The sequence below is a fragment of the Hippoglossus hippoglossus genome, chromosome 1 (assembly GCF_009819705.1).
Source record: "Hippoglossus hippoglossus isolate fHipHip1 chromosome 1, fHipHip1.pri, whole genome shotgun sequence".
In the NCBI taxonomy this organism is placed as follows: domain Eukaryota; kingdom Metazoa; phylum Chordata; class Actinopteri; order Pleuronectiformes; family Pleuronectidae; genus Hippoglossus; species Hippoglossus hippoglossus.
Window position 1 is genome coordinate 25,676,233 of NC_047151.1, and position 72,089 is coordinate 25,748,321.

Here is a 72,089-nt window from a genome sequence, read left to right on the forward strand (position 1 = left end):
GCTCTGAGATCTCCACGAGCAGTTCATTAAATACATATATCACTGAACGAATTACTCAACATTCATCCCTCTGCCCAGCTATGCTTTCCAGCTGTGCCTGGGGGATCCAGAGGTGTTCCCAGGCCTCCTCCCTTCCCCTCGCTCGTGGAAAAGACCCAGAGACACTTAAACCACTTCACTTGGGGCAAGAAAAGTCAACAGTTACCGAACTGAGATATCTCAGCCCAACTTTGGCAACAAGGCTGTCGTGGTTTTTAAAACTAATGAGAAATCATGGTTTTCCATCACTTTAGTTGTAGATTTAAATACTACAATACCCATGAGTCTCAGCCAACACTATGGGTAAGAGGCCTGGGCTGAGGTAAAGGGATTGATGACAGAAAGGGGAGGGACTTCATTATAAAACTAGCTAAATAGTGCAGAATATTTTTGAGATCGACCAATCAGAGGCACGTATCAGAGCTGAACTGGGAACAAACTAAAGCACCATGTACTTTCTGAATTCATCTAAAAATGTTGAATATCACGATTCTGCAAAGGAAAACCTTAAACACTTGCAAGGTCTCATTAACTACGATGTTAAAAGGGCTCTAAATGAACTGGACTTGTGTGTGTGTGTGTGTGTGTGTGTGTGTGTGTGTGTGTGTGTGTGTGTGTGTGTGTGTGTGTGTGTGTGTGTGTGTGTGTGTGTGTGTCAGCCACTGATTACAGACGTGTGGATCGATTTCAATCAAAGAGACAGAGTCAAGTCCCAGTCAACCAAACAACCAGGTCAAACACGTCACATGACCCTGACAACCTGGATCAGACAGGCAGGTTTATGACGGGACCCCCCACTCTGGGTCACCCACTTCAAAAAGAAAATCCAAACCCCCCCCCCCCCCCCCCCCCCCTTCCCACCTCCACGTCTCCCACAGGAGCCGCTGGGTGTGGGATATGAAGCATGTGTTCTTCCACACGTATGTCGGCTCCGTGTGGATGATATGTTAATCAATGTAAACATTGTGTCTTAATCATGTTTAAAATGAAGAACGCTAAATATCACACATCTGTAAGTTACCGGCTATATTACGTTTACTGATTCTCACTATATCTCAACTTCTGTTTAACTCCACACTTTTTAATTGTTCATTTTCTTGCTTGTTGTTTTTTCTCATGTGTCTGTCACTTTGAATTAAGCTGCATGAAAGTTATATAAATAAAGTGTGATTGATTGATATTAACCTCTTTGCACAGTATGTTTGGTTTAGGCTTAAGTATGTTTTATTATTTACTTACGTGTTGTTGTTTTGGGAATAGCCACGGCCAATTGCGTCTACTATTTGCACTGCCTCTGTTAAAACACACTTATTATGCACAGTACGTTTTGGTTTTCAGGTGAAATGTTTCCACATTTAGGTTTTAGTATTTTTTTATTTAATAGTTTTTAGATCTAAAAATTACAATTTTGACTGTTTGCCTATTTGCTTACCTCCAGAGAAACACATTTCTACCTACGCACAACATGCTTGGTTCTGGTTGTAGTTTGTTTTGCTCAGTTCAGTCTGTTCTCACAAATTACTAATAACTTACCTTTTGCACAGACTTTCACTTTTACTTTACTTCCATAATTACTTTAATGATTCTCCTGCCCTGTATGTTTGCAGCTATTTACTAAGGGATCAATAACGTATCTATCTATCTATCTATCTATCTATCTATCTATCTATCTATCTCTGGAAAAAGGCACATCCTGAGGTTCTGGATCTTGAGATACAGTTTTTGTTTTGGTGAAATTCCAGTTTTCTGGACAATAATCAACTTGAACGTTTCACTACTTTAGCAGTTGTGGCTTTTCTAAGTTTGAACCTTTTGACATCCACTTGGCCTTTGGTCGACTTCACAGACTTTTCTTGAAATCCCACAAACAACCACTAAATGTTTAATTGACATTAAACCAGTTTTAATGACAACTTCACAGTAGAATTACAGCATCATCTGACCTCCAGTGTCGTGGCTGCACGAGCTCAATGGTGTTTTGTGTTTGGATATGAATGGATGACACCAGACCACAGTTTAAATGTGGCAGTCTTACAAACTCAATCAAAATCAGACGGCTGTTGTCTTTCGCCTCATTCACATGAGTAATTATTAAAACGGGGGTTTTCCTCCTCTGTTCTTCAGAGAAACAAAAAAAAATCTCTGGTCACATGAAAAATGCATAAACAACTGTCAGGCGCTGTCAGGAGTTTGCCAAAGCACCAGGCAGTGATTTAACCGTCACCATAAAACCATGAAGGCCAGGCAGCAGCCAGGATTAAAAGTTATTAACGGGTGCGGTTCTATGACGGGAAGAGCCCAAAAAAAAACTCAAGCTTTCCCTGTCGGCCCTGAAAACGCTGCTGCTGCTGGTTTTCTAAAAATCTTTACCCGGGATGGATTTTTACAAAAGCGTTGAGGTGGATGAAAAGGTCTAAATGTGTAGAAAAAGTATAAAAATACCCACGTACGTGTGGACAGGACCTTGGACCACACGTCTAGGCTAATTAAAACAAACCTTTATTGATAAAGTACCAACTTCAGCATCAGTTGTTAGGAAACATTGCATCAAATATGGAATTTTATCCCTATGGGTCAGTTCCAGAGATGATGACATTAGTTATATATAGTACAATAATTGTCTAGACCACCCATCTGCGATCTGTTAGTGTGTATCATGGTAAAACATACATTATATTATATATAATGTGTTGTGATTTATTTGATGTAAAGAGCTAAACCAACAACGTCTTTAGAGGTTTTTCTCTGTTTACTCGGAGGAAACGAGCCAAACAACAAAGTCCTCCGGTCAGTTCCTTACATATGTGCAGCCCCAACTTAAATCAAACAACCGAGGAAAGTCAGCATATTACACTGCAACTTTAAACTAGCCAGTAAACGTACAAACATAACAGACGAGGGGTTTACGTTCAGGCATGTGAATGACCTAATCGTCCCGTACAGGAGGAGGGCCCCCCCCCCCCCCGAAGGTGAACGTAATGGTTCAGACCATCAAACGACGGAGGCCCCCACATGCCCGGTAATGGACGAGCATGTGAAGGTGTGAATGCGGAGCCTATGGGAGCTGGAACCAAACACAATAAACTTCAGGCTTTTATTGGTTGCTGTTAATAACAAGGAGTCCCAGGGCTGTCGGTGCTGTCACGCCTCAGCTGCACCTCAGAATGCAGCTCAGACTGTAACTCGCCCCCTTCCCACACACTGCAGGTCACAGGGCTCTCTCTCCAACACACACACACACACACACACACACACACACACACACACACACACACACACACACCAAAAACATCAGTGTATATATGTAATGCTATGAACTGTGATCTATTTTTAATTGGGTTTAAATTATGCTAATTAATGGGATTTCATTATGTTTTATACAGATGTATATTGTAATGATGTAATGGGACGAATAGTGACTTTGTGATGATTTGTTGCTGATGGCATTTTGTACTTTAAGATGTTAACTTCACAGAATAAACCTGAAGGTCTTTGACTTAAACGATAAAAACTTTTTAAGGTCTCCACCTTATGTCATGATTTGACGTTTAAAATTGAACCGAATTAAATACCTTTCATTCATTCATTCTTTGCCATGGATTTTGTGAAGCACTTGTAACCTTGTTTAGATAAGTGTTCGTTCCTTTGTGTTCTGTATGGAACTCTCTGTTTAATTGAGTTTAAATTGTTCCCGTTTCCTCCTTGTTTTCCATCAGATGACAAACAGAGTCCAAAGAAAACTAATGCAAACTTTAAGATGTGTTGCTGTTGGCCCTGCGTTCTCAGCACAAAGATGGTAACTTCATATATAAGAATAAACTTTGACAGAAACAATGTGCAGGTGTTTTCTTCTTCTTCTTCTTCGGTCGTTGCTCAGTTAATTACCCTCATTAATCAAATATTAGTATCCTGGCAGCAGATCGTCTTCCATTGACTCAGAGTCGTTCTTCACAACCACACCTTTGTTAAACATGCACCTGTGTCAGAAACTGAAGCCAAATCATGTTCATGTTTAACTTTCCTCTCTGTAAACTGACCAGTAAAACCAGTCTTCTGTTGATTTACAAGACACCGGTCAATATTGGGTTTTTTTATGTGTCCGAGGGTTGGCACAGCTCGATGCACAGCTGTGAACAAAGAGCACATTTATGAGCTGAAGAGGCAAACACAGTCTCATCTACAGAAACATTTTATGACGGAAAACTCAACAACGATGGAAGAATTGTTGCGCGGACGTTAATTTGCTCCCAGAGAAACTGTAAAAGCTTCAGGGTGAACACACCTTCCAAAGATGAGCAAGTTAGCATCGTCACTGTGAGCATATTAGCATTTAGTGCGTTAAACTGAAGCACAGGATCAGCAGATGATGCTTCTCGTAGCGCAGCACTTTACACCTGTCGCAGCTCGGGCCGTGGAGCAGCGGCGCATTTGGCAAAGTTCCACTGGGCCCGAGTGGCATTCTACCTCAAAGCTGCTGGCGTGGCTGCAGGATTGTGAACAATAGCATTCAACCGCACTACTATGTTCTACTTTCAAATCTAAGAACATGCAGGGATTTCTTGTTTTTAGACAAACTACGAACTGGAAGTGTTGAAGAGACCTTTGCATTCAGTAGTCAAGTCATGACTGATAAGAACCAATCAGAAAGCTTGTGCGTGTGACCACATCACAAATTAAGACGTGTGACTGCGGCCTCCAGATGTTCGGTCAACTACAGCTGCGGGAGGACTGTCAATCCTCACGGAGAGCAGAGGTCACTGAAGGGCCTTCGTCATCGTCTAAACTTAATGTTGTGCATGCAGCGTAATGTGCATTTCATTCAGCCACAGATCACAGATCTGCAGTAAGGGGCCTTTACGTGTTGAGACTTTTGTTTGGAAGCAGAGCACCAGGAGCCCCAGTACTTCTGCTGTACTGGTGTTTACGTTGGCCTGGGCTAATTCCAGTAGAATGAGAGAAGAGAGCAAATTCTTCTGAGTCATGCAGGGTCCAAAATTAGCAGCTGCCACTTGGTGAATAATATGATGAAACTGGCCAATTTGACTTGAAATCAACATTACAACACATGAGGTGATTCTTTAACTGACCCCCCCCCCCCTCCTTTAACTGTCTCTGTAGCTCGATGAGATGCGATGATGTGAGTTCCGATATCGACATGGGACAATAAGGTTTATATCATCATGGTTTCTGCTGGTGACATTTCTCTGTAGCCCGCTAACGTGACTACCGCTAATAACATAAACACGTGAAAGTGTGTAAAACGTGTCTCACTCACCAGGAAAGACTCACGTACCACAACAAACCTGCTAAATTAGACTGAATCACGTCCGTACACAACGAGGGACCCTGCATTAGAGATTCGAAGGTTCCAGCCTTGGTTGCTTCATGCTTCTAATAATAACTTTCAAACCCATGCAGTTCTATGTCAAGATGACAAATATTTCTGTTGTTTTTTTACCAGCCACAAAGATAAATCAAAGTTAATTTTGGACGGTAATAAATTCTCCTCAGACTTTATTTTTGGATCTATTCATCTCTCTTTTCATCTTAACTAAAACAAGCCTCATGCTCTGTGGGCCTGTAGTTACAGTCCCGTCTGCTTCACTGTGAGCTGCTTGATGGAAAAACAAATATTTCTGCGCTTTCTTTTAAAAAAAAAAGATTCTGCTTTGAGTTTTCACACGACACATTTCAACGCTCGGTTCTTCAAACTAAAAAATTAGAGCCTCTCTCAATTAATGTCATAAACTTTGCAAGGTGATAATTTCAGACGTAATTTCTTTGCCAAGTCGACATGCAGCCTTGATTAAATACACATTCAAGTGGTTTTATTTTTTTCTTCCTTCTCTCTGGCAGAGTCGACCCTAAAAAACTAAATGACTGTTTGACTGTGTCACTTCTCCGCGGGCCTGAGGACATAAAGCTGCGGTGGCAACGTCCTCAGTCTCACAGGCACCACACTCCTGTTTCTGAACGTGGTATTTTGTTCTGTATCTTTTGGTGGAATTGAATCTAAAAAAAACAGTCAAACTCACTTCAGGCTGATTTATTAAAGATGTGGTGTCAGTGGTTTTTATAGACTTTCAGCATATTTCTGTCATTTGTACTTTTTTATTGCTGTAATTTAGGGAGAACAAATGTGGTGCATGCACACTGAGACAGACAAATTCCTATTGGAAACAGCAAAAACATATTTATATATCATATATCATCTATTTGACTCTAAATGGGACCATCATTTACTCAACGAACATCTTGCTGTATCGAAGAAGACTTGAAACTACAGATTGAGACATAAGCTCCTTAGGAAAACGTTATATACAGAGTGAGAAGTAAAGTCACTTTCATAGACTTCTTTTCAAACCAGTGGAGTCGCCCTGTGCTGGTGATTTGTATCCAGTATCCAGTTAATGGTGGGGGCGGTCTTTGGCCTTGACCAGCTCAGGCAGGGGTCTCATTGAAATGAACGTGGACACTAGTTGTCTGTCACTGTGTTGTTGTTGTTGTTGGTCTGAGCGCACTCACACACACAGGGACACTGGAAACTCAAAAAAGAAACGAGTCCCGTGTTATAATGTGTAAACACTTTTAGAAGATTGAAATGCAAACTGGCATCTGAAATGTTTTCCATGACCCTGCGCTCCTGCTGTGGACGTCAGGGTCAGGGTCACGCCCCCCCCCCGCAGGCTCGCCTCTGTAGTATTTTTGGGTCGTTCTAAAACAGGATCAGAGGTGATGGCGGGGGGGGGGGGGGGGGGGGGGGGGGGGGGGGGGGGTGGCGGGGTTGTCTCTGTTTTGTTGAAAAAACTATTTAAGAAACAATCAATCTGACAAACCCGTCAAACTCTCGGACCGTCGTCTGATCTCATCGGCTGCACTGCTGTGAAAACAATCGGATCCTTAAAATTAGCCTGAACAAAGTGAATTGGCAACATTACTGCCGTGGCTCCCAGAACCAGAACAGTGAGGGGAGAGATGTTCGGGGATGAAATTGCTCAACAACAACAATGAATTTGCCATTTGTGTCTGAACAGTTTTGTTTTGAACTGTGTGCTTTGTGCCACAGAGGGAAAATGGTGATGAAGAGACGGCTCAGCTTTCACATAATGGAACAACGATCATTACAGACCAATGAAATGGAAAAGTAACAACTTGAAGATACAATTACTGCTCAAGAAACTAGAAACTAAAATAACATTCACACATCTGCCAAGGCCCAACAGGCTTTTGTTAAAGTTCGTACCGAATCATTTGGATAAAGTTCTAAAATTAAAGATACATCAAATAAACCCTGTGGATCAACGTGACGTTTCTAAAAGCGTCAATCGTCTCACAATAGGTCATTAAAGGTTTCTCCCGTCACAAAGAAGCACCGATGAAAAGAAAACCACGAGAGTCTGATCTTCAACACACAAACCAGTCCAACCCGTACCAGCATTGACTGGTTCCCTGCGTTTGATCGAGAGGAGACACAATGAGGAGACGATGACAGCCCGCTTGTTTCATCTCCTCCTTCTCTCATCCTTCATCTGTTCGTTCGTGGGTCTCAGGTGTCAGATGGTTTCCAACACGAGGCCACGGGGCTGCTGCAGGAGCACACAACAGCAGACGGGCAGCTGAGGAGATGGAGGGAGACAGATAGAGACGTGTGATAAGAAGTGCATGAGTGGATTGTGGTTGGAGTGTGGTTGTGTATGGAAGGAGGAGGCAAAGGAGAAAAGTAAAGAAAGAAAGGGAAGGTGATAATTATGGAGAGTCTGTGGCAGTTTGAATGTCCTGGGGGCGAGATGGAAATAAAAGAAAGAGGAAAGACAATGTTGAGAGGACGAGACATTCTGTCACCACATGAGAGGACGATGCTGACGGATGAATATCGACGTCTTTAAAACAACAAAGGCTTTAAAACAACTTCAAACAGCGTGTTAATGTGTATTTACTGCACATATTCAGGTTAGTATGCGTATAAACTCAAGTGTGTGTTTGTATCGTTGCGTCCAAACAAGCATCTCATTACAGTCTGAACAGGAAACTCCACATCGGGACGTCACCCTGCTGTGTGTGTGTCTGTGCGTGTGTGTGTGTGTGTGTGCGTGTGTGTGTGTCCCATTGTCTCAACAGAGATAACGACTCATATTTCTCAGCATTCACAGGCAACTAGAGCTCAAACACTGTGTGTGTGTGTGTGTGTGTGTGTGTTCCATTGTCTCAACTAGAGCTCAAACACTGTGTGTGGGACACAAAAGGGACAATACAGCTGTACTTATAATTTCTTTTATCCTGATATGTAGTTGTGTACAATTTTAAAACATAAAAGTATCTACAAATTGAGAAAATATTCATTTGGAAACAAATCTGCAAAACTGTCACTTGAATTTGTTAAAAATAGTTAAAATCCAACAACTGAAGCATAATTTGCATTTCTGCTTATGTTTAGTTCATCCAAAGCTCTTAATTGTTATGTACGGTAACAATTAAAAGAAAAACACAAAACATATACTTATACATTTTTAATTGCTTTAAGTTTAACTTGTAATATAAACCTCACACCAACACTGGTCCTTTATAAACCACAGCGACCAGCAGCCTCCTCTCTTCTCTTGTCTTCTAACACCTATGAGCCCAGTTACGAACAAAACCAGTTAACATACACGTCGAGGACACTGGACACAATCCAGCAGCTCCAGCAGATTTCAACATCCACACAAAACTTCCACAGAAAGTTTTGGAATGAGTCCATTTGAATGAATCAAAGCTTCTGCTGTATGTTAGGACCACTGTTGTTTTTCATTACTGATATTACCCCCAGCTGAGAGGGGTCCACTCCCTTTCCCTGGGAGCTGTCAAAACACATGTGAGGACACGTAATAATCTCCCTCGCCCTTCGTCCTGGTCTTCATCATGTTCAGTGGTGATAATAAGGAGACACGACTCACAATCACAATGATGGCATTTCCTTGCAATTCGCAAATCGGACAATTTATAAGCGCAGTGACGAAAGTAAAGGACATGTGGCAGATTACCAGAGCACGGAGAAACGTGGAACAACTTGTTAGGTTTTAATTTAGGTTTTACAAATAACAAAATACGGTTTTCTCTCGGTACACCCGCACCACAGAGTGTCATGAGTATCAGGACTCTGGCTGTGGTCGACTGGGAGCTTATCATTGGTTACTTCCACGCGGTATTAAAAAAGGTTTACGCAATTTCTCAAGAAACAGTGAATACTGTTCAAGATTTTAGATCCAGAAGGAGGAGAACTCTTATCTCGAAATATACAACTGTTTCCTAATTAACTTACAACTTTATTCTTGTAATATTGTTCTATTTTACTCACTAAAGTACGACTTATTTCTTTAAATATTAAGATTTTTTTTACTCATTAAATTTAGAATTTATTATCGTAATATAGCTTTTTTTCTTATTGAATTAGGACATTCATCTTTTGATGTTATGACCTTTTCCCCCTTAAATTATGACTTTATTCCCATAATATTGTAGCTGTCCTCTTTAGCTGCTTGGACAAAACACAAGCTACTGTTGACCGGAGCTAACGCCACCAATCTACTAAACCCAGTAAAACTACACACAACAGCTACAATCACACTGTTACCCAGTCTGTTACCATATTATGACTTTTTCCTCATTAAATCATAACTTTATTGTCAACATCTTTCTTCAATATGGCTCGAGGCTTAAGTTGGGAGGAAAATGATACGAGGGGGAAATGTCACACGTTTGATACCAGAGTCATAGAATCTGCTGTTGTCATGTAAATAAAAACATTATCTTCATCCTCACAAACAGAAGTTTCCTTTGTGCAGACGACGCGTCCCTCACACCCTGACAGTAGATCCGTTAGCATCTCCCGCTCCCTCCTCTACTTCTATACAGAGACGTGTGCAGGAATTACCGCCTCGGGGGGGGGCTTCGTCGTTTCATCTCTCTCACGTATATATTTTTCTCTCACACACTGAGAAACACGGAGAGACCACCAGTGTTGTTTAACGTCCTCTCAATGTGCCCGTGCAGCCCTTTGACAATACACAACGTGCACACACCAGCACTTTCACGATCTCCTGTAACGTTCTGCCTCAGAGCAGCAGTTCAGTGACAGAAGAAACTATTTCTCACAACATCAAGAGATTCACATTCCCTGAAAAGATGTGTTTCTCTGTTAAATCTGCTTTGGATGACACATTGTGGGTTTTTTTTTTTTTTTTAGGGATGAAAACAGATGGTCGTGAATATTGTTTTTTCACTCTACACTTTAGCAGACTGTGCACGATTGTGCAAGAAACCACACACTTAACGCCGCGTTAGTCATACACACATGTACAAAACGGGGATGATTCCTGATAGCGTGTGCACTGGTGGCACCTGTGGTTACAAGCGCATGTTTGGTTTTAGGTGAACACAAATGTACACATGCTGCTAATCTCTGTAAACAGCACTTATTGATCCTGACATGGTAAATAATGGAGACTCTTAATGGGAGTTGCATGATACTCAAACTGAGGCTGAATCCTCCGTTTATACCATTTATACCATTGAATGTATATCATGTTTTATTATTAGTAGTAGCATTTCTATTACATATTTCGTTGTATATATTTATTACCTCTGAGGTTTATTTGTTTGTGAACATGTTTATGCAAAAACTACTTATCGTATAAGCATGAAACTTGGTGAAAATATGCAATATGAGTCATAAAAGAACCCATTCAATTCTGGTGCAGATCAGGGGGGGGGGGGGAATTATTTTTTCAGTTTCTTTAACATTGTGAGATTTTATGCATTTTGCTAAATTTTCCTTGATGTCTCATAAGTGGACTGTTGGGCCTTGGCAGAGGGACATTGTAGTTATTGATATTATATATATATATATCTTAGGCTGAGCCATGAAGCTAATATACGTCACAACATTGTCGTTGCACTGTGGGAGTAAGTTGGAATACCTGGAGAAAACCTATGCACGAACAGGGAGAAGATAATGTAGCCGCCAGATTCAAACCCTCAACCTCTTTGGCTGGGAGGCAACAGTCCTAACCACTGTAATTGTCCCCCCCAACAAATTTAAAGAGTCCACATTCACTCAACTGGCTCCAAATTAAAAACTCCTGACTAACCCTCTTTGCAGTCAGGCTGCAGAAACACTTCAGCCTCGAGCCGTCTGTGGTGAAACTTAATGTCCTGACTCAATCATTATGTATTTTCATGACACGAAGCTGCACAATGATGAGCTGATTTAATTACAGAGCATGTTACAGAAGGTCAGAAGAGCAAAATCTTTGAGGATGCAGCAGGACTTCAGATCGTCACGAACGCACAAGTGGAAACCGCTGCTTCTCCATCCAGCGAAGCGAACCACTTAATCTCAACTGCAGACATATGACAGACATTATGAAGTATACACATGCGGCCCGGGCCTGTCACACTCACTACTTCTTTGAGTTTATGAGAACACGGCCTGTTTCTGCTAGGAGCCAAAGTTGTGGTGTCCCATGACATCAGTAATATTCAAGACATAAAACAAAATGTTCTTCATTTAGACAAACAAGGTCAATACCATAAGAATCAGGAACCTTGGTTATTCCCCCTTCACTGAATTTTCCTGTTTTCATAACCACGTGTGTTGTAGTTTCTCCTTCAGTGATGAAACATGCTACAGGTCAATTCAGCTTATGAATGTGTTTAATGATTGTGGAGTTAATGGCGGCAAAAAGTGAGGCAAAGTCATCAGAACAATATATCTTTAAATGCAAGTACACATGTTAAAAGGAAAACACATCTTTTCAACATTCGTAATCAACTGAGGAACTCTTTAAGGCATTGGAATTTAGGCATGGATCCGGTTTTTCATTTCACCCTAATGCTGCGAGATAGCTTTGTTAGTTTAGACATCTTAAGGCATATTTAGAGGACTGATATCTATGAGTGTGTCCACATAAAAATCCAGATATGAGATTTGAACGTGGTTATATAAGAGGACTGTTGGGCCTCGGTGGAGGTCCGTACTCTTCTGAGTGCCAGTTTAGTTATTTCTCTCTCGAACCCCTTCGAGTGTTGTTCTTTCCTCCGGATTCTTTCTCCTCGTCTCCCTCCGTCCTCTCACGAAGTCTCCATCAACAAACCTGGTATATTTTCTCTGACTCAGCTCTGTCTCTCCTCCGCTCACTTCAGTCGGGCTCCGTGTCCTGAGGGCGTTGATGCTGCCTGGTAATGGCTTCTCCAGGCGGAGCGTTACTCTCAATGTGCTGTGAAACCACCGGCCAAAGACAACAACAGGCCCCGCAAGCGTCCCAAATAATCACTTTGATCACGGTGAGGGCCGCCGCGCACAATAGCTGCTAAATGCTGCGGTGCGGAAAACGTTCGCCAGGAGCCGACAGTTTGATCCTCGCAGGAGCGGAGCAGCAAAGTCTTTTGGAACAAGAAGCATTTGCGGTGTGGGGACCCTGTTCTTATTTTTCCATGGACAGACTTCTCTGAGTATATCAGGTTGTTTTAACAGCATAATGCTCCATACATGAAATGAATGCACATTGGGAACCTGCCCAGTTGAACCACGATCTTCAACTGTCGGCCTCTTCTCTGGAGAAACAGGAGGTCAAAGGGAATATTCCACCACTGGAGACTCTTTGAAAATCTCATATAATTGATCCTAATGACCACTTCATATAAAATAATAAAACCTTGTGTAATTAACCTTTAAAGTTCACTGACTTTCTAAAAGGCCTCTTCTGTTTCCACTTGAAGAAAAACGTTTGAACACTTTAGGATGTCAACTCTGAGTTAGAGATGGACTGTTCACAAACTCGTCTTTATGTGAACAGCGAGAACCAGACAATTACAAGAGGGAGACTGAAAAAGCAGCAATACTTGCCAAACAGGATTAAAGTTTGAAGGATGTTCCTGAAGCGACCTTCACCACCACTTACAGACGAGTCAGTTGTGCAAGTTGATCACTGAGGAACAGATTCTGGCTTTTATCGGGCCGACCTGCAGCCAAAGAGAGAAAAAGGGAACGACCTGTTCTCAGAAAGGAACAGATCCGGCTCATGTCCTACATTCAAACCATGTGTCTTCTTGCTACATTACATTCTGGGCTAATAAACAAAATCTCTTGGCAAAGTGTTTTATTTCATCCTGCACAACTGAGGGGTTTTCATCCATAGTCCCTTTGTAATGGGAGAGCAGGATGAACCAGTCGTAGGATTTCATCGTGCGTTCAGTTTGTGAGTACGTCGATGTATTTTGTTTCTTTTTTTTTTTGAGTGAAGAAGAGTCGGACTCAGGATGGAAACCTCTCTGGGTCCGGGTTCGGACCGGAGTTCACCAGTTGGTGACCCCGGATCGATCCTATTACAACTAATCATCGTTTCAACTGATTGATACAAGGATCTTTAAATGCTTCACTCATCTGTTACCACCCAGAAACAAAGCTCTCCTCTCTCTTTTCATTTGTTTACCTTCTCGCTGACCTGGAAACTGTTCATCGTTAGTGCGGTTTTCTTGGCTCTTGCCAAAGCTGCAGATCTGCTGTGGATTTCACGCAGTGTGAAAATGTTGAGCAGCCCACAGCGAGAGGTGGACGTCCCGAGCCAGAGCCGGACATGTGTGAATACTTGAATTGCTTCTGGCAAAGTGACCGGGTATCAAACAGCAGAGAGCGCGAACGAGAGACTTCATGAAGAAGTGGTGAGCGTGTGTGCTGGGGTGGGAAAGGTGAGAGGGGTCGAGTGCAAGATGAGACGTGCGGCTTTTTAAAAACTTTACTCTAATTCCTTTTTGGATTATTTGCTTTAATAACATCAGCAAACGAGTGATGCAGAAGTTTTCTCCTCATAAAAGCCTCTTTGTCTCTTTATCTCTGAATCTCTGACTCTAGTTCTAGTTTGTCACACGAGTTTGATAAAGACATCTAAGGAATCATTGACATTTTTAATATCGGGCGATATATTGGTAAAGCAGATTTTTTTTTACTCTTTAACATCAGTTTCAGCCTCCAAAAGTCCACGTCAGTCAGAATCTCTCTCCACCACCACTCAACACACACTCATTACTCCCATTCTTAATATCAGTTTCCATAAACTCTCCCAACCCATGCACGTCTGTTTTCTCTGTCAGTCATCCACTAATGTCCCCTTGTGCAGTCTCTCCACATTAGTCATTTTTCTGTCAGTGTCAGGAAACAGTGCGTCGTCCCCGTGTGGGCGTGAGGGCCGGGGGTGGACGGACGTCTGCTCTCCACACAGGGTGTTTCTCTCAATGTCCCTCAGTGCGTCTGTCATTTCAGCAGTTTGTGCTCTGGAGTCAAATAATTGATGGATTATCATGAAATATGCTTCTAATCCATGATGAATAAACATTGATAGTTGGTGGGGGGACTTTTATTTAAAATGACAGGACCCTGCATCAGAGCCAGAGTGAATTATTATTCCAGCAGCTGTTTATGTGTCTGTTGAGAGTCCACCAAGAGACAACTCTGCAGTTGAGAGTTAATGCTAACAGGAGAAGCAACGTGTTATTCCCACTCTCAGATTTCACTAATAACGCCAACGATAGCTGTTCCACCTCACAGCAGTATTTAGTTTTTACTGACCATGGGAACGCAGAGGTACAGTACATCACGCAATAATTCAAAACTGTACTCTTCTTCTTCTGCTTCCTATAGGACAATGATCTAAAGTTTATATAGATCAAAAAATGTATCTATGATCGTATGAATTCTGGTGAATGTGTAAAATCTTTTGGGATTTGGGAAAAAGAACCAAAAGGCACCAAGGTAAAAACACATCATGCCAACACTTTCCAAAATACCTCTCGTTTTCTTCCTCACATCACATTTGCAGTGAAATTCGGTGTCTCTCCATCACCATCTTGTATTTTCAGAATAAGACACAAAGTCGTCGCTCGGCCTCTGACTGTTGTTCGGTTGGTTCCCATCTGATGAGGTCATCACTCTGCGTCAGGTTGGCGGCGCGCTGGGTGCCGTCCCGCAGCTGTGGAGCATCAGGCTGGAAATCCCCTCGTCCCAAGTCCTGGGCCTCCGAGTGTGTACATACGAACATGAGTGTGTGTGTGTGTGTTGCTCTGCCTGTTGAGCTTGGCTGCCTGTGTGTGTATTTAGGTGTTGGATTTTGTGCATGGGTTATTTGTGAGTGTTTTATTTTGTGTGTTTATGTGTGTGTGTGTGTGTGTAGGTGGATGGTTTGAATTCTGGATTCTTGCAGCACATGTGGGCCCGGCATGTGGTTGTGTGTGGCCGACTGCGAGGAGGCGTGTGGCAAGAGATGTGTGTGTTGGATGGAGGGAGGGAGGGAGGGAGCGAGGGATGAAAAGAATACAAAGCCCGATTGTGGTCACTTTCATAACCGTGTTATCTTTTTCTGCCTCCCCTGTGTGTGTGTGTGTGTGTGTGTGTGTGTGTGTGTGTGAGAGAGAAAGGAGTAGAAAGATGAGGCCTGTTATTAAACTCCCCTAACTTTCGTTTTCTACTCGCTTCCTTCCCTCCATCATCGTTATTGTTCGCAGTTTCACCCCGACGCCCCCGCACACGTTCCTGCGCTGCCTCCATGTTTATACTCGGACCCACAGAGGCAGTTCTCTCTCTCTCTCTCTCTCTCTCACCTCCTAATCCTTCTCTACGTTTCCCCCACTCTTCCTTCACTTTTGCCCTGGTTCTCTCTCTCTTTCGACTCCCTCCAAGTTCCAGTCCACTCCCCTGGAAATCTGTCCCACTCGCCTGGAGCTGCGACGCCCACGGTTTCCCCACTGCTGGTTCACACAGAAACTCTCACACACACACACACACACACACACACACGGTAAACACCATTTGTCTCTGGTTAATGTGTCATTTCCAGTTGCTGCTCTTCTGAGTCACCTCTGATTCAGAACAGCAGACGGATGGTGGAGAATGAGTGTGGAAAACACAGAGAAACTCAAAGTCTGAAGTGGCAATTATCCACACTCCGCTTGTTTGTTTTTGAAATTTCACCTCATCTTTTGGTGCCAGAGTCTCTTCACTTCCAATAGTCGACCACTTGTCAATCATTGAGCGTGGGTGGTACCGGGACGCGGCTCTGTGGCTCTAGTTCTTTCCATTGTGGCTATTGATGCTCACGCCACTTAGCCACTGTCAGAATAAACTAAAAGAACATTGATGTGGACGTTTTCTTGGATACTTTATTTTTTAATTTACTGCATTTATCTCTTTGGTTCAGTTGCTACTTAATGTCTTAACTTGGCTTTCTACATTTTCAAGGCTGCAAGGTTTAAGGTGCCGAGGGAACTTTAGTCTCTTCTTTGTGTGTCCAGACACATGGTGGAAGGAAACTGTGTTTCTCAGGACCAGAGGTGCAGATAAACGAAGGCTACTCGGATCCTAAAAGACCCAATAAGGACACTAAAAAATGTGGATACTGGAGAAAATAATAAATCTCACAGATTCCTGATGTTGTTGATTTTAAAAAGACGAGTGAGACCTTTTAACGTGAGTTGTGTCGACTGCTCGTTGAGGATTAATGTGCATCACACGTCTGATCTTCAGTCGGAGGAGGCGACTACATTTTTCACTCTGTGAACAATGAAGTGTTTTAAATGAGGTTCTGAAGCATGGAACGTTTATGCAGAAGAGAACGTACTGCAGATGTAAACCATGCTCTTCACCCACTTGTTTCCTCTCTCTCTCAATCTCATTTATTAGAACCAGCGCTCCGCTCTCCTTCCTCCTTCAGTTTGTCTCCTCATTATTTCCATCTGTCTCAGTTCTCACCTCAACACCTTCAGACTCTCCAGCTCAAGCCTCCGCAGTTAAGCATCAGGGGTTCATTTGGTGTTTTTTAGCAGATTTCTGCACCAGAAATGGACGTCAAAAGACTTGACATTGTACAATCTAACCAAAACCTTATCCCGAACCTCCACCAGGACCAGTTCACGTCTAAAACACACATGTACACGTAAAGTCTCGTCCACAATAAAACACATTCACACATCCTTCCTTGTCCGTATCTAACTTTAGCGCCGACAGTGATGTATTTTCCTGTTGTGTTTCGCATCCGTTTATTTGCTTTAACTTATTTTATTTATCGATTTATTTGGGTTTTCAGGCGGGGGTGTCTTTCCCACGATCTGACTGGGATGAAGCCAGAAGGACGGAGACCAGCGCCAGGACGAGTGGTGTCGCTAATATAGTCGTCTCCCGTCACCCTTAACCGCCAGCCACACACACACACACACACACACACACACACACACACACACACACACACACACACACACACACACACACACACACACACACACACACACACACACACACACACACACACACACACACACACACACACGAGCCCTTGTAAATCCCCCTCACACGGACAGTAATCCAGTGGCTTCACACATTCGTCTGAGCCAAATTCTTTCTGGCTCTAACTCATCACCTCTTCACCCCGTCCGCATAATGTGAAAAATATTATATTAAAACAAATTCATCAAACACATGACATAATAAATGACATAAGGATGACAGCATGGCCGATGTTTATAAAGGACTATAACAGTTCCCCAACAGGGAAGCCAAAATGTTTAGATCTCCCCCTGGTGGCTGGCTGCAGTACAGGTCATACACCCTGCCTCCTCCATGTTTGTGGCTGGGACAAGGACCACATCAAGAAGTCATATTCAGACAGCTGAGACTGACTAGTTTGGTTTAAAGCAAAATGAAGTTGTTCCCTCAATAATACTGTATAAAAAAAAATCATTTTTACAGGAAAAATAACTTTTCTATGACTTCTTCAGAAAATGTCTTTTATTTAACTCCAATTATCAGGAAAGCCAATCAAAGTAAATGTGCCAGCACTTTGCTGTTTACTGATATTTAATTAATTTATTAAATTCTCATCAATTTCAGGATTTCTGACCAATCAGGTTTCACCTAAATGTGTGATAATGTTCTGTCAGTTCTTCTTTTAATTACAAATACAGTCACATGTCGGATGTTCAGAGAGTAAATCAAACAATCCTGCAGCAAAATAAAGTCAAACCAGAGTTTATTTGCGTTGCAGCGGACCTCCGGGTGACTTTCAGCTTCCTATTGTTGTGCTAGAGTCCACAGAGGAAACACTTGGATATTTACTGAGGCAGACAGGTTAAGTACTTCTCGTGGCCAGTAGCTAAAGTGGGACTGACGAAGACGCTTGGAAAGCAAACCGCTGGAAACTGACTAAGTTTCCCCACAAGTGAAAACCTGTGGGCTGAGCTGCACGAAAGAAGCAAATTCACTGTTTTGCAGTTTAGTTTAGCTGAGACGGCATTTTCTTTTTCTCAATGAGCTGAGAGACACACGTTGGACAAGAACACATGGAAAGACATTTGAATGTACGTCATTCATCGACTGATTCAAGCCCGAAATTTTAAATACATTTTGCATTCAAAAAAAGTAGTGGCCCACATGAACCACAAGCAATTTTTCCAACCACATCATTTGACTCTCATCAGTTTACAGCTTACATCTCTTGTGGCTTGAATCAAATCGGACTGATTCCATCTATTCATACGTATACAGATAATGAGACCCACGTGGGGGGGGGAAATGACTGGCTGTGGGGGGGGGGGGGGGGGGGGGGGGGCGTGTGGGCGCCGTCCAAATTCAGAGGGGAGATTCATCATAAACCAAAAACGCAGGAGAATTCATGAGGGAAAGTCCCAAAAGGTGGAGATGAAGAGAGAAGGAGCAGGAAGGAGTGAGTCAAGGCGTCTTGTTATTGTTGGAAGGGGAGAAGGGGAAGATTGGAGGCAAAGTGCGTGTGTGTGTTCATATTTATGATTTATCTGTGTGCATGTACCCACCTGAAACTATTCTTTTGTAAACCCTTGACACTTGGTTGTATACCTACCAGCACCTCTTAGTCTCTTTAATTAACACGCTGTAAATCTTTGGTTTAATTGGGTACAAAGACAAAGGCGAGAGCGTGGTTTCATGTTGTTTGTGTTCGTAAAGCTGAAAGCTACAGACGTGGGCGACAGTTCGGAAAGCTGCTAGCTCAGAATCACTATGTGAGCTAAGCTGAGACGACCGGAAACAACTTCTCACTTTAAATAAGAAAGCAAATAGGAATGTTTCCCAAAAGATAAAACTATTTTCAATCACTTCCCAAATGAAAAATAAAGCTCAGAAGCAAATAACGACCACATTTTTTATGTTGCTCAAAAACTGATCAGCCTAGAGCCCGAGGACACGACACGTCAACCTACACCTCCACCCATTGGACAGTACTGGCTGTCAATCACACGGTATCAACGCCCCAATGCACACGGTGCTTTAATGCATTTAATCCCATATGTTCAATCACGAGAATACAAGTTTCAGGCACTTCTGAATTGGCTTTACTTAAAAAAAATTGTTATTTTGTATATGATTGCAACATCCTTAACATTCAGAAATCTGACTTCCTCACATTGCTGCAGGAAAAAGATATTTAAAATACCTGTAATCCTGAGTCTGTGTTTTAATACATGAAAACTCTGTTAAAAAATTAACTAACAATATGAGCTACAACTTTCAATCATCTGTGGGTCCATATTTTCTCCGTGAAAAATGCTGCCGTCTTCTTTTAAATTGATCTTTTCTTTGAATTGTGAATAAAACCAATTATAGTTTGCATACCTTTGTTCAAAGTTGGGACCAGTCGTTGAGTTAACGCAACCATCAACATTAACAAAACATCTACAGAACTTGCCTGGTTTTATACAAATGTACGTTTAGCGTAAAGAAACGCGACCATGTGAAGTTATTTAACAGTGGACCATCAAACAGACTTTGAGTAGAACCTGCTGCACAAAGATCTGCTGCCTCATGCATCGACCAAGGTGTTTATATCCTTGAATTCGACTTTCTGACACTTGAGTGTGATGTTGTTTAAGTATATTTATAACAAAACTTCAGAAATGTTCTGTGTGGGTGTGAGAGGAGAGAAGGGATCAAGCCTGAGAACAACATTGAGTAATCAAGTGAGCTGAGGTAGATCCAGGCTGATCCACTTCCTAAGCTGCTAAAAATACCTGCGTGTATGAGAGCGAGCGACCCTGAGGAGGCGGGTGGTCCGTGTTGCAGATATGGCGGCCGTGCCAGAGCCGCTTTCTCACCGGTGTTGTCTTTCAGCAGCTGGCACAGAGCCCCTCACTGGACCACCAGTCCCTTACTGCTGAATCACTGTAATGCTGTCTGAGGTTTGAGTGGAGTGTGGAAATAAAAAGCTCCAGAGTCCTAATTGCTCCTCCTGAATCCAAGGTTCGACAGACGTTTAGAGCCTAATTTCCAGGATCCTGGATTAGATCTTGCAGAGACCCTATGCCCATATGTTCAGTAGAAGTTCAAACATGTCAGGTGGGTGCTGGAGTCCGGGTGGGTAGTGTGTCCATCTTGGAAAACCTTTGGATTGTATCCTTGTTCTCTGCATGACGTGGTCCTGTGGTCCCGTTGGCTTCATCAGACCTTTAGCACGCACTGGGGATGTTTACAGTTGATTTAGCAGTCAATCTACCTAGCAACCCTCGCCCATGGTGATTTGTTTGGCTTGTTACCAAAAGATTGTGGATACAAGTGGCTGAGATGAGATTTCTCTGTAGGGTCACTGGGCTCAGCCATCGAGACAGGACGAGGAGTTTGGACGTCTGAGTCGCTGCTCCTTCACATCGAAAGGAGCCAGTGGATCAGGCATTTGATTAGAATGACTCCTGGATGCTGTCCACTGTAGATTTTTTGTAGGTATGCACAACTGGGAGGAGACCCTGAGTTGGACCCAGAACCCACTGGAGGCATGATACATCCCATGAGGCCATGGAACAGCTGACCCACCATGACCCATCACACAGCACCCACCCTAGCATAGATTGATGGCTCTGTAATTTTGTTTTGTAGGATAGATAGATACATCCTTTGATGGGTCTGTTGTGTGTAAATGTGTGCGTTTGTTGCTCATTCCTCCCTCTAACTTGTCTCTGTTTGCTGTTTGGTAGAGTTTTATCATTTAAAGCTCCTCCTTCTCGGATATTTCTTAAGCCGCACTTGAAAAACTAGAGAGAAACATTTAAAAAAGAGGAAACAAAACAGAGGACGAGAGAAAGAGAAAACATGTCTGAAGAGAGTGAGACTAATTTGGCTGTAAAGTGACAGAAAGGGTGGTTTCATGTTTTTAACCACCGAAGATCAAAATAGACATTAAAATGCATTAAAGTCATTAGGGGTCTTTAAATTCTTGGTAATGGAAACCACTGACCACCAGTGGGGATGTAAACAGCACCGCTCATTATGTAACAACGGCACACAAACAAGAGTCACTGATGTGTCGACATTGTTTTGGTGAAACCACTAAGTGATCCATGCTAGTTTTCCAGCCTTACTGGTAACGGACTTATTGGATCCTGGGAGTTTGCACATGACTGGGACTTATTTATCTTCCTCTCCTCTACTTGTCATCCCTGAAGCAAATGTCTCCCCAAGTCCCCGTGTTGTAAAGTGATGAAGTCACTGGAGAGTCATTCCTTTCCTCTAGTGAGCAACTAGGGAGACTCACGTGGACGTGTTGAGTCATCAGTCATCAGTTTTCCACACTTAGTGTTTTTCATAGGTTAATGTGTTTTGTTCTTGAAACTTTGACGACTTAAACAACTTTGATTCCCCTCGAATTCGACCCACAGGAGCATAAAGCAAGCTACTGGACCGCCATCACCATAGTAACACTTATACACACAGGGTTAGGATGGTTGAAGGGTCAGACATTAAAGAAACAACACTGACCATCAGTTTCACAAAGGAAATGAACAGTGGTCTCCTGGATGAAAAGCCAATGTTACGTTGACCCATCCATCAACCTGACCTGCTAACGTGGGTTTTGTTGCTCATTCTACTACGTCACCAAACTTCCTGATATGCTCCTGTGATAATTACAAACGTCAACACATCGTGACGTCACCCGTTGGTTTGTGAAAAAAGGAAAAGAAGTAACCATATTTGGACGAGCAGGGGGGTGGAGCCTGAGACCTCGAGGACACTGGACGCCAAACCTAAACCTGCGACCTGCACCCATTGGATGGTACTAGCTGTCAATCACACGGTTTACCTGCCCCAATGAAAACAGCGATTATTGTTTATTTGACTCTAAATGGATCATAATTTACTAAATGAACATAAGCTGTATTAAAAAAGACTTGAAACTAAAGATTAAGACATAAACTCTTTAGGAAAATGTGTAGTCGCCATGTGATTCGAGACACTCCAGGCATTTCAGTATTGACTTCAGAGTCTACGTCCATTTCTAGAAACAGTCTGTGGATCCTTACTATGGTTTATCAATACAAATCGATATGGTTTGTAGCTGCTATGAGTTGTTTTCAGTATTTAAAGGAGAGATCCATGTGGCCCACGGTGTGAGTCAATAATGTAAAACAGACCTTGCATTTCAGCTGAAAGTAATGAATATATTCAAGTTACACTGCAACTACATTGTGCATTGGCAGCAGTTGTACAGTTTACGCACACGTGCAACTACACAATGTGTGTGTGTGTGTGTTTAAGAGTCAGGTGTTTTAAAGTATGGAAATAAAAACCACAGGCCAAACAGAACCAGGAAGGGAGTTCCCAGCGTTAGAGGGAAAGTTCGAGCTGATTCGTGAGGCTTATTGTTTATGTCCTAAAAGGCACTGAGCATTTAATTCGTCGACCTGGTCCAATCGAGTCACCGCCAGAGAATAAACACACCAATGGGAGCGCACGCACACACACACACACACACACACACACACACACACACACACACACACACACACACACACACACACACACACACACACACACACACACACACACACACACACACACACACACACACACACACACACACCATCACTGGTTTTTAGTCCAGAAGAAATCCACAGAGAGTCGACCAATCAGAGAGTCGAGCTGCGGCAGATGATGAAATAAACAACGGTTCAACGAACTTCTGACCCTGAACTGTCACTCAAGCCAAAACTAGATTTAAGAATTTAGGTCGTGTTTCTCAAATTGATTGATTTTGATTCGGGCAGATAGTGAGAAAAAAACGTTGTCATATTTAAAAACAAAAAGGTAATGTTTGGTAATTAACCATTAAAGACACAAATGATGCTTTTAAAACCCATTTCAAAATAAAAAAACTTTATCAGTTACTTAAAATCCTCCCTTGCCAAACTGCCGGCTGCGACTCCTTCCTCATGAAAAAGACAAGTTAAGACTTTGTGTTTGGATACACACACACACACACACACACACACACACACACTCAGAGGCCACATGTTTAAAGTAGACACACTCACATACGCCCACATGAGTCTTTGTGGAGAGGAAATGAGCTGGATCAGTCGTAGCAACAGGCGTGAACGCCCAGGGTAAACACACACACACACACACACACACACACACACACACACACACACACACACACACACACACACACACACACACACACAGTCTGATGTCAGAGGTTTTCAGGTGGATGACAGACACACTCCTCTTCACTCAACCTCCATATGCACATGTCAGTGTGGCGTTTGCATGGAAACGTGTGCGTGTGCTCGTGCGCTCTCAGGTACAGTATGTTATATACGTGACGAGTCTGTCAGGAGCCGTGTGAGTGCGATTGAACTTGGCAGGAAAGGTTAGCGCCAGGAAAAGGTGACGAGGGAGTGAAAGTCGGAGGAGGTTTACCAAAGAAGGTAAGAAAGAGGAGCTGAGTGGAGGAAAGAACGAGATGAACAGCGTCGAAGGGCAACGGTCACATCTGGCCGGAGTTAATGTCTAAGAGCGGAATGGATGGACCAACAGGGCCCCCCCCACACACGTTTTTATTAAAGCTCTTGCATAAATGTTCTCTCTCTCTCCTCCAGAATATTCTGCTTCACACTGACATCAGCTCCCTCACGCACCATAAATCCTAAAAATCAATATCTCTCCATCAACCATAAACACCATTATGATAAAAAGAGCAGTTATTCATCACTATGCATGAAGCATTTGACCCAAAGTCCTTCAGCACTGTGAAGTCTTGCTGTATTCCAGGAAGCATTCAAACCAGCCTCTGAATTAGCAGCAGCTTATGAGTGATGCCAGGATAAAAACATAGAAAGTTCCATGATTGTTATTTAATTGTCACTGTTTCGGTTTCCCTTGCTGTGGAAAAGCCTGATGTCACACAAAAAGTTTTATTCAAGAAATGTGTTTACACGGCACAAAGTGAACCTCCTTTAGTTTCAGTCGCAGCTTTGAGAAAATAGAATCATCTATAGTTCATGTGTTATATATGAGAAATATTCAAATCCAACGGCTGCACCATTCCAGCATATTTAAAAGATTGCTAGATTGTTTTTAAATGACATTTTATAAACAGTTATCCCTCTGATTTCATCCCCAACGTATTTGGAATCTCCACGTGCTCCAGTAGAACTATTAATATAAAACCATATTTGAACCTTTCTTGTGTTTGTAGAGTCGCACCAGTCGGACCAATGAGGCTTGAGAGATTAAAGATAAACTCCCCCGGTTTGATGTCAGAGCCTCCAAATCCCCAAATTTCCTCCCAGATACTGTTACTGTTTTGAAACTCAACACAGTTCGGTCTGAAAACATCAACATTGCTCTTAGGCATCATAGAAACCATGAAATATCTTCAACTGTCTAATAAAATAAACATAAAACTACATTTGATGCTTTTGAAAGTAATAAACTTTTTCATAGTTTGAATATGAAGTAACATCTGCTCTCAATATCACATCGTTTGGACCAGAACAAGCTTTTCCAAAAGGCAAAAGATCCTTTAGTCTTAAAACAAAACCCAGAGTCCACAGCCACAGACTGAATGGACGACCCGTCTCCACTATTTAGTGATGAAGCCGTAACATCTGTGATCACGATGTTTGAGCCCATTTTGTAGATCATCCAATAACTAATTAAAACCAAACCTACTGGAAAAACAAACACTTAACTTGACCAAACGCCTGCGAATCCTCTGAGCGGAACCATAAAGTGTCGTCGGCAAACAGACGCACTCGAGACGAACACTGCCGCAGAGTCGTCCTCCTGAATCCCACCTGCACGCGTGTTGACACTGAATGAATCCCGTGTGATGAGAGCTAAACAAACAGCTCGGTAAACTGAGGATGGACGTGTCGTAAACCTTTCACTGCGCCGGGCTCTTGTTAAAACGCCGTGAGAACCGTTTTGTCCTGGTGTGTTTATAGACGCCTGGAAAGAGGAAGGTCGGATGTTTGTCTCACAAACAAGGCGACGAAGGTAAATCTGTTTGGGTCGCCATGGCAACAAGCACCGCCGAGCTATCTCTGGACTCCGCATGTTTCAGGCGAATGCCAGAACTGGATCATTTTAAAAAAACAGATGTTTTTTTCTCCTTGGAAATAAGAACTGCTCGGTGCGGACTTGTTAAAAATCAATCTGGCCAAGTCCCATGAGTGCGTGCATGTGTTTGAAGCCTTGCACTTTCCAAAGGTTGAGAGGTAAAAGTGCAAAAACAGGGACCGGTACTGCAAATGCATGACGGACAAATGCTTCTCATTACAGAAGATGAAGTGGGTCTTGCACAATGACACAGTTTCACTATCGGACCGATCACCTGCGGCTTTCCAAAAGTGGAAAGGGCCAAAGATTTCTGTGTTATGACTTCAGGGAGACGAGAGTCCGACCAGATCTCACATGCACGTCTCTTGATTGCAGCAACAAACCTCCGTCCAAGTTGATTCAAGGCAGAACTTGGCAACGGTTCCCAAACGTCTGAGCTGGAACCTGACCCTCAGGGCGGCTTTTCATCAGGGGGAGAGTTAGAGCGTGCAGGCGCAGTTTGCAGAGTGGATTCAGGGGGAACTTTCTCCTTTTCTCTCTCTTCTCCCCTCTTTCCCTTAACTCTCAGCCGTCCTCGTGGTCAGTAATTAGCATGTAGCCATTGTATATACTCTATTTAAAGAGCCAAAATTATCCACCGCTGGGAGATGGAGGAATGTGCACGCCATAAACGAATCACGCATGTGTTTCTCTTCCCTCCTCGGTGCAATCAGGATAATCAAGACTTCGATCGTATAAAACGGCCCCGAAGCAGCAATATGTTAATACTTGGTGATGACTTTCTCTCTGCTGTCTTGTGTTGTAACAGCTGTGGTTACAGCACACAAGAGGAAAAATAAACCCCCTCTGAGTCCAGTATGCAGCACATTTCTCTCCTCTCTCTCTCTCTCATCCTCTGTTTTTCTTCCTGCTCTCTCTCTCTCTCTCCTCTTACATCTCTGCAGCAACATCCATTGTTTACTTTTGCGTGCAACAGGTCACGTATGCACTTGAAGTCGAGAAAAAAGGTAGAAGCACAGTAAGTGTGAGGCTGCGAGAGCCCAGAGACGCGTGTGGAGTTTTTTATGTAAAGTTTTCCCCCAAAGCAAAAGATCAGTAATAAAATAAAAGGTACAGAAAGTTAGTATATTTGTAATTCTTTTATGTTTTGATTTTAAATAAAAGCAACTGTGTGTGTACATATATACATCAGAGAGTTGATACCTGACCTGAGCCGGGTTCGTACTCAGGGACGCGTTAATGCAAACTCACCGTATTGCCAACGTTTGCAAAAACTTGCTCCTCAGCCTCTGAAGCAGATACAGACGTGAAATTTAAAATAATCATTGGCCTAAACATTTGGGCTTTCATTGGAAATCACTTCCTTGCCGTCTGTACATTTTTATAAAAAGCAACAAATCTGTCAAACTGGCGGAGATTCCCCTTCTTCATCCTCCTCCTCCTCCTCTTCAAACACGTCTCTTACAAACTGAGCCTCGGTCATCAGGCCCATCGCACTGGATCTGAATCTTACTGTTATTTTCATACTGTCCACTCATCTACTTTAATCGTCAGCCATTATCTGAAATGCTACTCTAAACACTGCTTTGCAGGCGAAGAGCGCAAACAAACAATCTACATTTCCCATAATGCATTCCACCTCTCACAAGTATTTCAGCGAATCACGATGTATTTCACATGAAAACATTTAACATTGTGCTCTAGAGGGAGAAGCATGTAAACGTGGCACCTGGTATTTACACATACATGTCACATCCGGTCTTAATGGGTCGACTGCATCAGAGTCAGAACAGAATCCCTGTCGGGTTCATTCACACTCACTAAGTCACTCACTCCTTCACTCCCACTCTCTGCCTCCTCTTTTCTTACCCTCCACCTCCTTGTGTTACACTTAATAAGCTCTAAAGCAGAGGCGGCGGAGACATGTTGAAACGTTGGGCCCGGGTTCAGATTCCCTCGTCTCTCCTGCCAACGCAGAGTCCCGGCTGCGAGCAGCGTTCGATCCTGCGTAATTCAAACACGTGTACAAACATCCTGCTAATTAGGTTCTAATGACACAGGCACATATGTGAAGGGGTAATTATGGTCATTTCATGTGTTGACAACACACACAGAAGTGCACACATACACATGACAAATAGCGCTGATCTCAGTTCACCTTTTCCAACCGAGAGCGGCTGCAGGTCTGGAGCCTCTCAGCCCCACAGGACCGACCACAGCCTGGGGAGAGACGGCACAGAGCGAGGGCGTCCAGTGGAGAAGCAGAGGGAGGCGGACGGAAATATTCTCTACACAAGTGGTTCACAACCATGTGACTCTGAGGCCCAGGAGCCGGCAGGTTTACACCAAACACCTCAGAGTTAGAATGATATGAACCTCAGCCACAAGAAGGAAGAGATCAATCAAATCAGCTGTTTAGAATTTCCACCCTGTGGTTTTATGGTCAATAGCTTCAGTCATCATACTTTTTTTATCCAGTCTCATGTGAGGTGACCTTTAACCTTTGACCTTTGACCACCCAAATCTGATCTGTGACTCTAAGTGACCAATTGTGCCAAATTTGAAATTCTCCAAAGGCGTTCTTACGATATTGCGTTCAAAAGGAATAAATTCGTGAAGTCTCAGTTGATCTTTGAGTCCAAGTGAAGGTTTGAACCAAATCTGAAGAAAGTCCTTCTTGGTGTTCTTGAAATATCATGTTAACAAGAATGGCCCCGATGATTCTGCGATGGCACGACACGAGAGCGGCGTTGAGTTCAGTACTTAAACCGATGAAACTGTTTTTGAGGAGTTGTGCAGAAACATTATAAAACTCCATAGACGGAGCCCAAAAATGTAAAAAAAGCACACTTTAGCTTATTTTATTGGTTTGGAAAAAGCCATGGGGCACAGTGCCGACCTATTTCCACATCACCAGCACCACAATCATTATTCTTTGGGTTTTATTGCTTTCACTTGACTTTCCACAGCAGTAAAGAAGCCACAAGGAGAAATGAGTCAAAGAAAGAAGAAGTGTTACACGCTCTGCGATGAACTTTAACATGCTTCACAACACTGACAGATATTAGTAGTTTTTAGATGATGGTTGTGCGGAGACAGAAAGAGACAAGGCCATGAAAATAAAGTGACAACAAGTCAGTCGGATGAGTAAAAGGCAGAAAAGGTGAGAATAGATAGAATTATAAGGGAGAATGAAAACAAGAAACCAGGTAATATCCAGGACCCATCAGAATAAAGAATATTAAAGACATTGATCGAGACGTACTCAGTTAAAGCTGCACTTTCATACAATACTCAGTGATGGTAAATAAAGGAGGACGTTGTTGTCAACTTCCTCCTGTTGTAGCTGCAAAAGCCCCAAAAGGATCAAGGTGATGCAGGTTTAACTGTGAAAACTTACAAAGGCAGAAAACCTGAGGTGAAAGACAGATTCTGACAACTTCTATTAACAGGTTGCCCACGAGCAAGGCGCCCTTCCTTCAATCGGTCGAGGTTGGTTGACAGTGGATCAGTCGCTGCCGGGTGTGAATATGCGTGACTGAAAAACAAGGCGTCTGTGTTCAGTCAGTTTGAACCAGAGCGGCTGCGTCTCGCAAATCTCACCTCCCTGTCACCACCACCCCCCCCACCCCACTCTGGACCCCCAGCCCAGTTGTGTTTACACCACGGTGTCAACATCTGTGTGCGTTTCACCCAAACAACGGCTGCAGCCAGCGCGCCACAGAGCTGTGATGACGGCAGACGTGTGCTGTAAATCTGACAGGAGAGGAGAGAGAGAGCAGGACCCTCTTAACCTCGACTCACACTGCGCGTGCACACACACACACACACAGCGCACACACACTTTAATCAAGTCTACAATGGGAAGCACCAAAGTTTGAAACACTCACACCCTTAATTTATGCCAGTGACATTTAAGTTGGTTGTAAAGATGAGACACACACACACGTGTAAACAATAAAACCACAAGTGCTGGATGACAGGTAGTCACATCACAGTCTAAACATGTTGTCATCAGAGGACAGAGGAGGATGCAGACGTTGTGACGTTGTGCCTCAGACCAGTTTGACATTATTTTAGCCTTTACTGTCTGTCATGTGGTAGATGTCGTTTTTTTTTTTTTTAAAAAAGGTTTATAAAAGTAAAACCTTTATATGACTTAAAGTTGATGTCCTCAAAATATAGTTGAATCTGTTTCTCAGTAAGGCACTTTTATAGAATATAAAATAAAAATGAATAAGCAAGGAGGAGGCAGAGTCACTAATCCAGATGTTTTGGCTTCAGTCTCAGGAGCCGTCATTCATCGTTTCCACTGGAATACATCTGAATATAAAGCTTGAGATTAATACTGTCTGTCGCTTGATTAAACTTGTATTAAGTCGAGCTTTAATCAATGATTTTGAAATTTTTATGATCATAGAGGAGGCGTTTTATTAAGAAAACTTAATCAAATGGAACCTCTGAAATAGACAAATTCAACTTGTATTCAACTTTTATTGCTTTTGTAGTTAATGACCAGTCGGCTGTGACGTCTTGTTTGTTGTTTCAGCATAAAAGTTCCTCCTGCGTATGAATTTCACATGTTTGTTTTAAAGCTCATGTGCACATCCATTAATGATGATACTGAAAACCCCTGGCGCCCGTGGATTGGTAATAACTATAAATAACTATAATGTGACGTACGACTACTCTGGACGCAGCGAGTCGGAGGTAAAAGGTCATTTTGAGGGTTGTGAGGTTGTTCAAGGCCACGCTGAGCTGCACTTGTAGCACGATTCCCACGCCAAGGGGACGCCGCTTATTCAAAATCACCCAAAATGCAACTTTGGTCGAGATAAATGACAAAAGTTCAAAACTTCCATACAATTTTTTTCCCATCATAAAGAGGTTTCCACTTGTTCTCCATGTTTTGCCGATATCTGAAACCACATTAAGGAAACTGTGATCTTCCCAGTTCACAATAAAAAAGAAAAATATAATCTGGAATGCAAGATACTGAGGGGATGAGGAATGTGGATATTTATAAAGTTTAAAGGCGGAGACCTACAGAAACATCTTAATAAGAACATGGTCACTGTACAGTAGAAGATTTACAGAAGTTTAACCAACGTCTCCGTCGGCAATTTAAACATTTATACACATCTGAAGTCCAAATGACAGAGTCCACGCACCAAAATGAGAAAGCAAGAGAACATATATTCTTATTGGGCTTTCTGACACCTAAATAATTTTAAATAATCTATTCGGAATAACACACAACAGACTATTTCCACTCCGGGTAATGAAAGACCCTCGTGTCTTTACGCTTTCATGTTCCTGTAATTAAAGACAAATTGAGGAAGAATCTGAACACGAGGCCGTAAAGCGTTGGTTACTCTGGCACGTCGCTTCGCTCAGAGTCCAGTAATTAAACACGACAAAATAATGGAGAAGAAGAAAGATGATGATACTAAAATAGACGGAGACGACTTTCTTCACAGGAAAACATGAGAATAAGACTCTGGTTGGTCTTTAAGTTTCTTCTGAAGACCCAATTCTGCAGACAAGCCTCCAGAGGCCATGTTTGAAAACGACTTTTATGATCCAATAAAAAAAGTTAAATATTTGCGCTTTTTACAGTTTCTCTTTTGGTTAATGATCAAGTTTCCTTTTTTTAAACTTTTCTAATCTTTTCAACGTTCATCCTCAAATCTCTGAATCTATTTTCAGTCTTTAGACGTTAGAATCTTTGATTAATAGACCAGGAGACGTGCTTCAGGTCGTTAAATGCAATGAGTTTCAAATAAGTAAAAGGAAAAACTGAAATTTTGTGTTTGTCTCATCCAACAAAGACTTAAAACGTTTCGCTGCAGCTTCACTTTGATTTTCTTCTGTCGTCCTCTGTCAGCTGCTTTTACTCTTCCCCCTTTCCTCTGGTTCCGGACAGTTTTTCTTCTCATACCAGTTCATCATTGTGGCTGATTTGTTCTTAATCAACCTCCCTGGTTAAATAGGAGGTTAAAAATATGTGTCTGAAAAAAAAAGATGCATGTGGAGCAGGACCACACCTGCAGCATGGGAACCATCAGACTGGGCCGGGTCGCGTTCCTGACCCAACACAACAGTTCTGGCTCGATGCTGGGACGATAAATCAAACACACCCACCCTCTGCAGCCATGTCGGCAGCTGCTTTGGAAAACCTGTGATTGCAGTGACTGTAGAAATAAGATGAATTTTTCATGGTAGACAGAGAAATGGAGATTATTTTGTGTTCTTGTCCAGGCTTCCTGACAGAGGTGGAGATTCACAGATTATATTGGGAGCATGGGGATGCTCTGAAGCTGCTGCAAAGTTAGAATGAAAACGGTCAAAGAGGTAAATGGTGACATCGGGAATTAAACCATTTCAGGTTGTGGGTTTAGAATTGTGGTAGTGAGTCATAATCAGACTATGCTCTGTAACATGGATTATTCTATTAGCACCTTTACATGTATAACGCACGCACACACGCACGCACGCACGCAATAACCTGAAAATTATCACGTAAAGTGCAGAACTAGTAATTTGCAGCTACAGAGTTCAAATGTACCCTCACTATTTCAACATTTAGCAAAACATTACATCACTTTTACATTTAGGATAAATTATATGTATAAAAAGGTCCTTATGTAATGTACATATACTTATTATATACACACACAGCTACTTTAGTCCAGTTCCAAATCATTAAAGCACATTTTGTCTTTGGTCTCCCAGCAGCCGCCTCCTGGTCTCATATAAGAATCATCCGACCACGAGAACCCAGGACTTCACCCTGATTTCCACAGCAGGAATATGAATCAACCCAAAACCTCTAGATGTATGTTTTACCAGGCTGAACAGAACTCCTCAGTCAGCTTCACGGATCTGAGGGACACGTCTGCAAAACATTAGCAGGCATGAATTTGTGTTGTGTTGTCTGTCATTGTGTTTCTGTAGCGGGGTGAGAGAGATGGAGTCGAGCCAGAGCATCAGCCAACCGGCTCTGGATTGATCTGGAAGGAGCATGTGGAAGACATTTGGTCAATCTGGAAATCTGAGCCTAAATCTGGGGTCAGGCTTTTAATAGTTGGCGAGTCAGGGAACATCTCCTTGACCCCCCGAGATGGACATAAATACACATACGTGCACGCTCACCCACACACTCGCACGTACACACCCACACCGCTGTCGGCCCACATGCATGTGGCAGTGATCTGGAACCCCAATTAGCAGAGGACGGCGGTGGAAGGAAGGGGAGGGTGAAATTGGACAAGAGGTTCCTCTGATTGAGGGGAAATGGGAAACAGACAAGAGCCGATCCTGCCCTTTAGCCTCTCACTCACTCACTCACTCACACACACACCCACACTCGGAGTAGATGATGGTTGCTGGATCAGTAGTGAAATATGTCTGAGCTGGCACGCTGCTCGGTGCAGGTCTGTCCCATGTGATTGTGGCCCTCCGGTCCCTGGATGCCAATATGGAGGCTTTGGAGGCTGTGATTAGAGAATGAATCCCGGACTGATGTGAAGTGGATTAGTCAGTCCTGCCTCTTCTCTGCGCTCTGTGCTCTCAAGGCACTCAGATGACGGGTGGAATAAGCTTTTCATACAGCTTAGGAGCCGACACTTCTGCATCTACACAATTACCACCAATGAGGAGGTGGAGGTCAAACCTTTAAACACAACGTTCTATGGCAGCGTAGAACCAGATGAGTAGAACCAGGTTGAAGCGTCAGCCTCCTTCCTGCTGGAGTGCCCTTAAGCATTACAGTGATGTCTGCCAGCACCTGGTTGTTCTGCAGTCAGCCGTGTTCTGTGGAGGAGGCAGCGGAGAATCGCTTTAGCAGCAGAGTTAAAAATAGCTGCAGGAACATGTATATAAAGTTAACACGGCACATCTGTGGAGCAACTGACTCGTGCAAAACTGCCAAAGCTTCAGGTGGGAGATAACGATGCATTCAGGATTTTGCTCAAGCTTCCAAGATGGAGACGTCACATGTTTGTGGCTCTAATGTCTCCGCCTCTCATTCTCTGCTGAGGAAGTTTAACAGACTCAAAAAACGTGATGATAAACGACCTCAACTGAGACGACACCAACAAAAGTCTGAGTTTTAATCCCTGCGGACTCTGAAAGTGTGGTGGTTGTATTTCTATATTCTGGCATTTATGTATTTTATATAATTATATGGACCTTTGAGTCTGAATTAAAGCTGAACTACATGTAACATACATTCAAATTTATATCGCACAACCGTTCAAAAATGTAATAAACTTTTAAATCTGCGTTAAAGGGAAATTTCGGCACATTATGAAAGAAATATTTGCTTTCCCACTTGTTGCGTGAGCAGAACGATCCCACTCATGTTTGTCCATTAAATTTAAAGCCACATCAAACAGACATTTAGCCCAAAGACTAGAAACAGAGAAACAAACTGAAAATCTCTAATCTCGACAATAAACGCTCTGCATTTCTTTCGCTTTATCTTGAAAACAACAACAGTTTCACAGTATTGTGCTGTTTACCAGACGATCTCTCCGAGACCAAACACAGCCACCGACATGAAAGAAAAACTTTGCTGGCACTTAAATCTGCTGTTTTCACAATAGTTTTTTCATACAGATGAAATAAACAAGATATCAAGTGTTCATTTGTGAGTTGTGAAGATGCTGGTACGTGCAAAACAGGCAGATGTGTCCCCATGTTTTCAGTCTTTATTAGTTAAGTGTAATAAACAGTCTCCTGTCAGGACACAAGCTTGGTCAGTCTCCTCTGAAAGGCATTGATCGTTTTGGACAAAGACAAAAGTGACTGAAGTAGTTCAAGTTCAAATTCTCACGGGGATCCACGTATCAGAACATAAAAGTTGTCAGATAAAAAAACTCGGGGAATCGGTGTAGAGGGTGGACTATCCAGGCCAGGACTCGTTTCTTTTATCATTGTCAAAAGTTTCTCCAAAATCTTGTCCCTCTCTTTCAGATTCTGCATCTTCACGTGCACATTCTATCTAATCGAGATAAGGAAAGGCCAGGGAAGGTCAGCCATGAGAAATCATGACCCTGACTCTGCTCATGAAATGTGCAGCTTGAAGGAATCATATTCAGAACTTAAGATATCACAGCGTCAACACAGACATTAAACCCCATTGATTTGTGTTATGTACGTTAAGAAAACACTTTTTCTTGTTTGCAGGTCGTTCACAAGTTAGAAGGATTATTCACCATCCAGGTGTCGTCCTCTGTCTCGCCTTCCCCCCCGGGACGAGGAGCCTCGGGGCCCGTCTCCAACCTCAAGTGTCCTCAAGACCCCGCGTTCCCACTGGGAACAAAGCGGACAAATCCCAGGCTTAGAGCTGTCCACATAAAACAAACCCTTCTCCCAGTGAACAGATGAGCAGCACTGAGGAATAATCCTGGTAAACCAGGCTTAGGATGGGCTGCTTCCACGGAGCCTCCTAAATCTCACACACACTTGTCACCAGCTGGGAGACGACCACACGCTCTACAACGCAGCTTCCTGTCACAAATTACAACGAGCCTTCAATCACTGTCTCTCTGCAAATATAATTATCCACCCGCCTGTGATAGTAACAGAAGAACACCAGTGGAGTCTCTTTGTGCTGCAGTGAGAAGACGTTTGTACTGTGCTGCTAAAGTGAAAAACTCCATTATCGCTCCACATGATGCCTTCCAGCTTTTCCCAGTTACTCCCAGCAACCAGCTGTCAGTCACACATGATTGACAGCTGGGACCTGTCATGCGTTTGTATAGCTGAGGGTCGAGATGTGTTTCTGCCTTTATGGCCACACAAGGTCAAATGAAGTCTTTACGCTGGTCAGGCCGGACGAGATGTAAACTCCTTTTATTGACTTTTGATAAAGTCTGACTCTCGGCAACAGAAGCTGTCACTTCATCATGTTGTGAAGGACTTTGTTGTTTGTCTGTTCCCACTCACAATTCAACATAACGCAAAGCTGTGGGTTTGAATCCTGTGCTTTTGGGCCAAAGCCGTCTATCTAACAAACAAGTGAACTTTTCAGGAAGTTGTTTTTGGTTTGGTGTCCAATTTGGTTTGGAACGACTTTCAGCCGCCTGAAAGGAGGTCAAAGATTATTTGTGCCCTCGGAGGAACATGCATTCGTTTAATTAAAGAGAGAAGAAACAGAAAGTCACTTGTGTCAAGATAATTACAAGAGTGAATGAAACGCCCGTGAATAAAGTCACAGAATAAACTGGAGCACATTCCTTCGCCAGGACTGAATAATCTATACATGATTGTGTAGTTCTTATAGTAGAGATATAAAAGGAACCAGAAGGGAGGTCGGAGAGGACATTCCTCCACCAAGGCTCATTCTATTACCTAGATACGTCCAATTTAACGTAATCACACCAAAAGAAAAACCCACAAACAGACCCACAGTAATAAAAATATATTCTTCTAGGCAGAGCTAATGAAACCCCCTTAAATAATGCTACAGGATAAGGAAAAGCCAGTCGACTGATAACTTAAATTATTTATTTGTCATAAAACATTGTTAAATAAAGTGAAAACAAACATGTGATGGTTTCATCCCTCCACCAAGTTTGGTTAAAAACACTTTAGCACTTTTGTGTAATCCTGCTAAGACGGATAATCTTCATAACCAACACACATTTCAGGCTGAGTTTAATATATGTGTACATATATAGACAAACGCACACTTGTACCACACAACAACATGGAGTCGCTGCAGTTATAGTCGTGTAGTTAGGTCGGACCATCTGGTCGTAACGACAACTTAAATTCTTCGATCTGCAACAAGACCAATGTCGCAAACCCCGACCAACAAGCCCCCATGCTACCGACTTTCTTAGTCATTTTAAAGGGGTTCGGTTCAATGTAGCGACCCCCCCCCCCCCCGGTCCCTTTTCCCCTGTGGCCCCCAAAGTCCCTTGAAACGCTCCTGCTAACCATCGTTCCACCTTGATTAATTAGCTTAAGGCTAAAGTAGCACAGTGACCACACGGTGTTTAACAGGATAAAATACTGATAGTTTGCAGTGTCATCGTTTACGTCGATAATGGAAGAACTAGACATTAATTTATTATCTTCACTCAAACTTTGAATCACCTTAAGTCACCATGAGGTTTGTCCACGTCCATGTCACCTGTCACGGCTCCAAACCAGGAAGTGAGATCATCCAATGAGCTTTAAAGAGCAGGTGACCCAGACTGTACCATGTTGGTGAGAAAACAGGGGAGTTTGAGGTGAGGAGGTAAAAAATGATTGATTTCTTTAGGGGGAATTATCAGAGGCAGAAAAAGCTCTGACGTGAACCTAAACTGCTTGTGTGTCAAGTTTTATTATCATCTGGAGCAGAATTTCACCCGTAAACCGACACATGCTCTGTAGTTGTGGAAAGTTGAAGCTGTTCGGTTCCAGCGGAGGACAGAACATTTTTGCCTGCTTGAAAATAAAAAAGCGTTTTATGGCCTATTGTCCCAGTTGTTGTGGCCTCGGAGCGAAGCTTTCCCTGAAAATGTTGCAATCTGTCCCTCGTAACCTAAAACAGCAGGCGGGCAGATGACTTCAAGACCTCAATGTTTAACAAATTTAGTTGAAAGTTTCATATTTGTTAAGATTCTATGACTTGTCTTTCATCTTTTTTCAGTATAATACTGTCGCTTGCATAATACAAGTCCATGTCCAATATGTGAGCGGGTTTTGACAGCTTGTTTGACAAAAAATACTTTGGAGTTTTCTCTTTCACGAAGAACATTTTATATTTAGAAACATTAACACGCGAGAGAGTCCCCGGTTCTTTCTATGAGGAGTTTGCTCGTTCTCCCCACGTCTGCGTTGGTTTTTCTCCATCTTCGTCTCACGGCTTCTCCGATATTCACCAGGAAACTTCTTAAATAAGAATAATTCTACCAGCTCTTCTGGTTCAGGAGGCCGGGGATCGTTCAAGTTGTGTCTCAGTTCAACCAGTTCAACCACAGACATGGAACAAATCACCACGTGTGGCTGCAGAGGGCGCTGTTGCTCTGTAAAAGTTACAGAGCATTGCTTTAAAAATATCAAAAAGGCATTTTTTAAATGAAGAAAAACAGATGCAAATAGAAAAAAAACACGTGCAAATTAAGAAAACGACTTCATGACACATGACAATGAAGTTATGTAAGTCTGTTACTCGTCAGTGGTGATGGAACTTCACAAAGCACTGAACTACAGCGGGTTCATCACTTTTTTTGGGTCCCCTGGAAACATTTCCATTGTCGTTTCTGTATTTGCAGCGCATGTGTGTCGTCAAATTGATGAAGTTGTTTTCTTAATTTGCACGTATTTTCTATTTGCATGTTTTCTACAGCTTTCTTACATATTGATCTAGAACTGCAGCTTTAAGCATTTCCAACTCGCATGCTAAAAGGAACAGATAATATACTGTGGCAAACTGTAAAACACAACCACTGGTCTGTTCTGGCTGCCAGTATGACTTCATATTAAATCATAAGTCTCCGTTGGGACGCACCACAAGTCCTGTTTGTGAAGACTGACCACTTTTGAGTCTGAGCACAGCTGGAAAGCCCCTGGTCTGAAATGTTCCCGATGACCCTGACACATGCTTCTGTTCGCTCACACTGTGATTAACTGGGAGGCCGGAGACATCAGATAGTGGGAGTGTGAGCGGGTGAGTGTCAGAGTTAGAGCTGCAGCCCATCATGGCAACACTGTCCTCTGTTGGTGAGCTGCGGCACTGCAGGTTAACGTCCACAGTTTAAAAACTACTTCACTGAGATAAATGAAATAACACTTTCGATACTTGAGCATTTATTTAGAGTTTTTCTTGCTGCCACACACGGATACAAGTCTCAGTCTGGATCTCACAGAAACAAATATTCACAATCATGGTTCCCACTTTGTACGTTTTCATTCCTTCATAAAAGGAATATGTGCTCAGAGTCAACAGTACTGCAACGTGTTTATTCAAGGACCTCATGAAGTGGAAATGTGTAACACACGATTACATGTCCTGTCACTTCCTCAAGAAAGGATGTGATTCGCCAAGGAGGGCGTTTGTTATTTAGCAGGATTACACAAAGCTACTCAAACGTCCATGACATATTGTGGAGGGGATGACTCGAGATAGATGCCACTGAAGTTCAATGCAGATCCAGGAATTATTTTTTAAATTTTCATCTATTTGTCAGAGAATAATTCATGGATCTAGATGAAAAAATAAATATGAATATTAAGGAGACTGATATTTATGTGTGTGTGAAATTTGGTGCAAATCCTGATAAAATATTATATTTAAATCTGGTATTAAAAGGGGACTTGGCGGAGGTTTGCCCTCTACTGTTATTTGAGTTTTAGAGGAAACAGAATCTCCCAGGACAAAACACAAACTCCCCATTAATTTACCCAGATTATGAGAAAGTACCAGTAAATTATTAAATATTTAGTTAACTCTAGAAGAAATAAGAGTTTGTTGATTTTCAGAGACATTCTTCTGAAAGAACCGTGAAAATCTTAACGACTGGAAAAACTTGGAGAAATCCAATAAATAAACCCATGTAAATATTCATTGATTGTATTGGCAGCGTTATTCTCTACAGTTGAAGAATCGAGTGCTGTGGAAAGAATGTTGACGCTGAGCTGATTCCCTGTCAAGGTTTAACTAGAAAATCAATTCAGATGTAATATAATGAGAAATAAATTAAACGGACCTTTCCAGGTACTTTCTAAACAACCTCCTTTGATATATCAGGTTTCTACAACACTGTGGTTCCAATAAACAGTGTTAGAGATTAAATAATAAAACAGTACTGGTGCAATTTACTTCCTCAAACCCTTCAATGCGTTATTGATGTCAGTAAAAAACTGTCCTGGCTGACTGTAAATTCCTGTTTCGCCATTTTCCTGGCTCATCTGACAGGGTTTTATTGAACAGAGTGACGGACTGACGCCTCGTGACTCGAGGGGCGGGGAAGTTTCAGTCAGCGGAGTTAGAAGAACAGAGTTCAGCCACAACAGTCGTCCGTCGCCGTCGCGTTTCTCGTCTTTGTCAGCGCAGCACCTGGGTGTGGTGACGGACCCGTGGGTGTGTGGGTGGACGTGACATCTACGTGGCCCGTTTGCCGAGCACAGATTCAACAATGTGTGACTGTGTCAACACAAAACTCCCCAAGCCTCTCTCTCTCTCTCTCTCTTCCTCCTCCTTGCTTCATCCCCACAGGAGGAGCGGGCGTGCAGGAGCAGTCAGTGGATTTATGTTCTTCCTTCTCTATGTTTGTTTTTTTTTTACCTGTGAAAGAAGTAGAACATGTTTTAAAATTATCCAAAACTGAAGCAAACTTTAGTTACTTTAGAGTTTGAGCTAGCTAGAAGTAGTTGTATCTTGAATTTCTATAATGTAAAACTATGGAGTGTATGAAGAGATGGACGACACCACCACACTATATAGAAATTAAGCCAAAATCTATTTTTTTATATATAAGCCAGACCTATCCTGCCACCAACCACCAGGGGGCAATTGAGACACTTTGGCTTCACCTTTGGGGGAGCTGTCATATAACCCATCTTTATATATGGACCAAGTTTCCTGTGGTCACTACTACTTGAAGTAAAGGGAAGAGGATTTTTGAAATATGTTTGTTAAAAGTTTAACGCTGGACAGTGGGAACATGAGTTTTCATTAATTTAACAGTTTTAAATTATGTTTCAAAGCTGAATCATCATCTGTCACTGAATCCAAAGAGAAGCTGGGAAATCTTCATATTGTAAAGTTCACAGATTTGTGTTTCCTCTCGGATTTAAATGACATTTTTAGTCCTTGTATAAAAATCACTGCTTAACTTTAGTTCACTCTGTTCACAACGATCAAACCCTGTCGTCTTTAACCTCACACCTTCTCTGCAGCGACACTAGATCCATTCCTGGTCACAGTTTAAAGATAGATCAACACGTCTATTGATGAAGGAGTGAAGTGTTTAAAGCTCCCACCTGCAGCCTGAGTGTCAGCTAAACATTTTCTTTAGTTTAGAGAAGAATCCTCCCTCCTCCTCCTCCTCCTTCTTCTTCTGCTGCTCTTGCTGTCCCTCCTCTGAACTGGTCCCCTTCGCACCAGATCCTGGAGCGCCGCTGCCCCCTCCTGGACACAGACACACGCACATGCACTGGATCAGCTCAACTACTAACGCTACAACTGATGGCATCACGGGACCTGAGAGCACAGAGACTCTGACTGGTTCTGTCTGTGTGTCCCCCCCTCACACACTAGGCTGGAGAAACATCTCCATGTAAAAAGGTGGAGTTGACCCTGACCTGCTGAAGGGTCGACGCCGTTGACGGATCCCTGCACGTCCGTCTCCTCCTCAGCGTAACTCAGCAGCAGAGAGCGCTGTCGACGCGTCAGCTTCCTGCAGCAAAACAAAACAGACCAGAATTCAAATACAAGCCGAGTATGTAGACACATGTTTATGATTTCACGACAACATTATGTGAGACATTCTGGATATTTTGTAGTTAGCTATATATATATATCAATCTAAAACCACAAAGCTTACTGAGTAGCTCCACAGAGATTTCTTGCATCTCTTTGTGTGTGCATCTTACTTGGGGACTCGTATCTTGATGTGAACGTAATGATCTCCGTAGCCGTAGCTGTTCATCCTCCGAATACCTTTCCCCTGCAGCCGGATCACCTGATCGGCCTGACAACTGCTAGGAATCTGAAAACACACACGACGAACGCACATCAGAGATATGGAGGAAGTGCATGTGGTCTTCATTCAGCAGGAAACTGGAAACACCACATCACTGCCATACTGCTCAAAGGCCCTTTCGGATACAACGCCCCACTGTGCTCAGAGATCCGTTCTTGTTTTCTCTGCACTGGCCAAAGTGTTAAATCTGAGTGTGAAACCAATACAAAGAAAACATTCAGCCATGAGAGGAACGCACAATGAAGGAAAAGTTCACCTTGTATGTGTTTCAAACTCTATGATACGAGTTTGCGTGGGTATCGAGACCCGTGGAGCGAAGCTGCAGGATGGAAACCCATTTCAAGGCAAGTGGGCACATCAGGTGTGTTTTAACTCTCAGGTAGCTTAGTAAGTTAGTACTTAGATTAGTATGTTTTCCCTCAATAGCTCCAATGACCTATTAACATTTCTTAATTGAGGTAATGAGGTAAAGATTTCATAGTCTTCAGTGACGTAGTTCCTTCAACTCCACTCGACTCAGTTGCCCGTCACAACCGACTCGTCGAATCTATCTAAAAGCTAATGTTTTATCATTCTAAGGGGAAACCTGAGAATTGAAGCTGTGTATCATCATCCACACACTCTGCTGGTTACTCACCACCATACTGATGGTTTGGTAGAGGCCCTGTGCGTTGGCCGTGCCCCCCAGGATGGCTTGAGCTATAGAAATGGGCACGTCCGAGTGGATGTCTGCTCCACTGCGCTTGAACACTGGACTCCTCTGGACCTGCACACACACGTTTTTACTTGTAACACATCAAATTCAGTGTCTCCTGAATGCTCCAAATGGAATAAATACATTTAGAGTGAAATTGTATTTAATATATAGACATGACGGACTAATAACTGGAAAAACTTACCCTAAATGTAATGAGGATATCTCTTTTACCCACTGGCATGCGCACTGTCTGACCATCTTCCACACCTGTGAGCCAATTATCAGATGCATCATTTTTCATTTGTCATAATTTAACGGCAAATTCATGTCTGGATCTTTTAAAGCAAGATGCACAGATTCACAGTCTTTCACAAAGATTAAAAAACACCCAGAGGATCGATTCGTTTAGCACAGTTGTCAAAGACATTAGCGTAAAGTCATCAGCTGTTTCCCTCCAGGATGAGAACCTACCAGCAGGTACGGGTACAGTGACCGTCTGCCTCTTCTTAGTCTGACCTGACCCTCGGCACAGAGCGCAGGGCGTGGTGATGATGGATCCCTTCCCACCGCAGCGTCGGCAGGTGCTGCGCATCAGGAAGGGACCAGTGTTGATCGACTCCTGCAGGGGGCGACACACACAGCGATGTATGGATATGCTGAGAGAAAAACTGACTGATGAACAGATTGAAGTGCCGGTGTCCTGCAGACGACCTCACACACATCTGGCTCTGGAACTCACCATGCCAGTGCCGTTGCAGTAGTGACACTGTGACACCTTGGTGCCCGGCTCACTGCCCTTTCCATCGCACCTTGTGCACGAGTCGTCGATGTTCAAACTCAGCTCTTTATTCGCTCCCTTTGCTGCCTCTGTAAACGTGAGCTCCATCACAAACTAGGGGAAAGACGGAGACACGTAAACTGATATTTTATATTATGTTTAACTACTTATTCACTTAATTGACAGTAAAAAGGTTTAAATAACAAAAAACACAACTATACATTAAGGTTAAATCTTAAAACCCTGTAGATGCTAATGGGTTCTTACCTCTGGCCTTTGTTCGAACATGTTGTTAATATCTCCGAAGCCCATTCCTCCAGTGAACTCTCCAAAGATCTTCCTGAAGAGCTCCTCAGGATCGATATTCGTGCCCGCGGCTCTGTAGTACTGCTGCTGGCCGGCCCCGGCTCGACTGGGGTCGAATCCCGCCGCTCCGTACGTGTCATACTGCTTCCTCTTCACCTCGTCGCTCAGCACCTACACACAAGAAGAGCAAATCTGAACAACCTGATGCTGCTGCTCATCTTCTATCTTCTTCTCGTCTTAGAAGTGGGGAGGATATTCTTGACGTTTTTTTTTTTTTTTTACCTCATAGGCTTCAGCCAGTTTGGCGAACTTCTCTTTGGCGTCTGGGTCGTCTGGGTTCGTGTCCGGGTGGTACTTCTTTGCCAACTGGTGAGAGATGATTTAACATGAATGAAAATGCAGAGAAAAGAGAGAGAACAGACAAGAGCAGGGATTCAACAGCTTTTTAAAGTCTCCCTCACGATCCTGTTGCTTTATTACATCTCAACAAAACTCTTCAGCCACATCCCATCTCTAAAGTGATAAACGAGAAACTAGTTGACTGTGTAGATGTTAAACGTGCGTCTCTGACCTGGTAATAAGACTTTTTGATGTCCTTTTGTGTGGCGGCGCGGGAAACACCCAACACCTCATAGAAGTCCTGCTTGTTTCCCAGCCTGCTGCTGGTGTGGAGGGATCGGCAGGTGGTGACATGAGGGAATCTCACCGCTGCAGAGAAAAGGATGTAAAGCGGAGCTTTAACATTCAAAGTACTGATGCTGATGAGATGCCTGAAATATTAAATCATCATTTAGGATAAAACTAATTACACTAATGTCTCAGCACATCATGCAGCTATGGCTCAGGAGTAAGAGCAGGTCTTTCATTGCTTCTTAACTTGTTTCCTTTAGCATAAGAAACTTCAGACCATAGAAATAGTCGTAGTTGCACCGGAGCAGATCCACATAAATATAAAATTAACAGAACTACTGTTTGTTTTTCTGTTATTCTCATAACGTGATCCAGAACTGATGTGAATCCTCAAGTGATCGTCTGAGCTCCTGAGATGATTTCTCTGTCACATCTGGCCAGTCGACAACAAGCTGGTGGAACTTACAGTTAAAAACATCTTTATAAACAACTTAATACAAATATGAATATCATCAAAACAACTAAATAGAAATGTAAATATCATCAGAACTAAGTACAAATATAAAAGTCATTTCAAACTCATTATATTATTTTCACTATTAGTGTGTTTTAATTCTTTTATTTCTTGAGCTGAAAACATCTTCTCTCAGGACGTGTCATGTCTGTTGTGGACATGAGACCTGACTTTGACTGTCAGAGGACATAGTGTCAAACTGTCTGTTTCTTCCTTTCTCTGCACCCTGGTTCTCCTCTCCTAACTCCTTGCAGCTTCTCCTCCCTTCCTTTCCTTGACCCGGTCATGTTGTTCCATTAGTGTGAAGGAATAAAGAGATAAAGACAGTTTTTAAAAACGCAGCCTCCAGATGATGTAACATCAGCTGATCTCACATCAGTTACATCAGACCCACGGGAGCTTGATCTCCACTGTGCGTTTCCTCCAAACTGCACGTGTTCACGTCACGTCCGGACAAGTGAACGAAGTGATCAGATCTCAGCGTCACTAACTTTGACTGTGATGCTAGCACCGTGCAGTGTGTGATGCTAACACTTAGCATCTCACCTGTCTCTCCCCTCAATGTCACCCCGCGTCCGGGTCTCCAGGAGCCGGGGCTGAGCGCCGCCCCTCCCCGGAGAACCGGCGGAAGCGTGCCCGAGCAAAGCCCCGCATGTCCGGGGGAGACGACGAGGAAACGGCCGCTGCGGTTCCCAGAAGAAACAGCTGCTGTTAACCAGCGTGTAGCGAGCCGGGCAGACGGGGACGCCATTTCTGCGTCACTTCCGGTGTGAGAGCGGAAGCAGGAATCACCAAAATAAAATATCGCTATGACGTACTGCTTTCATAGTATTTATAGTATTCATAGTACTTTTACCACAGTACTACTTCTATAACTGTGGGTTTCCATGTTATGGTACTTTATATCTGAAGTAAATTACATTACAGATGAAAATATTGTGTTTTTGTACAAATACATTTAAACAACAACGTCTTTTTCGATTTCTGACTTCAAAGCATTTCAGTGTAGTAATAAGAAAACAGGAAATAAGCATTTGCTTTATTCTTTTGATTTTTAGGGGTTTTGTGTTTCTTAAGTATTTCTATTCATGTGTTTTTTATTTGTGAGGCACTTTGCAACTTTGTTTTTGAGAAGTGCTATTTGAATAAAGATATTCCCCTTGTTATTATTATTATTATTATTATTATTATTATTAATAAGTTGGACAGTTACACAGAAATGAATGATCATCACTTGAAATGCAGATGATTCAAATATTTTAAAGCACAACTCAGAATTTACTAATTTCAGATTTTACTCATTTCAGTTCCTGTAAAATAATCACCTGATCGTAGGGACTGCAGGATGAGAAGTTTATTTCTATAAAGACAAAACGTGTTGTAGCAGAGAGATTCTTTTTAAATGACCCTTTAGAGACAGAAGGGGGCGTTAGTGAGCTTTAAACGACAGACACATCAGTTTAATGTACTTGATTTAATTTGGAAACATTTGTAATACTTGATAATAAGATGTTGACATAACAACAAATATAAAGACATATCCCAGGACTCACTTTGCTCCCTGCAGCGGTCAGACTCACATTTTCTCAGAGCTGTGATGGGACATTGACCTCTGGGTGCGAGGGCGAGGGTTCAAAGGTCACTGAAAGGGTGGTGGGGCGAGAGCCATGTTCCTCTGCATCAGTCAGGTGTCATGACATGTTTTGTTCATCACAGCAACTGAAAACTTTATTATAAAATGTTACAAAATTTTAGCTGAAGAAAGGTTTTCACAACACCCACAAATTCATTCAACCAGTAATAATCTGTTAAGTTTAAAAACCAACGAAGCAGCAGCAGCGTGGAGGAATATAATCAAATTTACACAATTTCTCTCATATTTGTTGAACAACAGAGCAAAGAGACACAGTCCATTGAAGTGACAGGACGGTTTGACAGACAAAGAAAAGCAAAGTAGAAAGATCAAGACTTCCGTGTTACGTCGGGGTCTTTACGACGCGGACACGCTGAATGGATGTCAGCGAGTGTGACCTGATGAAAGAGAAGCTCGCTCTCGCTTTCTGCTTCCCCGCCATCTCTCTCTCATTCCCCGCCGTCTCCACGACGACCTGCAAAGCAGCATCCCAGCTGTGTTTGTCTGTGTGGAATCAAAAAAACCAGAGGAGGAGGCTGAAACTAGACACTAACTAATGTAAATGTCTTATCCCAGTTAAGATGCTCTGACCTCCAGTACCTGACTCAGATATGTAATAGTGTGTGTGTGTGGATGTCAACAGGTTAAATATAATAAATGATGCAGGATTTCGGAGATTTGAAACATCATCTGAAGCTTCGCTGTTCATCCGCTGGTCAGTCGCTGCTTTTTAATCTCTCCATGCAGCTTTGGAGATGGAGGGTCTGAGGTCAAGTCAGATCAGCGGGAGGTGGGGCAGCGGTGTCAGTCTTCGCTCAATCACGCACACGCACACACACACGCGCACACACACACACACACACACACACACACACACACACACACACACACACACACACAGTTGATTCTCTTCAGAGGACATTACATTGACTTACATTGATTGCCTGGAGACCTTCTCTAACCCTAACCACAGTGACTAGTTACCTAACACTAACCAGAATATTAACCTAAACTTATGCCAACTTTAAAACATGTCTTCACCTTAAAATCGAATGATTTACATCAAGGGGACTAGTTATTTGTCCCCATAAGTAAGACAATTTAGAAGTCTCCAGTTTGGCATTCTGTCAAACGCCATTTGAAACCAGAAGTAACCATATTTGGAGGAGCCAGGGGTGGAGCCTAACTGAGAGGGTGAGGACACTATACCAGCCTACACCTGCACCCATTGGACGGTACAAGCTGTCATTCACACTGTCCCAATGCCTATAGAGCTTTGTTTGACTCTAAATGGACCATAAAAAATAACAGGAACATTAAAACGTCAAAGCTGTATCGAAGAAGACTTGAAACCAGAGATTGAGACATAAGCTCATTAGGAATAAAATGTATTGACGTTAAAAATCAAATGAGAAGTAGCGTCATCTCTTCTCATAGCTTTCTATAGAAATAATGGTCTACGTCCATTTTTATATACAGCTTATGCTGAAAACATGACTAATATCTTTCTCTGTGCTTTCACTGTCTCACACACACACACACACACACACACACACACACACACACACACACACACACACACACACACACAGAGTCATAAGGCACAGGGTTCAAAGCGGTGTTGCTCTGTGGTTGTAATTAGTGTGTTAGAGTTATGAGTTATGGTACCAGAGCTCCATATATCAGCCCAGCTGTCAGACCCCAGTACGGCTGCTTCTTAACCTCGAGCCATAACACAGACACACAGGGACACGCCGTGACTGACCCACATTGTTGCTGCTGCAGCTCAAACAAACGCACAATTGTGAGGAAAATCCGATGTTTTGGCAGAACGAGCCACATACGTCAAAATTCTGACGTCAACCCCCGCACATCAAGACGACATCACACCGCGGTCACATTATACCGTGGCTAACGGATATTTCTCTACTCTGATTGGCTGGGAGACGTGGATAAACTTCTAATGCAAGTGTTTTTAATAGTAAAGTGACAGCGGGGCTAAAGCTGTAGGTTATATATACGCAACCGAATGAGAACTGTTACCCATCACTCGGATTGAATTACTGACGGGGGAACAGGCTTGAGTGATGCTACAGAGTCCAGGGATATTGTGGCTGAGGAGCTTGCTGAGCGTGGAGGTAACGGGGGGGGGCTCCTCAAGCAGCAGCAAGGGTTGGACATAGGCAGAAGAACACAGGTAGTCAAGGTGTTCCAGGCGGGTTAAGGTGTGGAAAGAGTTTTTGTTTGAAAACACAATTTTTTTATCAAAAACATAGTAGTATGGAGTTCTGGTGGAGAACAAAAATGCAGAAGAACCAGGAGGTCACCAGAAAACCCACAGTTCTCACAATCCCGACACTTCTCTTGTTTAGTCTGGTACTGTCGTCATGTTCTACTGGCATCAAGTGAACCCTCTTCCACACTTTGTCTGAACTCGTTGTTTTGACTAAATCATGTGACTGCAAACAGGCTCTCTGATCTGCCATCCGCTCCCTCCGGCCTCTGGGACATGGTTTCATGCCACAAACTAGAACGGTTTGGGCCAAATAGTCTGATTTAATTCAATCAAGCTGCACCAAGTTGGACACACTCATAGATATCTGTGTATAGAAATCTGTGAAAATCCCAAAAGACGCATCTCGCATATCCTGGATCCTCCCCTTGGTCCAGAAAAATGTAACGGGTTCTTTCTTGGCTCATGTCTCATCCTTCCACCGAGTTTCGTGGGAAATTTGTTCAGTAGTTTTTCCGTAATCCTGCTGACAAGAATCAAACAAAACAGCAAACAAGCGGACGGGGTGAAAACATAACCTCCTTGGCAAAGGTAGCAGACACGAGGGATCAGAGAAAACCAGAAACGATTGCATAACCTCTTGCACATGACCAGTCAGTGTCCTGCTACTGGTGTGCGTGTCCAGATGAATGATGTCAGCCAGAGGAGGCTGCACATCTCACATTCATCTTTCAGAAACACACAGCTGCTGCTATCGCTCAGGGGCAGAGCGAGTGTCAGCGACGGCGAGCGAGAGCGAGCAGAAGCGAAACGATGTCCAGCGTGACACTCCACACTCGCCTCTGTTGTGGAGATGATGCAACTGTTTTGGTTACAGACTTTGCCACTGAATTACTGAATGGTCTCTCAGTGTCTGTCTGTGTTCATCTACTCCCACGGTTAGCGATGGTGCAAGAGGAGACTGAAAACTAAATTTGTCCGAATTTGTGTGCAGACACTTTAATGACCTCGGTCAAGGAGATAATGTGCCACTTTGTCTTTCTGTCTGTGAGCAGGATTACACAAAAACTACTGGTCGGATTTCCACAATGGAAGGATGTGGTATGTTCCATGGAAGAACCCATAAAATGTTGGCGCAGATCTGAATAAATAACTTTTTTTTTACTTTATTCTGCAGCATTTCTCACAGAATTCCGATTCAGATTCAGACAACTTTATTGATCCCAAGGAGGGATATTAATCTGATGAGTCCCATCGAACCAAAGTCTACACTGCACTTCCTTTGGCCCTGAACAACACACGACACATGAAGTGTGAAGCTGATAAGATGAACAGTTGTTGAGATATGCGTGTCACATACAGACAGACACGAGTATGAAATCCTAATTTTCTGGCAATTTTTCAAATCCAATTATGTTTTTATTATAAACCTGCTGCTTGCCACTGTTCTGAAGCTTTATCTGCCAAGTCTGGCCCCGGTGAGAAGGAACACAACTGCAGTAATAACCATGAGGTCTGACTGTCTGCGTGGACGGTAAAAACTAAATGGATGAGCTGCACATGGCTATACAAGCAGCGTGGAAGCAAAACCAAGAGATGTGCTAGGTTTTTATGAGGAGGGTCAAAATGTTGTTTGGTTCATTATGAAGCTATGGCAGGACAAATTAGAATATGATGAACCCCCACACAAGAGTCACTGCATTGAGGTGTGAGACAGGGAATAAGAGGTTTGTCCTCTCAGAAGAGTCTTTCCAGTTTGTTCTTTGTTAGCAGGATTATATAAAAACTACAAGAAGATGAGACTGAACAGCTCATGCAGATTACAGGACACTATACTTTCAGAAAGTGAGAAGTTCAATGATTTCAACAAACTTGAAATTACTCAAGAGGAAACAGAAAGAGTTTGGAGAGTTGCTGCATTAACACCAGCCGCTGTGAGGGTGAGACCTGCCTTTTAGCACCAACATGAAACACATGACTGCTACGTTTATATAGAAGCTTAGTGTATCTGGAGAAAAGACATATTCTGTTCAAGAAATCACATTTTCAAATAAACACATTTCTTTGTCCGTTTGGTTTTTAAAGCCACTAAATGAAACTCTTGGCCTCAAAGCCGATCCTGCCCTCGTCGGATGTCCAGGTTTCCACTGCACCACGTGTTGTTTTTACACTTCAGTATCTGGACGGGTTGTGTGACGTCACCGCTTCACTACCGTACGTGGAAAACCATCAAAGTTGTGGTGTGGAGATCTGATGTTCAAGTCCGTTCACTCTGCTGCTCTCGCTCATGTTCACCGCCGAAGTCGAACAAACTGCAGCGGAGCCACTTCACTGACACTGGGAGCAAAAGAAAATAGATTGTGTAACTCTGCTGTGGTTTCTCCTCCGCTCCCTCTTCAGCATATTCCCTGAGTGCAGCGGGGAGAAAGGCGGCCTTTGTTTGGTTATATTAAGTCACTAATCTGTGGAGTCAACAGACGGAGGGTTTCTCTGCCCCTGCGGTTCTGCGGCGGCGGCCCTGTTTGGGTGATGGCTGCCATGGGGCTGCTCGTAAATGTCTTTATGGTTTTCTTCTAATTCTCTTCTTCCCAAGCCCCAGCCAGTGTGTGTGTCTGTGTGTGTGGGTGTGTGTGTGTGTAACTGATGTATATCTGCAGCTTTAAATGAGAGGGTCTCTCCACTAGTGGGACTCTAAGATTTTGACCTAAAGCAAATTACTCTGCAACCAATAGAGAAGAATGACAAAGAAGAACAGAACGAGACTATTTAAAAGTTGTTTTCATCCAACATTGTCGTGTTCAGCATTTTATCCAATCAGGTAAAACAGAGCAATATAACAGACATGATGCAGGTCAGTTGTGTCCAGGTCCAGGTACTGGGAACCATCACGACCAATTGTCTCCCAATTACTCTATTTTTATAGCATAGAATTAAAACCAAACTTACCAGAAACATGGAGACGAGAACAAACATCAGTGTGATGAGAACTAACTGAAATAACAGAAACTTCTTCTTTACTTTTTAGTTTGGTCCATGTCATCTATCTTCTAACATTGATGGGGTCGGGTTAATGACCTATACTGCCCCCCGGCCACCAGGGGGCGATCGAGATGATGCAGGGCTTCACTTGTAGGAGCCGAAATGTTGATCATCTCTCTGAACCAGGTTTGAACCAGGTGAGACTTCCAGCAGGGATCATGTCTGCAGCTGATTTATTCACAGTTCACACGTCCAGGCTCGTTCTGTAAAGTGACGTGTGTGAAAGTGGAAGTTTAACATGTGGAGGTTGAGGTGATGGATGAGTGGACTGACAATATAAAAAGTTTGATTACAGCTGTGAAGTATAATTACAAGTATAGTAAGTAGAGTAATAAAGTGATTTAAAAACATCCACAACAAAGTGATCGTGATCCGCAGTGTTCAAGGTTCTTCTGTTTACAAGCGTGTTTGGTCATGTTCAAATTGAACAACTTCTCTTTTCATTATGCCTATTTCATGTGAATAGGCACCTTTGTGACAGTCTGATGAAAAATCCTCTTTGTGTTCAGCACCAAGTATTTTCCTCGTTCCTGTTTCTCTCCCTCTATCTCTCCACCAAACCTTATCCCTCTCTCCATCTCAGCCCTGAAACCCTCGAGCGGCGCTGTGACGTCTTGTGGTCGCTGGTTCAAAGCGTTTGCCAGTCGCGCTCCCGGTTTAAGGAGAATTTATGTGGTCGGCCCATTGGTGGTTTCCACAGGGAAAACATTTTCTTATTAACTGATAAAACCTCTCAATAAGTGGAGCACACTGAGTAGACTGTGTGTTTTGTGCACATGCGTGTTGCCTGTCACTGCATGTTCATGCACACAGGAGAGGCATGGTTTATGAAACCATATGTGGTTCTGGAAGAGGCCACCCACTCAGAAACTTGCGGACTGGGCTTTTCCCAAGACTCGTACCCGGGCCAAACGTATCCCGGGCCAGTTTGAAAGGCTCCGTCCTGGTCCTGGGAAAAACGCTGTACCTGCACTAATGAACACTAATGTGTTTTCTCAAGCTGTTTTCACAAGTTCTCCCAATACTGGTTAGTTATGGACTCGTTTTAAAATGCTGTGAAACCATGTTTGGTTTCAGCACCGCCCTGATTCACGGCCATTCATTTCCACAGAGCTGCAGAGGAGTCACTCTTCTTTTCCTCATTAGGTTTTCTATGTTCACACACTGTGTTAAAATATAACATCTATCTATCTATCTATCTATCTATCTATCTATCCATCTATCTATCTATCCATCCATCCATCTTACCAAACCCTTATTACAATTTTATTATATTATTATATTTAAATATAAACTTTATTATGACTATAAGTAGAAAACAAACCAAATATGTAGAACTTGAAATAAGTCAAATAAAATGCCTGTTTATTTGTGGTTGTTGACGTTTTTCTGCGTGAGGCCTCAGTGATGTGATGATGATTTGACCCTGAGTCACTGCAGCCATCTCTGTTATCTGAGGGTCAACGACTCTCACCCTCTGTAATTTGTAAACCTGGGTGTGTGTGTGTTCCGGACGTGCACCGCTCCCATGCTTCAAACCGTCCATTTCCCAGGAAGTCTCTATCTCTCCGTCCCATCAGCTCCGAGTAACAAAGCTGCTTGTTCACACCAAAGGTCTGAGTGGAGCTTGGGGCCGTTTGGTGCTTCATCACCGCGTCCTGGTCCAGACCCCCCCCCCCCTCTCCTCAGGCCACAGCTGGACCATGCAGGGCAGCGGCCCACCTGAGTGCGGCCTCTGGCCACACGTCTTTGCTGACAGGGGAAGACCTCACTCAGATTAGAGATCAATCAGGACAAAGAAAAGAGCAAAACAGGTCAAAGGCAGAGAAACTAGAGCCGTGAACTCTGGACCACTGGTTCGATATCGGTCCTCTTCTGTGTCTCCTGCATTAACGACTCCTCTTTTTGGAAATATTTGTATTTTTTAGTTTGTTTGTTTTTTCACTTTCACCATCAGTCTCGTGTTGGAAATGTCGTCACTCACTGGCTCACTACCGGGGGCTGGCAGATCAATCATCCGGAGTTTGTCTGCAGCAGCTGACTCAGATATTTGCATTCTTAAATACAGCCCCTGTGGTTCAGTGCAGGTCTGAAAGCAGCTTCAATGCAACAAGCATCAGGGAGAATAAAGAAAAGTCTCTGTCTCCTCTTCCCTTTCTTTCATTCTCCCCCCCCCGTCACCTCTCAGACCACCAAGTCTCCGTTTTATCTTCGGGAAACGCGTCTGACTTTGACAAGTTCACTTAAGCCTCAAAGCAAATCGAGCGCGGCTCCATTAGCGAGGGATGAGAGATGTTTGCCGAGGGGAGGGAAGGTGGGAGGTGGTGGAAACCACAAGTCTTGGCAGGATGTTACTTTCTCTGAGCTGTTTTGTCAACAGGTGAAGACGCGATCGCAAACTCCACTTGTATTGTTCTTGTTTCAATCTTCTGGAAAGAACGGACGTCTGAAGGAAAAAGAAGAGCAGGAGGTTGTCAGAGCGGCCGATTGTGTGTTGATGTGACAACACCAGCTCTTGTCTGTTTGAATTGTTGTTTGACATGGTTTAAGCAAAGTAATACCCATAATTCCTTTTGTTCGACCAAGTGTGAAAATGAGAAAAAGGGGCGAAACCTTGATTTCCATGTTTTTTTCCCCCGAAGACACCAATTCAAAATGTTTATAGTCAAATCAAGTTATTTATTATTTTTTTTGTCAGCAGGATTACAGAAAATACTGGAATGATTAACGTAACTTAACATTGCGAGATAAGGCCTTTCAAAAATATATATTTTTACCAATTTGCAGAGAATAATTCAAACCAGGCACATATTGGAGAGTGAAATCTATGAGTGGGTGCAAATGTGTACCAGTTTAGTTTTTATATAGTAACTGCATTACTAAATTTAAATTGAGGAAGTAGGGATTGAAAATGTCTGGAAAATTGGGTCAGGGAATTTTCTAGAGTTTAAAAATTCTCCGGCAGAACGTGACGTATAAATTCTGCTGCAGAATTTGTTTTGTTTACAGCAACATTGACATCGGGCCTTGTTCACGTCTTCATAATTTCAGGAGAACATCAGGATGGAAAACAGCATCAAACACACGTTGTATGAGCAGTTGAACTTTCGGTTCTCGGGCCTAAATCAACTTACAAGAGGTACGAGGTAGAATTTCTTTTTCCTCTAATGTACAAAGAAAATTATGGCCTCAATAAATTCAAATTGTCAGGGCAGCCATAAAACAGCAACAGATGTTAGAGAGCGGAGACGTGGAGCGGAGATGAGAGGGGAATTAAAAGGGGAGATAAATTTTGGAGGGAGGAGAAGAAGATATGAGGATGAGAGAAGAAAGAGAAGATGATGGAGAGGTGAAGATGAAGAACTGTCAGTTCTGTGGGAAAACCTCATAAACTCCGGCTGATGTTACCTCTGGGTCGAGGGCAGCACGTTGCCATATAAGTAAATCTTTGCAGTCAAGTCAGGAAGAGGTATCCAAAAACCACACAGGCTGAAAAACATAAAGACACAAAGTTAACTAGAAACAGGTGAAAGTAACCGAGGTGCGGCAGGAAGGCCGACAAAGACAGGAAGTGAGGTATTCTGAAACGCAGGTGAACACAAAATAAAACAGGAAGTGATAAACTCACAGTAGAAATAACTGAGACACAAATAAAAAAAAACACGGCTTTAATGCGTCTTCATCTCTGAACATGGCAACTTTAGTGGTCAGTCAATCATTAATTGTCTCATTTTAAGAATATTTTTTCTTGCAGTACAAATGTATTTGCTATCATGGGTTTTGTTTTGTTTATTAATGAATTGTCACATGGGCCTGAATCAGGTTGTCTCACTGGTTGTAAACATCCCGGCCCTGACTTTACACCCTGCAGCCATGAACACACTGTATAACTGTCTCCTGCTCTTAAGACTCCCCAGGCTTACAGGAGACAGAGAAACTCTTTGCTCTTCACTTCCCCGACGTTTGATCCCACATATTGAGCTTTTCAGGTCGGAAGAGAAGACAAAAGACACGACTGGGTGAGAGAGTGAGGTGAAGAAAGAGAGAGAGAGAGAGAGAGAGAGAGAGAGAGAGAGAGAGAGAGAGAGAGAGAGAGAGAGAGAGAGAGAGACAGAGAGACTGTGCCAACATGAAAACAAAACAGAAATCCACCGCTGCCAAGATGGAAACCTCTTGTTTTTGAAGTCGGGGATGATTCCCTCGCCTCAATCCCTGGATTTGAGTTTTGATGCTGTTATTATGTGGCGCGTTGAGAGAGGGATGAAGAGCAGGAGGGGAGAGCGATATGAGTTCCTGCTGAGGAGGAGGACAGCCGTAGCAAAGCCAGTGGGCAAATATGATTTGTGACGGGACCTGCAGAACGTCCGTGAAGAGCGATATCTCCGCGTGGAAGTGGTTCCACTTTGATCTCGGTGAGGAGCGGCCGACAAGATGTTACAAATCAAAGAGGAGGTTTGAAGAGAGGGAGGCTGAACGACATCATACTCCTCCTTCAAATGTTTTGATGTCTTAGTCTGAAGCACGTCTGAAACGCTCCTGCCAGGAATGAAATGTGAAATTAGATTAAAGGGCAAATAATAAAAAACATGCACGAGTAGAAAAACGTGTGTGTGTGTGTGTGTGTGTGTGTGTGTGTGTGTGTGTGTGTGCACCATTCACAGGATATGGACAAGGGTGTGTGATTGGTGATTTCTCTCTCTTTGTCCTGCAGAGACCCAAACCCCCTCGGGTGAGAGCATCTTGAAGGAATCTGGATCCCTGTGGAAGGCAAGCTGGCACCTGACGGCCGGACAAAGCTGAGGTCAGGAGGTTGTGAGTCAAAGGTCACGAGCAAAAGGGCGCGATGTGGATGCAGGAGAAAGATCTGTGAATCACCTCGGATCATTTTGTCTCCTTCTTATTAACTGTCTCGCTCCTGTGGAGGCAGGAGAGCAGCTGCTCCTTTCTTCGCCGAGGGGGAAAAGGTTCGGCTGATTGATGCAGGGGCCGGTGGCTCCACAGAACTCACATGTTTCCTGCTGGTGCTTCTCGTTTTCTGTCTGCGACGTTTCCCCTCATCAATTTGCAGCTCGTTATGTTCAGTTCGTAACTAAGGGACCTGTAGGAAAGAGCGTTTAAAGATGGACGACGCAGCTCCACTTCCTCCCTGAAGCCAAAATATCTGGAACCAGCGTCTGCGGAGTATTGAGATCCGACCGATGCTCGACCAAATAACTGATTTAGGCACTTTGAGCTAAATGCTAATGTCATCGTGCTAACATGTGGACAATTGCAATGCTGATGATATGATGTTTAGCAGCTTTATTGACTGTGTTCACAAAGTTAACACAAACCACTTGAGCTCTTTTCTGGCACAAACTCTTGAAAGTGTTTGTAAAGTTGCAAACCCAGCAGGAGATTGTCCGGGTCAGACGCGTTCACAGCAACAGTTAGATGTCATGCAAGTGAGGGGGGGGGGGGCAGGACATGATGTATATAAACTCAGCTGCAGATAATCACATGACAACATATCGACAGTGACGTCAGACTTTTCTTGCCCAAAGCTCTCGAAGTCTGTTTCAGTCCAAGTCCAAATCTTCGTCTGCGTCTTCTACGTGTATGAAACCTCTTTTTCCTCCTCAGATATTTGTATTCTTCCAGTTTTGCCTCCACTCGTTTCTTTTTCTTCTGAAATGCGGGAGTCAATCAGGAACATGTTGAATTTTAACACTGAAAGCGACAAACTTTCCTCTAACTTTTATGAGAGAAGTCCTGTGCATTGTGTATTCAGACCGGGACGGTTTACGTAATGGTGCTGGTGATAAAGAGGGAAGTCATTGTGGTGTTGGTTGGGTCACTGCGTGACTTCCTCCCTGAAGCCAGACCTCCCTTTATGCAGCCTTGAATGAAGCACATTTACCGGCTTTGTCATGTGATGGTCATTTATTTCTTTTATGTTGGTTGCGTGTCTTCCAGGGTCAAATAAACACGAGCGCTGCAGCTTGGAGCTCTTCCTCTTCTCGAGCTTTTAAAAGTGTTGAAATACCGACTTGTGTCTTTTTTAATCAACTCTTGTTGGACAAAGAAGAAAAAGGATTAACTTGCCTGTTAGTGTTGTGGCAAATCATCAAACTGTCAGCGAGCCGGATGGTTTGAATCACTTCCCCTGGTCAAGTCCCTGAAGCATGTGCCTCCTAAAGCTCATTCAATAATAAAAGCAGATTTACTATCTGCCCAGTGGACGCTGTGGACTCTTTCTTCCACATTCACCTCCTCATAAGCCCCACCCCCCCCCCGCTCCCCTCCTGCAGCCTCTTGATGCCTCTCCCTCTTTTCTCAGCGCTGACATGAGTTCTACTCAAAGAGGCCTATAATTCAAATGACCTCAATACACGAGTGAAGAAAGAGCCCGACGATGGTGGCACCTCAACACAAGACGCACAAGAGAGCCAATGAAAAGCTCTGAATGCTCTTTACACAATCATGAGGGTTCTTCTCTGTGCTTCTCAACCAGGCTCTTATTCCAACACCCTGATGATGGCTGTTAAAGTTCCACAACATTTTCCTCTTCAAAGAATTATTTTACAGACAAAGTTCCGACTGTGCATCCACATAAACAAAAGTAAAGTAGTTCATTTTAAGACCCAAACTCAATCACCATCATCCACTCGCATTTAGACGTTCTAGTCTTCAACCAAACCTCTCACGTTATGAAGCTTTTTGCAGGAAGTTAGCAGCACGGCGCCTCGTTAGGGGATTTCCTACCACAGTGTCATTGAATTGAAGGGGGTTGGCGCAAACTTGTTGCTGCCGTGGACTAATGTAATCGGCTGTTCTCGGGGGGGCCCCCTCAGCTTGGGGTCCCCAGGCAACTGCGTGATTTGCAACACCCCTGCTCTTGTTTCAGCAGTGAATGTTTATTTTGGACAGATCCGTTCATTTGAACTCAGATTTTCGTGTCATTTAATTGTCAACACCATCATTAGGAGTCACGATGCAAAGGCAAACATGGAGGAAATCAAACTGGCAAAGGTTTGTGTTTGAGTCAATTAAAAAATGAATAAGCGAAAAAATGTTAAATTCCCACAATAAACTAGATTAATAACTAAGATTTTCATTATGACATAAAAGTGCAAGAAAACACAAAATAACCCTTATTTAGGTAAATAGCATGTTAAATATACTATGACAGAGTATCCACAGTGTGCAGTACTTAAATATTCATGCATGTGCTGCACACAAAAGGCATGAAGAGAGCTGCAGGTCTCGCATGTACAGTAATATTAATCCACTGTCATCACAATGGCTCTTAATGGCTCAGTGGTAAATGAGAACACAGCGGCCGGGGGGGATTAAAGTGCGAGAGAACACGAGTCACATAAAAATAACCACGATCGACAGACTCTGCTCACAGCTACATGTGACATCGGGTTTAATCTCCACGCACGTCAGCCACACTCCTGCAAAATAGGTTAGAGGAGCGCCGCGGCTCGTCGGGTCCGTGGAGGCCGAAGACGTTTTCCCAACCGTAACGCAGACGGTGTTTGGTTATACGAGCCGGGAAACGCCACACACACCTTAATCCTTTAACAATCCAACTCCCTCCTCCAGTGAGTACATCAAAAAGCACTTAACCCCCCCCCCCCCCCGAGCTCATTCCGCCGCTCTGTTTTTATGTCACCGCTGCTTCTCCCTTTGCGGCAGTGGCGAGGCCTTTCGCTCGGCCCAGCCAAAGACAATGGCGGAGCTGCAGGGGATGGAGACGACGGCGGAGGGGGAAGAGGAGGGGGGTTCTATTTTGTTGAGTGATTTGGAGTGGCTGACAGCAGGACAGCTTTTTTTTTTTGTTGTGTTTGTGTGCGAGTGGAAGAGGCTTATGACTTTAAAGAGCTGTTCTGAAGTCAAGCAGAGAACTGAGGAGCTGGAGTTGTGAGGTAAATTGGTTGTTTGGGGGGAAATTGTTGATCTCGATCGAGCAGCCGCCATGGAGACCTGCAGGAAGTCCGATGGTTTCAAGAAGTCAAAATCGCAAAAAATGTTTAACTGAAAAGTGTAAATAACTCGTATATGCTGCTTATTGTCCGATTAATAATTTTAACTGGAGTTTCATGCTCTGAAGTTCACCTTCCTCAGACTCCACTTGGTTCTAGCTCCTGTCTCTTTAAATAAAAAAAACACAAAGAAAACAAATATCTCTGGTAAAAAATGGCAACACACACGTAGAAGACACAGACGAAGATGCCAAGAGGGTTTGCGGTGATGTAAACATGATCACATGATCTCTGCAGCGGAGTCAACACGTCACTTCCTGTCTCTGTCTGCTGCACCAACCTGCTCCACCTCTGGCCAGGATAATGTGGAGGATTTGATGCTGTTGTGAACGCGTCCGTGCAGAAATCCTCCCGCTGGGTTGTGCATGTGTGAAAGGAAAACTTTGGGTAAACTCATGTCTGAAAACGGCTTTTGTTTGAGAGTTGAACTCACAACAGCAGAAATGTGAAGCAACATAACAGTAAAACCTGTTGTCATCATTGATCATCAGCCAGAACATTTTCAGCAACTTCTATCAGATTCTATGCCTTTATTCTGCCGGTTTTACTTTTCCACATAATTTCATTCGACTCCATCGTTGTGTGAGCTTTTTACTTCCTGTCACATAAATACTATGCCCATTATAATTCAACAACAATTTGCTGTGGCTGTTTTTCTCCTGAGACCTGGGATCAGTAATCTGGTAACTGAGCCGTTTATGTTTTCAAGCCTCACTGGGACAAAATGCTTCACACTTAGTTACTAACACAACCATGCAGATCACTGGGCTTCCAACTGAGACACATCAACTGTTGAGCTCGGGATTAAACACCGAACCCGACAATTAATGGATAACCCGCTGTTCCACCTGAACTGCAGGGTGGAAAATACGTGAATATCCACTGGATGACTCAAAGATTTTCCTGACAGGAGCCTGGTTCTGGTGGCAGCCGACGGCCCTGAAGGAGCAGAACAGGAAGGAGGAGACACACAGGAAGAGGAAATGGTTCTGACTAACAAGTACAAATGGATTTGTTCCGCTGCGCAGAAAGAAAGTTTAAACCTGGAGGGTGACGAGACAACAACACAAGACAGAGAGAGCGCTGATCTTTATTACAAACATGTGGACACCAGCTGAAAATTAGCATCATGGGAAAACAGGTTATTACACAAATGCCTTTTCTACCTCGTAGTATCCTCGTTCTCTCTTCCTTTCTTTTCTTTCTCGGGACAGGAAGAGTCTGCATCACTGGACTCAGCAGCAAAACATCAGCCTTGACCACACAGCAGTAAATCCTCCGGCAGCGATGCCAAACCTCCACGGTCTGCGTCCCTGCTGCAGCCGCGTCAGACGAGGAGGTGGACGCCTGGACGGACGAGCATTCGTTCCGCAGCTCTGTGTGACACAATGAGAATGAAGGGAGGAAATCAGAAGAGAGAAAGAACCTTAAATTAAACGTGCTGGACTCTGGTCTGTCTCTGTTGTCCTTTGCCAAAAGACAATTTCTCTCTGACCACCGCCACAGTTACATCACGTCTTTGTCCAAGTTCTCCTACTCCACAGATCCCCTTGTTTCAGGGCCACCCGGCTTCTGCAGGGACCAGACACACAACTTCACAGGGTTCTGGAAAAAGATCTCCTCAGTGCAGGGACACGACACTGAAGCCAACATAACACAATGTGTCCATTAGCTCATAAGAGATCCATAAATTTCATGGTATGTTGCATTATGCCGACAACTGTGATCGGTATTACAGATAGACTGTAGATAAAGATGGATGACAGGTCTGCACTTCCTCTTCCACTTCCTTAAGCCAAAATGTCCCAGATACGGGAGCTGCCATCTTGCACTGGTGACGTCATTTGTCGCCAGAGGCTGCACAGAAGTGATCAATGGTACCAACGTCCCACTGATACACAACCAGCGTGTCCTAGTCTCAGCTGTCAATCATGATGCTTCACCTGTTTTTATTACATCAAATAACTAATTAAAACCAAAGTCACCAGAAACACTAAACAGAGGAGCATACATCTGTAAAAATTCAGTTTTATGCAGTTGATCAAATGCTGAAAACAATCTTTCTGAAGAGACCAGTCTGGCTTCCACTTCTTCAAATGAAAAGTGCAAAGTTCCAGTATGAGGGTAATGGGGGGGGCGGATCACTCCCAAAGCACAATGTTGGAATCATAGTGTCTTTGTTGTGGTGAGCGGCTGTCGTCTGGTTTGTGTTGGACAGGACCCACAGCGGCAGGGGACTCCACCACAATAGGTGTGAAAATGCACAAAAAAAAGGATCCTGACACCAAATCAGCAACAACAGGACCTGGAGGTGTTTAAACCAGTGAAAACCACTGACCCAGAATCAGGAAAACCTTCGGCTTCTCAATCGCAGGAGTGCAGGAATCCCGAGGTTTAGTAATCTGATCTGAGATCTGTCGTCGGACTTTCCACCCGCTTCCATCAGGTTGTATTTGACCTGTGGAGCGTTCAGCATTTTAGCAAGCATGTTGTTAATCTGCTTAACTGAGCTTTAGAGAAAGATGGAGGCTCGGTTTCTCACACACACACACACACACACACACACACACACACACACACACACACACACACACACACACTTTTATCCACTCCCACACACGAAGACACACTTTCATTGTGTCTCATCTGCACACACACACACACACACACACACACACACACACACACGCTACCATCCTGTCTGTTTTCATTTCCTCCCTCTCACCTTTCAGTCCCTGTTACACAGTCTTATCCCCATCTGTCTCCTCTCTTTGTTCTCCCTCAAACAAACGCTCCCGGTGCATTATTCCCACACGATTCTTTCCCCTTTTACAAATGCACATGTTGGTTATTTCTGCTGAATCCTGACGAAACTGCAGCGTTTCTCTTTCTTCTGCAGATTTCACAGACGGAACCCAAAACCAGAGTCTTTGGACACAGTGTTGTCTTTGTGCAGCTCACGCAATTATGAAATTTATGTAATTTGAAAAAACTACCCACTCTGGTTTTAGCGTTGGCCGACGTCTCCGACATGGTTTACACCAGCTCCTCCAAGAGCAACACGCCAGTTATGCAAAGCCACCTCAAGCCTGCACCAAGTCACCCGACTGTCTGCCTCGTCTGCCCTTTCCACGCCACAACCAACAAACATTTGTTTTGTCCGCAGTTTGTTACGCGCCCAGTCGCCTGTCGAAGCATGTCCCAATAAGTGTTTAACGTCTGAAACACACAGAGCCGCTTGAGGCCGCGACCGCAGCGTAATAGTCTAAACAGCAGGTTTGTGGGATGCCAGCAGGGGATGGAACCGACTCGTGGCTTCAGGTTTGGACGACAGGAAGAAAAACCATCATGTCTTCACCACCGAGAGAAGCAAACACAGTCCTCTCTTTATTTAGCTGTTTACTGATTGGCTGCTTTCCCCCAAAACCAGTGTTGTTGTTACGTAAATCCCATTTTACTTTTGCAGAACGAAACAAAGCAGTTTTTTTGCAAACATTTTACAATCGGACAAGTTTATGTTGGCGAATGCATCTGGACTTTAAAGACACCTGAGCATGTGACATCGGATGAAGCCAATGAGATGCAGTCAAAAGCTCTGCATGAAGGCCAATGGGTTTATGGTCAAGAACAAATCTCCATGCTCTAGTTCCTTGCATCTGTTATTTGTGTTTGTCTGGTAGATACAGTTTCGTAAGACTTTACTGAGGAGACTCGTGGTTCTGTGTGAAATGAAAAATGCAGTTGACGTTTTATTGAGACGTTTTTTTTTAAACCACTGCTAATCATCCTCTGCTTCAGGTTATAGAGTCATTAGAAATCATTAGGCCACTGCATTTCATAACCTCAACCATAAAACCACTTTATAACCTAACTGTTGCCATGTTGAAGAATGTGAAAAGAAATCCCTGGATCTGCCCGTTTATTCAAATCTGGATCCAAATTAAAAGGAGACGTGAGGCTTTTTGTGTTGTCTCCTTTTCTGTGAATATAAAAGTTCTGCAAAGTTAAAAAAGCCAAAAGTCTGCGGTAAAGGGAGCTCCTCTCTCTCAGTGTTCAGACAGATACTTCCAGGGACGCCCCACAGTTGGCAGGCGTAAAGAGACGGGAGCTAAAACCAAGAGCTTCACAAAGATTGTGTTTGGTACATCCAGTGCACATCAGGCACCGGTTCCTACATGGCCGGCACCAACCGGACTGAATCACTACACAGATTTCGGGCACCTCTGCATTTTTAGCTACATGGCTCTGGCAGCAAGTAAGACTGGCCTCCAACCTCAAAGTGTGGCTGTGTTTCACGTGAAAGGATTCAGACCCCGGGGCGAGCAGCGAATGTTTGAACACTAGACAAGAGCCACCGACATCTTGAAGAGCTGGTGGCGGTCTGCACCTTGTGGTGTTGTGTGCCACCCGCCATGTAAACCAAGAGAAGAAGAAGAAGGAAGGGAGGAACACGGCAAACTTAGCGAAGCACCTGGCAACACACGGGAAACATATGCACATCCGTTTGGAGGATTTTGTTGTGTTAAGCACTGAAACTGTTATTAAGTGTTAAATTACCGTAGTTAGGTTTGGTTTTATTTATCATTTTAGATTTTTTTTTTATTAAATTTGACCTGGTCTCGTAGAAGTGCGAGAGTTTTTTTTCTGTATGAAAGCAAGAGAGCTAATGAGAGTGGACACTAAATGAGCAGCTGACAGATATGTCGTGTTTTGATATGAGGTCACTTCACGTCAACGGGATGAGGTCGCCTCTGAAAACATTTCCCTTCCAATTAAACTGAGGCCTTTTGTCATTTCCTCCTCACGAGTTTGAAATAACAACAGTGAGTCTGAAACTTCGAGACGAAATCACCTGTCGTCAGTTACTCCACGTCTTTCCTTTAGTCCGGTTTTTATACGTGTGTTGTTCTCAATTAGAAATTCACAGGGGTTTTAGCTTCACTATTATGATCCTGCAGATAATCTCTCTATCTCTATCTCTATCTCTATCTCTCACACACACACACACACACACACACACACACACACACACACACACACACACACACACACACACACAGACACACACACAGCAGTTCAGTTTCTCTTCTTTCCGTTTTAAATTAATTCTTAAATCCGGCAGTCACACAAGCCTTTTATGACAAAGCTGTTTCACGAAATGTTTTTTTCTTTAACGCTCAATACTCCGATTTGTGTTTTCATATAAATAGTTTATTAGTATCAGTAACATGTGAGGAGGATCTTTGTCCCTCCATCATGTGATAACATAGAAACAGACAGCCATAGAAAATCAGAGGTTATAAAAATAAGAGGATATATTGTGTGTATATGCGTGCGTGTGTGTGTGTGTGTGTGTGTGTGTGTGTGTGTGTGTGTGTGTGTTTTGTAAATCTTTGAGTACAAAATCTAATCCCAGTCACTGTTTCTAGAAAAAGGATTCCACCCAGTTTATAATCCCAGTCACTGAGCGGTTTATACTCAAGACGCAGACATTAAGTCCTCCGGTATCCCAGAATCCACCTCTCTTCGGCTGCGTTGCTCCGCGTTCTCAGTTTCTAATCTCTTCCTCTCTCCGTCGAGGAATCAAAGCGAGGAAAACCCTCTCTCCATGTTTGTGATTCCTTTCTGTGTGAGACAGTTTGTTGCTCTCAGTTTTGTCCTGTCAGGTCGAGTTGAGGTTCAGAGTTTCTCCATCAAACCTCCAGAAAGATCAGGATATATATTCCATGGAATGGTTCAGTCCCCTGCTGCCAGGTGGTGAAGGTGTTAGAGGCAAAAGGTGCTTGTCTTTGTTTTCTGCTTCAGGCCGGCGTCCATTTTTCTCTTCTCCACTCCTTCATTCGTCCGTCTCTCTTCACCTGATGCCTGTTGAAAGAAAGAACAGGGGGATGAAGTCATCTCTATTCACTCAGCTGGGTTTCTCCTGCCAACCCCAAGGAAAAACTCTAATGGGGGTGTTGATGATGGACAGGAGAGAAATAGTAAAACTAACATTCATTCAATAAATTGGGATTTCCCTTTCCCTTTGTAGTTGAGCTACATATTCCCAATTTCATGCAGTTTGCCTCAGTGACAATCAAAACCAAAGGAACTGAGTGTTGGAATGATTTTTGCTGTAACGATGTGACCTTGACGTGGCTACTTTGTAATCGATTACCTCCGCTCTGTTTGTTTGCTAATTTGCCTTTTAGGATTAGCATGAAACTTGGTGGAGGGATGTGGGTCAGGAAATAATCCATGACATTTGGTTTGGATCCAGGATCTTTTTCCACTTCAATGTTATGAGAGGGCATTTTCCAACACTTGGATGGATCTATAAACAAATCTGGCATGTTTAGGGGATTGATATTTATGAGTGTGTGCAATTGGATGGATCTAGATCGAGAGATTTCTGGATCTAGTGGATTTAAATGTGGATTCATAAGAGGGATTTGCACTCTACCGAGTCTCATTCTAGTCGATACTTTTTTCTCTTTGTGCACATGAGGTAATGAAGTGATCAGTTAATGGTGTTTTTAGATCACGTGACATCATCCTGATACTTATGACGTAAGAGTACATGAAACTGAGACATTCTGACACAAGGCCTTTGTGAGAAATTACAAATTAATGTACATGTCTGCGTCCTGGGATCAGATCTGTGTTTGTTTGTTTTTAGTTTATAATCATGAAACATTAACAAACACACACAAAACAATTTATGAATCCAACTTCACTCAGTGTGGTTTTACTACCTGTTGGAACTGGGAACAAGCATTTTATAAATTCTGCAGCCGGTTGTTGGATCTAGTCCACGAGAGAGAGTTGGATAATAAGGAGGGTTTGGGAATGTGTGTGTGTGTGTGTGTGTGTGTGTGTGTGTGTTAGTGTGTGTGAGGGTGTGTGTGTGTATGTGAGGGGGTGTTGCCCTGAGGGAGGACTAATTGAGGCAAAGAGGAAAAACACAGTAAATACCTCAAATATCTTATCAGCTCTTCTGGTGTCAGTAGACACATTCAGACAGGAACAACCTTCACATGTGAAATGAGCCGACACACACACACACGCACACACACACGCACACACACGCACACGCGCAGCTGTGCACTCACCGTTGTCTGTGTCTGAGTTTTGGCTGATGTGGCGTTTGTTGGTGCACATACAGTCCAGATGATCCTCCAGCTTCACCTGCACCTCCCTCAACTTCGGCCGCTTCCGCACATACTCCACCTTCGCTACCTGAGAGAGAGGGGGGGGGGAGCGAGAGAGAGAGAGAGAGAGAGAGAGAGAGAGAGAGAGAGAGAGAGAGAGAGGAAACAAAAAATATTTTCAATTCACACAATTCAACGTGCAGCGTTTTCTGAAAATGTTGAAATGCTAATTCGATATCTAAAGCTGATAGAATCCATGAATGCACCCTGAACTTAAGACATTGATTTTAAGGTATTGATTGCAGCATATCAGCACCTTCTTATTAACCTCTTCTCTTAAAACCCTGTCTTAACATTGAGAAACAAAATCATTGAACTGAACATTTCAGTCTTCATGAAGGGAGGATTCGTTACAGGACTGTTGGAATACACTGCATGAGGTGTAGTGTGGTGAACCTAACACATGCAGACTGATTGGACAGTCTGCATGTGTCTTTGATATTTTGACAGAAACTCATCAGCATGAACATACAAACTGTAACGTACAGAAACAATAACACAGGGATAGACTTCATGCTCTCACATCACAGTCAAGGAAGCAAATGAGGGGAGATCCAAGTGTGATTGCACAACATCTCTGCTTCAAGTCTGAACAGACTCCGATGAGCGGAGACTGAAAAACAAAGCAGCCGAGGAGGTTCAGCTCAGGTGAGGAGCTGCACTGCTGAGGCACCCATCAGTGCTAAGAGGATAAGTTCTGACACCTATAATCTGAGAGTTTTAACTTTTTCCCACAGCTGCACTCGAAGGTGGGAGCAACCTAAAATTCAAAAGATCTTTGCGTGTTTCTACATTTGTACATTAACCATGAACAATATTAACATTCTGCATGAAAGTGAGGTTTACCTTGTCATTTAGATAAAAGTATAATACAGGCAACACTACAGATTTTATAAAACATACTTGCTGATACAACACTGATAAACCAAGATCCTTCATCTCAGGTTCAGCTCACACCTAAACAAGTCTGATACCAGACTGATGCTGCACCAATCCACTTGTTTACCTCACGCTCCAACTAACATTCACACGTGCAAGACCGTGAGGCCGCATCTTGCTTCAATCCCTCGTCCCACAGCCTCAGATTCAGTGCAGACTCTCACCTGCTGCACTCTCACAGCCCGATACACTCAAAGTGAAGTTTACGATCGCGGAGCCAATGTTATCTTTCTCTCTGTCTCACATATGGACCCACAGCAGCTAAACCTCCGCTCTGCCATATCCCCTCCGGCCGCGTGCGAGTCCATCTTGCAGCCGTGACCCTCTGAGCGCTGGATCTCCGCACATGTGAGTGACTTTAGTTTTGATTTCCTCTGTGAGCAGACAAAGGACGAGTGCTTTCATCTTAGATTGTGTCTCATCAGGCCAGAGCACAGAGAATCAAATCTGCTCCTCTTCCTCCCCTTCCTCTCAACCTCTGGCTACACACAAACACCTGTTCTCATTTCTCCATCTTTTATTTCCCACTCAGTCTGAACTTTGAATAAACAGGTGAACGGCTCTTTGTTTGCCGCAGCTCTATTACTGCAGTTACAGAAAGAAAACTGCAACCAGCATCATCACAGACCGAAACAAACAACCCATTACAAACAGGCAGGTTTAGACTGGGCGAAGCACTTGTGACACTGATAGTGAATCCATACACACACGCACACGCACACACACACACACACACACACACACACACACACACACACACACACACACACACACACACCTTGGGTCTGAGTCCAGTTGGCAGGGTGTGACTGTGAACCAGTTGGGTTTAGTGAGTCTTATTTCCAGCTTTGGCAGAGATCAAAAGGAAGCTATTATGCTCTTGATCGACTCACTGCCAGACTCTCAGTCAGCAGCACACACACACACGCACACACAATCACACACAATCACACACACAAACACCGACACAATGGCTGAGCTAGCAGCAGTAATTGTTTTTGGCAGGTGTGTAGTGTACCTCCAGTAAGTAGCTGTGTGTGTTTACATGCCATTATTCGTTTAGTAAGTGTTTGTTTTCAGGGTCGGAGCCACTTAAACACAAATAACAAAAGGTGTTTTTCAAAATGTCTGTAGAGCGGACACACATATTTGTGTTTCCTACCTTGACCGTGCGGTGGTGCTTGCGAGCTGCCTGACACCTCATGTTGCTGGTGTTGCAGCAGCCGGTGCAGCGTTTCACCTCCACGCAGGGCGGCCAGATGATGAAGTTGGCCGACGTGGGGTCCACCTGGCTCCGGGGGATCTCATAGATCGTCGTCCGCACTTTGCAGCCCGCTGGCAAGGCCTCTTCCACCACTGGAGGGGAACACAGCGGTGAGGTTAAAGAAACGTGGTGGGGAGAAAACGTGACCAAGAAGGTTATGTCCTCCTTTAACATTGTGCTATAGGGCGGTGTTGACATTTATTTCCCAGGAAATAATTCATAGATCTTGATGAAAACAAACTCAGGCACATTTAGGGGACTGATGTCTACGAATTTAAGGACCTTGGCGTCGGTCATCGTGAGCATTTTGATGGATAGATAATCAGGTACAATTCACAGAGGAGTATACAAGTGAATATGTGAAAATGTGTTGTCATGGTGGAGGCTTTTGTGTTCATTTATCCACTGTGCGCCAGCTTCTGAGATTTGCTTTGTGTGTTTGTGTGTGTCTTTGTGTATGCACATGTGTCGTGCGTGTTTGTGTGTGTGTGTCTTACCAGTGCTCCGCCTGTGTCTGGTGTGCGTGTGTGCACTCTTCAGGTCGAGGAAGCTGTGGGAGAAGTCCTTGTGGTAGATGTGTTTGGTCTCCTCGATCACCTCGTTCTCTGGACGGAGACAAAACAACACACACATTCAGAGGTCACACACACAATCTCACGGTTAACATCACCATTCACAAATATTCCCAGATCCTTCAGGCAAACACACCGACACTCTCCGAGGCCATGGGGGAAAAAAACACTTGGCTATTTCTTCATTAGACTGATTTATTTAATCTAATTTAGTCTAAAAGAAGGTCAGGGGGTCACATTAAACGTTAAAACTCCTCTTATCTACACTATCAACATCAAAAACCTGATTTTCAAGAGTGAAATATCTTGATGACTAAACCAACAACAAAGAAAGTGAAAAGAGAAAATCGTTCACATGCTGCAGTAAGTTGTTTGTGACAGACGTCTTTCAAGTCTCCCCTCCTCAGACTGCCGGCCTAACCTGGTTACTCTAACTGAGTTACAGGGCTTCTATGTGTTAGTGTGCGTATCAGATACAATTTAAATCTAATACACGTAAAGAAAGGAATACGTGCAGCGGGAGTTCACCCCGAGGTCCGCACAACTCTGAGGCAGAGAGAATGTTGTTTTCTTGGTCCAGAAGTTAAATCTCTTTAGAAAAGCAAAGACGCTGATTTAAGGGACTTCAGATACAGACTGACCTTCTGTCTGAGCTTCTTTGTTTGGAGAATTGGACGGAGCTTTATTGTGAGTTCACCTATTATTGGATTCTGTCTGTTGAGATTCTCGCATGTGAATGTTTGATTCTACATCACAGAAATCCACACAACCAGACAGAAATGTTAGTCTAAGGTCAAGACTCAGGAGTCGTACTCTGTGCATATTGGCAAGTTCAGCCCGAAGAGAATATTCTATTGTTCTTAGTGTCTTTCTTCAACTTAAACCTTTATCTGCCCAAAACAAAATGCATAGAAGATCCATCCATCCATCCATTGTCTTCCACTGATCCGAGGTCAGGTCATGGTTAGGTCCGGCTGAGCAGGATGCTCCAGACATCCCTCTCTCCAGCTACGCTTTCCATCTCCTCTTGGGGGATCCCGAGGCGTCCCGAGGCCTGATGGGGTATATAATCCCCCCAGTGAGTTCTGAGACTACCTCGGGGTCTCCTCCCAGTTGGACGTGGCCGATTCAACTGAACTGGTCCCTTTCAACATTAAGGAGCAGCAGTTCTACTCTGAGCTCCCACTGGATGTCCAAACCCCTGAGCCTGTCTTTAAGGCTGAGCACCGCCACCCCATAGAGAAAAACAGTTTTCACCAATTGTATCCATGAAGTTGTTCTTTTAGTTATGACCCAGAGCTCATGACCACAAGTGAGGGTCAGAATGTAGATCGGTTGAGAATGGCCATGAACAACGCCTGCCTTACTAGTGAAGCCCTGTGTGTGTGTGTGTGTGTGTGTGTGTGTGTGTGTGTGTGTGTGTGTGTGTGTGTGTGTGTGTGTGTGTGTGTGTGTGTGTGTGTGTGTGTGTGTGTGTGTGTGTGTGTGTGTGTGTGTGTGTGTGTGTGTGTGTGTAGGACTGCAGGGAAAAATCAACATCCAGTAAATGAGGTTATGGCAGTACTCTTTTAATTCGATTTGAATACCACAGCACCCTCTTATTGTTTAGACTTTGTTTGTGTGTGTGTGTGTGTGTGTGTGTGTGTGTGTGTGTGTGTGTGTGTGTGTGTGTGTGTGTGTGTGTGTGTGTGTGTGTGTGTGTGTGCCCATCTCTCTTACTGCCATGTGTGTGAAAGCAGTCACACACGCACACGCCTGCCTGTGTACACACAATGTGCTTCGGCAACACAACAAAGTTCCACCTCCAACATCTCCCCTCTCTCTCTCTCTCTTTCAGTGTGTGTGACTCTCGCTCGCCCTGCCACGCAGGAATTTGAGCATGAATTATACATAGCGACACAGCAGCCTTCCAGCGAGCCCTGCTCTCAAACCAATAATGGGCAGCATGACAACAGCATAATGAAGTGAGCCACTTGACCCCCACCGGGCCGGGGAGCCGTCACACTCGACATTTGCATCTCAATGATGCCAGGATTAATGGTGGCACCGCTCTGAGCAGCAGACGTTGATATGAATCAAGTGTTTTTCACAGGCAACGAGATGCTCAGAGCGGAGGAGAAGTTTCCCTGGCAGAAAAGCCGAGTCTGACTCAAGGCATAGATGCAATTAATCCTGTTTTATGCAGCAGTTATTTGCTCCTGTCTCACCTCACTGATTCAATCTGCTCTGATTTATTACCTGGATAATGAGCACTGGCATCTGCTGTGTTTACCGAAGGAAAACACTGGTGTTGTTTAGACTTGTAGCCAATTCACTTTGGTGTAATGTTTATTTTATTTTCTGTGTTTGTTCTTTTTTACATATCTCAGTTGTAGCTTGAAGCCGAGATGCCATGGAAAGGAGGAGCGAGATGTTACGGTTGAGTTTTTAAGAGGAAAAATGTTTTTACAAAAGGAAACATGTTCTGTTGAAGAGACTTGATTTCCTGGTGTGCAACTTTTACTTAGTCAAAAATACTGTTTTGTGTAGTTGTTTGAAGGAATTTATGTCCTCTGTCAGAAAAGATTCGTCCAATACCTCCAAATATTTCACATTTAAAACAAGTGTCAACCCAGTCCAGCGCCATATTGGTTTATTGAAACCAGAAGTAACCATATTTGGAGGAACGGGGGGTGGAGCCTGACTGAGATCTCAAGGACAATGCACGCACACCTACACCTGTACCCATTGGATGGTACTGGCTGTCAATCACACAGTATTTACACCCCCAAAGCCTATTTGACTCTAAATGGGACCATAATTTACTAAATAAACATCATGCTCTTTTGAAGAAGGACCTGGGCCCTGTCCCAATTCACCTCTTAACCCTTCCACTTCCTTTGTTTTGTGCGTTGTCCTGAAGGGGTAGTGTCAACCCCTTTCTCTATGTGATGTAGGGGTAGAGGCCATCTAGCCCTTCTAACACCCCTTCAACTGTAGTGTATTCAGGACCCCCCCCCCCCCCCTAAAACGAAGGGGTAGATGGAAATTCCTACTCCTATAGGAAAAGCCCATAGCACTACAATTCCCAAAATGCAACTGCCTCTTCATGAGACCCTCCATGCCCACGAGTGCTCACAGCTTTAAAACTC

At 43.5% G+C, this 72,089-nt stretch overlaps 2 protein-coding genes across 3 annotated transcripts in view; both read right to left on the reverse strand.

The window, feature by feature from the left end:
- Positions 1 to 40,411: 40,411 nt before the first annotated feature.
- LOC117767310 (dnaJ homolog subfamily A member 3, mitochondrial-like) lies at positions 40,412 to 44,860 on the reverse strand. Its single transcript, XM_034594818.1, has 11 exons — positions 44,605 to 44,860; positions 43,486 to 43,622; positions 43,197 to 43,280; positions 42,876 to 43,085; positions 42,570 to 42,722; positions 42,302 to 42,449; positions 42,033 to 42,097; positions 41,771 to 41,899; positions 41,024 to 41,139; positions 40,733 to 40,827; positions 40,412 to 40,559 (listed from the first exon to the last, which is right to left on the reverse strand). Exons 1-11 carry the CDS (start codon positions 44,807 to 44,809, stop codon positions 40,426 to 40,428), a joined length of 1,476 nt encoding a protein of 491 aa, XP_034450709.1. The 5' UTR covers positions 44,810 to 44,860; the 3' UTR covers positions 40,412 to 40,425.
- A 19,486-nt stretch (positions 44,861 to 64,346) lies between these two features.
- LOC117761949 (platelet-derived growth factor subunit A-like) overlaps positions 64,347 to 72,089 on the reverse strand; it is a 9,659-nt gene continuing 1,916 nt past the window's right edge. For both annotated transcript variants that reach the window (XM_034586349.1, XM_034586357.1), the window contains 4 exons: positions 68,884 to 68,991; positions 68,285 to 68,478; positions 66,085 to 66,211; positions 64,347 to 64,858 (listed from right to left, as the gene is read on the reverse strand). In XM_034586349.1, the coding sequence (XP_034442240.1) occupies positions 64,848 to 64,858; positions 66,085 to 66,211; positions 68,285 to 68,478; positions 68,884 to 68,991 (440 nt within the window). In that variant the 3' untranslated portion in view covers positions 64,347 to 64,847. The remainder of the gene's footprint in view (positions 64,859 to 66,084; positions 66,212 to 68,284; positions 68,479 to 68,883; positions 68,992 to 72,089) is intronic.

Excerpts from the sequence above, each read along its gene's own strand:
- LOC117767310 (XM_034594818.1), bottom strand. The coding sequence starts at position 44,809 with ATGGCGTCCCCGTCTGCCCGGCTCGCTACACGCTGGTTAACAGCAGCT. Across the intron at positions 42,450-42,569 it reads ACTGCAACGGCACTGGCATG|GAGTCGATCAACACTGGTCC; the intron begins GTGAGTTCCAGA and ends CGCCCCCTGCAG. Across the intron at positions 40,560-40,732 it reads CGGCGTCGACCCTTCAGCAG|GAGGGGGCAGCGGCGCTCCA; the intron begins GTCAGGGTCAAC and ends GTCTGTGTCCAG.